The following is a 72,089-nucleotide window of genomic DNA, read 5'->3' on the forward strand; positions in this document are numbered from 1 at the left end:
TTACGTATAATATGGACCCTAGAAGGTCAGATCTATGCTTTGGATGCATTTAGACCAAGTAAAATCGACTGTATAGTTTAGGACAAAGAGGGAGTCAGCGAGTCGTTCATAGGACTCGGTGAGTCGGGACGTATTTTCCATCAAATCCTTTATGTTAAAGGACCGGATGATAAGATTGAAGATCAATCAGTTGTCTAGGCTCATTAGGGACCTGGAAATCATAGAACTCGGCTAGTGTATGAGCTAACTCGGCGAGTTCAAGGCAATGTCCCAACCACATGAAGACGGACTCGACGAATTCAGGGAGAACTCAGCGAGTTATAAACTAAATACCTTCATACGGATGAAGATGAACTCGGCGAGTTCAAGGATGAACTCGGCGAGTCAGTTGAAGAAGGTTCCGATGGTTGTTAAAGGAGAACTCATCAAGCTCTTGCTAGACTCGATGATTAGGGACAGGATTGTAGCATTTTGTGGACGTGGGGACTCGGTGAGTTGGTGGACCAACTCGATGAGTCTAGTCAACCATATGTTGACTTTGACCAAAATTGACTTTGACCAAGGTTTTGACCTTGACTTTGACTTGGACTTGATTTGACCTTGGTAGGGGTTAAGATTATGAAATGGTAACTTAGAAAGGATGTTGTGTAGGAATCGAGGAGTCAAGAAGAGTTGATTTCCGTACCGAGGACAGTGTAGACACTACACGAAATTGAGGTGAGTTACCTTCTAGTAGAAGTAGGTATAAGGCACCAAGGCTGACCCACTAGTAGTTGATTACAGTTGAGATGATTGTCTTTGTGATAATTGCCTGGTTTGCTATTACTTGATGTGTTTTATGTGCCGGTATGACATGTTCTATGTGATAGTGGTAGTAGGAGGGGAATAGTCCCCTGATTCGGTCATTAGGACCGAAGGGTAGGTCGGACACCCCAGATATGTCTGACAGCATGATTATGATATGTTATTATGTGATAGTAGTAAAGGGTGAAATAGTCCCTGCGACTGGGTGAGATAGACCGGAGGGTAAGCAGGCACCCCAAAAATGGCCTGACATGGGTAGGTTAGCACCCCAGAATGGCCTGACATGGGTAGGTTAGCACCCTATAATGGCTTGACATGGGTAGGTCGGGCACCCCAAAATTGCCCAGTAGTATGTATGTTGAATGGTATGTGGTATGATGGGGGGAACTCACTGAGTTTTGTGCTTACGGTTTTCAGTTTTGGTTTCAGGTACCTCTTCATCTAAAGGGAAGGAGTCGGCAGGGTAGCAGCGCATCGCACACACATGATTCCACATTGAGAACCCTAGGATTGTACTCTGGCATTATACTATTTGACATGATGGTTTTTGAAACATGTAAATATGGTTTTGTGGTTTGATGTGATATCAGTAATGTTTTACTCAAACAGTTTCACAAGTATTATAACTAAAAACAAAATTTTTCAGTCTTGATTTTTGGGATATTACAGTAAATGCGTTTATTCCGCAAGGAATTCGTTCATCATTGTTTCGTAGAGCCCTGCGAAGGTTAATTATGGTTGCCTTGGTAAGGTTATGGTATGCTAAGGGTTGGGCCAAGTTTCTCAACTTGTTTGGCGTGTTAGGAATGGAAAGGAGTGATTTCGAGAACGGAATCCAATTTAAGTGGGGAAGAGTTGTAACATCCCATTTATTAAATAAATAAATGGATAAAATTAATAAACGAAAAGTAGCCCTAAATCTATAATAAGTTACCAGTGTTAATCATAAGAAGCTAAATGACATAATTTCTAGAAATTGGGATCTTTATTGTAATATTTAGACTTGAATTGTAATAAATTGTGTGAATCAAGGGCTAAAAAGTAAAATGGAGATTTAGATGGCAACGATTAGAGAAGGAAGGGTTGTATATGTCATAATTGAGATTTAGGGGGATTAAAAGTGTAAGTCCAGATTGGTTTTGTAAAGATTTTTAGAAGTCAAGGAGTGTTTGGTAAATAATGGACTTAAAATTGAAGGATTTTGGAGGCTAAGGGGCTGAATGGTAAAATTGAAAGATTTTGAAGGATTTTGGAGGCTAAGGGGCTTAAGTTGAAAATATTTTGTAGAGGAGGGGCTATTTGGTTAAACTGAAATTTAATTTGAAAAAAAAGGAGGAGCCAGGACTGGAAGTGTCAATATTGACTGATGTTTGAAATGGGACGGTGCATATAGCCTGTCACCCATGCCATGTAACCCTAACCCTAGAAGTATTCATCAGTCGTCACCCTTACTTCAACTCTCTTTAGCCACCACCCTCCAGCCGGCGCTGCCACCACCGTTGTTGGTGTCCCAAACCACCAAAGCCAACCACCACCATCATAATATTGTCGGGAAACAAAGTTATGGGTGTTGTTGCCACCGTTAGCTAGTTAGATTGCCCTTCAGCCGTCGTCGTCAGTCTCCTCGTCATTTCCTTGCACCATCGAACAACCATCGCTGCAATCACTTTCGTTAAAGACGAAGATCGCCTTGGGGCGTTATGGCAACATTCGATCGGAAGAAGCCATCTACGGGTGTCATTGCTGTTGTTTCCGGTGGGACTCGCCCACCTCTTCTTCTTTTGTTTTGTCGTCGTTCGTTAGCGCTACGTCCCAGATAAGTTTGTCACTGCTAACGCTGGCTGCTAGAGTTTTTGTTGCTACCGTCGTCGTACGCCACCGTGAGGTGGGTGGTTGTGTTCCTTTTATGGGTGTTGCATGTGTGTGTGTGTTTATGCTATTAGTGTGTGTCGTGTGTAATGGTTTCTTGGTCGAATATTGTAAGTAAATCCGTCACCACCACCGTAAGGTGGTGTCTGTCACCTCCAACCACCGCCTGCCGCCACAAGGGTGGCTAAGTGTGTGTGTGTGTGTGTTAGTTATTTTGTGTGTGTTCTAATTTGGATATTATGTTGTATAACTTTTGTCCGGAATAATCTAGGAAATTCATCACCACCACCATGAGGTGGTGGCCACCGCCGTGAGCTGCCGTTGACCACCACTACCCGAGGTGGTAGTAGGTGGTGCTTGAATTAATCAACATTAATTAACCTAAAAAGTTAATAAATGGACTAAGTGGAACGCGATTGGGTTGGAAAACCTAATTTTGGATGTGTTAATTTGGAATTTTCGGGACCCGCATGTTTGGACCATTGGATTAGAATTATGAATTAATCCCGACTACATTGTATGGTTGACCTAATAGAGTGGTGGACTTAATGGATTAAGTCCTTAATGGATTGAGCGAGAACACTTGACCCTAATCATCATTTTATCTGAAAAACCCTAATTAGGATGGGTTCTTGTAGGGCCATGTCTTGGGCTAAGTTGCTATGGGCCAAGTGGGAATAGGTTTATGGACTAAGGAAATTATTGGGCTTTAGGATAAGGCCCATAAGCAAGGCTAGTGCCCAATTTGGAATATTAGGCCATAATTGGGCCTTGATGATTATGAGATATTGGACCATCGGAATGTCAAGTGTTAGGACTAGGATAAATGGTTGGGCCTTAGGGTAAGACCTAGTGTCGGCCCAAGCCTAGGGCAACAATTTCTAGTGGGGCATCAGTTTTTCAAAGCCTCTTATAGGTAGTATTGTATATTTGGGCCATATTAAGAAAGCTAGTAGTCCGGTAAAGATCCATTACCGTCTAAACGTCAAGGGCAGTCGATTCTTGCTTCTTAGAGACCTAATTAGCGGCAACTACAATCAATTTCGCATAGTGAATGGTGACTCTTCGATCTCCTAATAATTGAAGATGAAGAACACGAGGTTTCCCTTCTAGAGAATCGAGATGGATGATTATAATTTAAAATTAAGATTTAGTCCTCCATAGTTGCATCGATCGCCTACTATCTCATCCGCTTCACTGCTTCAGCGCTTCTCTTTCCCTCTCTCTTGATCACTTCTATCATATTATTCTTTCTTTATTTCTAAATCCTATATTCTATTTCTTTCTTTCTATTGCTCTTAATTTTGTTATGCTGTTGTATTAAAGACTTAGAGTGAAGATTTGTAACACCCGTAGATCCGGGCTAGTCAATTTAGAGATAATAAGGGTCGAAAATGTCTTTTTGACAAAAAAATTATTTAGAATAAATAATCTTAACCAAGTTGTAGAATATGTCTCAAGGGTTCCGTACATATAAAGAACGCCGAAATCCGAGTTATAACGAAGAAGTTATAACCCATCGAAGTTTTTCGGCAAAACCGGCACGACATCGGGAAGACGTAAATAGTGAATTTATGATTGAGCAAATTTTAGCCTTAGTGACCTAAATGAAAGTCATAGAATATGTTAACCTGAGAGCATCCATAAAAAGAACACCCAAATCTAACTTCGTATGAAGAAGTTATGATTTTTCTAAAATTTGGCCTAGCAGTGCACGAACCGAAACTTGAATTTTAGTTCGAGCGGTTTCGGCTTACGTGAACTAAATGAGAGTTAAATATCTCATTAATAGGAATTCAACGGTAAAAAGACAGACGAAAACGGAGTCCGTGTGAAGGAGTTACGAATTCTTCGCGATCATTTAAACAACCTAAACTCCTCCTACTGTTAAATTTAAGATCGGTCGAGAATTAGCCGATGGAGTCTAAATGAAAGTTGTAGATCTTGTTTTTACCTACATGTTGATATAAAGAATGTTGAAAATAGAGTTTGTATGTGAAAGTTATGAATTTTTGAAAATCGGCTAATTTCCACCATGTGTGCAATTCCACGTGTCAATACCAGGTTAAGCCTGGTTGTACCCAGCTGGACATGATGTGGGCATCAAATGGCCACGACATGGGATCCTCTTCAGCCTCCTATAAATATAGATGCCCCTCTCCTTCATTCTCCACACCTTAACCCTTCATTCTTCTTTCTATACTCTCTCTCTCTCTCTCTCTCTCTCTCTCTCTTTCTCTCTCTCTCTCTCTCAACCCCGAAACCCCCAAAAAGCCTAGGGACCCCCCCTAGCACGAGGAAGAAGCCCCAGAGTGCCCGACGTCCCCGAGAAGAAGCGCCTTTCGGCTCGGAAACACTGTTCCAGCGAAACCCGATTTTCGAGAAAACCCGCTGTAAGTGAGCTACACCTAACCTATCTTTAGTATAGCTTATGTTCTAATATAGTAACGTTATTAGGAACTTATAATAAGTACTTGGGCTATTATTATGGATTATATAAGTATTTTTTAACGCTTATATAATAGCAATAATAGCTAGACTATTAATTAGTCTCGGTGAATATTAGACTAAACTCTAGTGGTAATGATACTAGGCTTTGTTCGAGGGAAATTGTTTTAACAATAACGAAGTGCTTTCCGAGTGCCGAGTCACCACCTTATCAGGTGAGTGCATAGTCCCTTTCATCTTACACATAGATATGAAGTATTTTAATATAAATTACGTGCTATGTGTGCATATTGTCTGAATACTTGTTGTCCATGCTGGGTGAAAGATTTTTATACATGTTTTAAATTGATTTAAACTGTATATGTATTTTATATCTACAAAATGTGTTGGGTAAAATATGGGTAGATGAAATAGTTTCTGTGTGATAACACGATGAAAGACATCAATGTTGATAGTGATCCAGTCATCTAATGGAGTATAGATATCGACCACGGACTATATTAGACAGTCCAGTGGAACGCTAGCAAGCTCGTAACCTGTATGTGTTTTTGAACTAGGTGCTCATTAGGTGTTTTTGAACTGAGTGTGTTCACTAGGTATTTTTGAACTGAGTGTGTTCACTATGTATTTTTGAGCTGAGTGTGTTCACTAGGTATTTTGAACCGAGTGTGTTTGCTAGGTATTTTGAACTAAGTGTGTTCACCAGCTATTTTTGAACTAAGTGTTTACTAGATGTTTTGGACTACGTGTTCACCAATTGTAATCTATAAACCTTGGTAACAATGGACTTCTTACCTATTCCTCAGGAATAAATGAATGAGGAATCGTTGATTCTTAGGGTGGATCCTTAAGAGTAAAGAAGATAATGGGGATGGGTAATTGAGTTAACTGTTTGATGATTAAACATAATAATTATATTATTATGGGTTGAAAACCCTATGTACTCACCAGGTTTCCCAACCTGACCCACTAAGTTTATTTATATCACACGTGCTGATATGAAGTCGCATTACACTAAGAGATTAAGGAGATATAAATCACTAGTGATAATAAATGTAAGTTCTGTTTATGCTTATGTTTCTGTATTGACGATGACATCCCAAATGTTTTAAAATGAATAAAAATACTTTTCTTCAGAAATGTCTTGATAACGTATTTATCATGTTTTACTGGGAACAAATTCCGCAACATTTTTATTAAAAGAGGTACTCTGATTTTTATAAAGCATAAACAAAATCGGTCTTTTTTGGTCGTGAAAATGGGGATGTCACAAGATTCAAAGGTGTGATACCGACATACCATGATTGAATGAATTCGTCCCCCTAAGGTCCTAAATCCTAATCCAGTAAGCTTTCTAGTATTTCAAATTTCTTTATGTGCTACGTATTGAACTTCATAATCCCATATTCCCCTAATTCTTATTAGATTTGCTTTTATTGAATGCTTTTTGAGTGATTTATGTCCTTTTGGAGTTCAAGCAGCCAACAACTAAGTAATTTATTCCCTTTCTCGACTTCCAACAGCCAAGTAGTAAGTTTTTCTATTCGTAACTCTAGTAATCTAATTAGATGCCTTTTATATGAATTCTTATTGTTAGTTTTCTTCCACATATTGTTTTCTATGACTTGAAATAGTATGGTCTGAACTTTTGTGAAACCTTTCCAAAATTATAAATTTTTTTTTTAATTTACATGTTTAGTATATTAATGTTTTTGATGAAGCAATGTAAGTAAACACACTTCCTATAAATTTATAAGCTTATTGTAGTGTGAAGAAATGGTTGAAGTAAACAAGGCAAGACAATTGGATCATGAATCTCTTTTGAAGAAACAAAAGAGAATAAAGAATGTTCTTTAGCAAAGAAGCACGAGAATGAACTCTCGAGGGAGGAAAATGTTGCTAACAGGAAATATGAAGTTGATAACCAAAGAAGTAAAATAGTACCCCAAAGAATATGAGGACCAAATATAGTTAATTAGTTATATTTACTGCCTCTTTATATAATGTTCATATTTAATAATCTATGTACATGGATTTGATTTTAAATTCAGTAACTGAAGCTAATTTAGTTAAAACCTAAAGCAATACTGGATGGCAGATTCAGTTTGAACCCATAACCAATGATGTTGTTCATCCTTCGGTGCTTATATTACCAATAAATTAGCAATCTTGAGTACTGTAGTTTGTTTTTTATTGTTAACAATCATATAGTAATTAATGTAATTGCTTCAACAAGTTTACAAATTGTTTAGGTGATTTTTGCTAACTTTTTACATGTATTGATTTGAGATTTAGTTAATTGATGAAATTTACAGCACTTTTGTTTTATAAAATTTTGTAATATGTGTGATGTGTGTTGGGTGACACGAACAAATGGGCATTATTATTAGACTCACCCAAAGCAACATGGTCTAATGGACCAGCCCTAGTAAGACCATGTAGAGGTTTGGGCCTAATTTGGAAAATTGGGCCATATGTTGGGCTTTGGCTCATTGTTTGACTTTTGGGCCCTTGTAGTGTGAGTTTGGGCCTTGGGATTGGATTAAGCTAGGTTGGGGGTAAAGTAGTCTTTTTACCCCAATCATGGACTTATGGTTATGTATTGTAACCCAATTATTAATTGGGTGTTGTTTTGATATTGACAATTTGGGAATTTGTCATCCAGCAACTAGAGTTTTATCAAGGGATGGCAAAAAAACCTGAACCTGACGGGAAAACCTGATTCCTGAAGTTTTTGGGTCGGTTTGGGTTGCTATTATCGGGTATCAGGTCATTATCGGGTTTTTTGTTTGGGTTCGGGCAGGGAGTGGGATATACGTGCCCCGACCTGGCCCACCCTGAAATCTCTCTCTCTCTCTATTATATATATATATATATATATATATATATATATATATATATATATATATATATATTAAATTACATTTATGCCCCTTTAAAGAATTAACCCTAAAAAAGGGGGCTAGGGTTCGCTCTATATTTCTATTGATCTACTCCAGCTCCAGCCGACAAGACACTCCCAAAGGCCAATGACCCAAATTGAAATTACATTCTCAGTTCTTCAGACGTCAATCTTCATACATTTAAGTCGCATACAGATTAGAGAGATGAGAATTAGAGATGACACTCCATCAGCAATCTCGTGAACAACTGAACACCGACTTCAACTCTGGTGCACCAATCTTGTGGTCAGCGACAACTGGTAACCCCTTATGCTCTTTGTGCTTGTGGTTTAGCCTTGGTTCCTCGTTCAACAACTGAACACATAATTTAACCTTACGCTCGGTTCCTCGTTCCTTTTCCTTTGTGGCAGGCTTGCACCAGCAATAGCAAGTAGGTAAGATTAAGTATTTTTTGCTTATTCCATTGGAAGTACATTTATTGAACATATAGGTTTACTTATTGAAATACACATAAATCTGATTTCGAAGCACATTTGACCTTGTGAGTTGTGAGTTAGGACATGTTCAAACCTTGTGAGTTGTGACTTGTTAAGTATTTTTTTTTTTTACTATTGAATCAAATTTCGAATTTGTTGAATTGATTTTTTAATCTGATTAATGTTCGTAGAGATAGGAAAAAAAAAAGAGGAAAAGAATGTTCTGCATACTGAACCACAAACTATTATGACAATTTGATTTATCTACAATAACTCTAGAAGTATGTTAGATGAATATTGATAAGAAATTCAATCATCGAGATTGATAATAAGTGTGGATAACTGCTCGATCAAATCAAGTTAAGTTACAATGAATAGCACACTAAAAATCAGAACTCAGAACGTAGGATTCAAAAGTAACTAGTATATAACGAATCAAACGAATGGAACTAAAGATTTGAATGAAATTTACAACATACTATATGATGATAATGTGATAATGAGATAATGTCCACCATTGAATTTATTTCTCATTGTGATTTTTTTATTTTTGATTAAATCAAGTGTTAACTATTAAATCTAGACTAAAGCTCTCTTTCCTCTGTATAGTATTATCGTGGTTGAGTTTTTTTAATGTGCAGGGAATGGGTGTGCTCCTAATTGAGAAAGAACATCATAAATGTGAAGAAAGAGTAAGAATTTACATCTTTGAATTGGTGGTAATATAGTGTCACACCCAAAAACCTAAACGGTGGAATCGTTCGGGGGTGGAGGACGTCATGTATAATATCACAACAATGCAAAGTAGTAAACAAGCAACAACATCATCCATTTCATTAATAATATAATTTCATACAAGTATGATCTGTCAAGTTATATAGACACCAAAAAGTACATCAAAATAAAATAGGAGTCTTGAACAGGCTCCATCTTCTAAAAAACGTGGCACAGGTACCTGTCTACTGGTGACCTGAGAATACAAGTTATTTTGAAAGCGAGTATCAGCTTTAAAGCTGGTGAGATCATAAGTATATTAGTGTCTGCGTTTGTATGAAAGCATTTGTAAGATGTTTGAATGATGTAATGTATAAGTTTTGTAAAGTTTGTATTTGTTTGAACTATCCTATAAAACCCTATATTTCCTACTAAAAGTAACCTTCTACCAATGCATCTAGTAAATGTGTGTGTGTCTCTTGTAAGAGTGTGTATTTTCCCGAATCCGACTATCATTAACCAACAATATAGTTTTTACATTACCGTGCATCGTGTGAATGTTCACGAAGTGAATGTATTAGGAAAAATATTATAGTACTTTCGTGTTGTATTAAGTAACTACTATTGTACTAAATACCTTAAAACAATTGTTATTTAAAGTACCATGTGATCGGCATGTACCCTGCTACCGACTCAATAGCAAAACGACGATGTAAGATGCCGTAAGAAATGACATTTGGCACCCGTAGACTTGCAAGTCCCACCGTAGCGAGCAGCAAGGTGTAGGATAGTCAATCCAGTATAGATCTATACGCAAACTCATACGTTCCTTAATTAAGGAGATTCTGGGTACAAAAACGGTCATGGCAGGTAGTGCCATGACCCGTTTAATGGCTCACATAACTGAATGTAATGTATATGTGTGCTAGCTGTATTGTGTGTTCTTTCTCTGTCTAGCCTGTATGTTTGTTTCTCATCATAGTGTCTATCATTTGTTTCTCATCATAGTATCTATTGTTTGTTTCTCATCATAGTGTTAACATGTTTGTATACCCTTTCTACCCAATGGAATTGTATCTCTTGACTCATGTATGAACTGACTCATTTTATGTTTCATTTTTCTAATAGTAGTATTAGTATCTTCCTAAACTACTCCTATAGTAGTTTACTAGCATTGTATGATCATGATTGAATACCTTTGCTATCCAAAGGTATGGATCTGAATGAAAGAACTTTTATGACTATATATGTATCCATGATATACAATTAATATTTAAACCACCTTCGGACGGATAACCGATGTCTCAAATATTTAAGCCACCTTCGGACGGATAACCGATGTCTCAAATCCACATCCAAACAAGGAAAAGGAAATTAAAACGAGCTAGCCTTCCTAAGTCCTTTAAACATTTGTTATATAACTATACATATATAGGCAGGCATTTGACAATATATATATGTATCAAAGAGCTTAAGTAAAAGTGTTTGACAAGTAAAAGAGTTTGAAAAATAGTTTTAAGTAAAACAGTTGGGTAAACAGTTTAACAAGTAATTATACTACTTGTTTGGTAGTTATTAATCACATGTGATTGATATAATAACTATAATTGTTCAACTTGTATTCCCCCCCCCCCCTAAAAGCATTTAATTAACATTTAAACCATTGATTAAGGGGTATGAACTCACCTGTAGTGAGTGGTTTGAATGAACAGATTGTACAGGATGATAGGTGTCAAGAGAAGGCTTGAACACACACGCGGATCCTATTTAACATATATGACAAATATATGAATACAATTAGTGTTTAAAACAACTAATTATTGAATTGGGACCACCTTAGGGACTAGTAAACACTTGTATTGAAGTGTTACAACCATAAATGATTGCATATAAGGGGTATTTGGCTACACAATGGAGTGTACGGTCAATACACACACTATAAGTGTGTGTGCGGCTAGGGTATGCGGCCAGGAGACGTGTGCAGCCAATGTGTGCGGCCAGCATGTGTGTGAGGCCGTACACACATAGTGTTCTTGGTGTTCTTGGTGTTCTTGGCTGAAGATGCTACCTTTTATGAAGATCCTCAAGGAGATTTGGATGATACTTGAGAGGATTTTGGGTCCTAGCTTTAAAGAAGTGTAGAAAAGTGTTCCAAATGGCTAAGTGTTGAATATATAGGAGGGAGTGTGCGGTTGGGATGGGTTTGTGGCCGCACACTCTTGTGTGCGGCCGCACACACCTTGTGGTGGTGTGATTGGCCCAAATGCAAGGCAATAAAGCCACAATGCTTATCCCATAACTACTACCCTGCTTATACTAGGCTTTAAACACTCTATTAGACTCCAAACAGTGCTAAACACGAGTTTAACTTAGATAAGAATGAAGAATGTAAGCTAGAAATTTTCGGGTTGTCACATCATCCCCCGTTAGAGGGAATTTCGTCCCGAAATTAGAGTTTAAGTAACTAATGTTATTACAAATGCTAAGTAAAAAGATGAGGATATTTCAGTTTCATCTGATCCTCTCGCTCCCAAGTGAATTCAGGTCCTCACTTGGCATTCCAGCTGACCTACACTATCGGGATACGACTTTGTTTCGTTTTCTTGACCTCTCGGTCCATGATCTCTACTAGTTCTTCCACGAAGTTGTGGCTCTCGTTGATCTCGATCTCGTTGAGTGGGATCACAAGAGTCTCGTCGGACAGACACTTTTTCAAGTTCGAGACGTGGAATGTAGAATGTACGTTACTGAGTTCATGCGGTAAGTTAAGTTTTTAAGCTACAGGGCCGATTCTTGCGAGAATCTTGAAAGGCCCAATGTACCTTGGATTTAGCTTTCCACGCTTTCCGAAGCATATCAAGCACTTCTAGGGTGAGACCTTCAATAGAACACGGTCACCCACCTGAAATTCCAACGGTTTCCTATGTTTATCAACGTAGCTTTTCTGTCGGTCTCTAGAGGCTTTCAATCGTTCGCGGATCTGAACAATCTTCTCCGTCGTTTCTCGTATGATTTCCGGACCTATGAGAGTTCTATCAGGAACTCGTCCTTTAGCTAACTGGGTATCACCCAGCTCAGCCCAGCACAGAGGGGATCTGCACTTTCGGCCATAGAGGGCCTCGAACGGAGCAGCCTTTATGCTCGTGTGATAACTATTGTTGTAGGAAAATTCGACAAGGGGTAAATGAGTATCCCATGCTTTCCCAAAGTCGATCACACAGGCTTGCAACATATCTTCCAAGGTTTGGATAATTCTCTCACTTTTCCCGTCGGTCTATGGATGGTAGGCTGTACTCATGTCCAGTCTAGTTCCTAAGGAACTTTGTAGCGACTGCCAGAATCTAGAAGTGAATCTACTATCTCTTTCCAAGATAATGGATAAGGAAACATCATGCAGTCGTACAATCTCCCTAATGTAAGTTCTTTTAAGTTTCTCCATCTTGTCTGTTTCTTTGATCGGCAGGAAGTGTGCAGACTTGGTCAATCTATCGACGATGACCCATATGGTGTCAAGTACACCCGTTTTCTTGGGCAACTTGGTTATGAAATCCATAGTAATCTGCCCCCACTTCCATTCCGGTATCTCCAGCTGTTGTAGTAGACCGGAGGGTTTCTGGTATTCGACCTTGACCTTGTCGCAAGTAAGGCATTTACTCACGTAGGTAGCAATTTCTGCTTTCATGTTAGGCCACCAGTATAACTTTTTAAGATCCAGATACATCTTATCTGAACCCGGGTGCACGGAATAACGAGTGTTGTGCGCCTTGTTCATGACCAAGTCTCTGAAACCACCTAGTTTCGGGGTCCAGATCCGGTCCATGAAATAATAAGCTCCACCACCCTTAACCTCCAAGTTCTTATCCATCCCTCTCAGGGATTCACCCACCACGTTTTTAGGCTTCAAAGCGTCGAGCTGAGCCGCCTTAATTTGTGTGGACAAGTGTGAATGGATAGTCACAATCAATGATTTGACTCTACGACCAAATTATTCTTTCCGACTTAGGGCGTCAGCTACTACATTGACTTTACCCGGATGATAACGAAATTCACATTCGTAGTCACTAAGTAGCTCGACCCACCGTCGTTGTCTCATGTTAAGCTCCTTCTGATCGAATATGTGTTGTAAGCTTTTGTGGTCTGTAAAGATAGTGCTTTTCATACCATACAAGTAATGTCTCTAGATCTTCAGAGCAAACACAACTGCTCCTAGTTCAAGATCGTGGGTCGTGTAGTTGACCTCATGTGTCTTCAGCTGTCTCGAGGCATAGGCGATGACCTTACCTCGCTGCATCAGAACACATCCGAGCCCTTGATTCGATGCATCGCAATAGACTATGATGTCTTCTATCCCTTTAGGGAGGGATAGTACTGGTGCGGTGCACAAGGCTCGTTTGAGCGTTTGGAACGCTCTCTCCTGTTTCTCTTCCCATTCAAAGGCCACACCCTTCTAGGTCAGTGTTGTAAGAGGTTTCGCTATGCGGGAGAAGTTCTGAATGAACCTGAGCTAGTAGCTAGCGAGGCCTAGAAATTGACGAATTTTTGTAGGCGTTTTCGGTGATGACCAGTTCTCAATGGCTTTGATTTTGGAAGGGTCCACGTGTATTCCCTCTTCGCTAACCACGTGCCCTAAGAATTCGACTCGTTGAATCCAAAATTCACATTTTGAGAACTTCGCGTAGAGCTTCTTCGAACGTAATGTTTCGAGGACTTGTCGCAGATGTTGACTATGCTCCTCCTTACTACGAGAGTAGATAAGTATGTCATCGATGAAGACGATGACGAACTGATCCAAGTAAGGACGACACACCTGATTCATTAAGTCAATGAATACTACGGGCGCGTTTGTTAACCCGAATGGAATCACTACGAATTCGTAGTGCCCATAACGGGTTCGGAAGGTTGTCTTCGGAACATCCTCCCCTAGCACTCATAGTTGGTGATATCTGGATCTTAAGTCGATTTTTGAAAATAAGTTCGTTCCTTGAAGTTGATCAAATAAATCGTCGATTCGAGGCAACAGATAACGATTTTTGACAGTAAGTTTGTTGAGCTTCCTGTAGTCGATGCACATACGAAATGATCCGTCTTTCTTCTTGACGAACAAGACTGGAGCTCCCCAGGGTGAGAAGTTTGGTCTTATAAAGCCCTTGCTGAGCAGTTCGTTAAGTTGACAAGACAATTCTTGCATCTCTGCAGGTGCTAGACAATAGGGCAATTTGGCTACTAGGGTAGCCCCTGGAACTAAGTCGATACGGAACTCGACTTGATGTTGAGGAGGTAATCCTGGAAGTTCTTCTAGAAAAATGTCAGGAAAGTCACGTACCACTGGAATGTCTTGAATGTCTCTCGTTTCTTGGCTCACATCGACCACATGAGCAAGGAATGCACGACATTCCTTTCACAAGAATTTCTGAGCTTGGATGATTGAGATGATACGAAGGTTCATGCCGGGTTTTTCGCCATAAATTACTAAGGTTTCGCCAGACAGCAGATTTAGGCGAACGGCCTTTTCGTAACACATGATATCGGCATGATGACGACTCAACCAATCCATGCCGATAATGACGTCGAAACTTTTAATGGAGACCGGCATGAGATCGATCGAAAATGAATGGCTATCTAAAGTTAGGGTACACCCTATGAATATGTTGCTAGTGCTCTCTGTCTTTCCATTAGCCATTTCTATAGTGAACGGTTCAATAAGTGCTCGTGACTTTTGCCTAAGTAAATGAGAAAAATTTTGGTTCACGAAACTCCTCTCCGCTCCACTATCAAATAGAATGCATGCATAAGAGTTATCGAGGAGGAACGTACCAATGACCACTGTGGGGTCGGCAACCGCTTCCTCATGGCCTATGGCCAGAACTCTTGCTGCTCCACCGGCAAACCCTGCCTTCGAGCAGTTTCTTTTGAAGTGGCCTACCTCGCCACATCCGTAGCAAGTTTGGCCCACTCCAGCACCGGGGACCTGGGTGATTGGCCTCGCCAGAGCATTGCAGAAACGGGTTGTGTGCCCTTTTCTGTTGCAGTTTACACACTACATTTCCCGGCAGGCTCCCACGTGATGGAAGTTGCATTTGTTGCAATTGGGCAAACTCCCAGAATACTGCCTGACCAGAGCAGCAGCGGCAGGTGCTATCGCAGCATGGACTGCCATGACCTGCTGCTTTTTGGCAGCCTTTGTCTTCTTTTTGTCATCCCAAAACTTCCGCTTGGACTCAGCGGTTCTGACAGGTTCTGAAATGGCCAGGGTGGTTGTTGTTGTTGCGGCCGGGGTACGAGCCCCATGGTCAATTAGCCGATGTGCCAATCACTTGGCACTATCAAATGTAGTGGGATGTGAAGCCAATACATTTCCCTGGTACGGTGGCATCAGTCCCCATCTATATATATATATATATATATATATATATATATATATATATATATATATATATCTCGATCTTCTTCCCCTCAGTATGTACCATGTTAGGACAGAGGGCCACCAGTTCACAGAACCTGGCGGTGTAGGCGACTACGTTGGAGCCCTTCATGGTTAGGCTCCACAGTTCTTCCTCTAGTTTCTGGATCTCGCCCCTCGGGCAGTACTCCTCAATAATAAGTGTGGATAACTGCTCGATCAAATCAAGTTAAGTTACAATGAATAGCACACTAAAAATCAGAACTCAGAACGTAGGATTCAAAAGTAACTAGTATATAACGAATCAAACGAATGGATCTAAAGATTTGAATGAAATTTACAACATACTATATGATGATAATGTGATAATGATATAATGTCCACCATTGAATTTATTTCTCATTATGATTTTTTATTTTTGATTAAATCAAGTGTTAACTATTAAATCTAGACTAAAGCTCTCTTTCCTCTGTATAATAGTATCGTGGTTGAGTTTTTTTAATGTGCAGGGAATGGGTGTGCTCCTAATTGAGAAAGAACATCATAAATGTGAATAAAGAGTAAGAATTTACATCTTTGAATTGGTGGTAATATAGTGTCACACCCCAAGACCTAAACGGTGGAATCGTTCAGGGGTGGAGGACGTCATGTATAATATCACAACAATGCAAAGTAGTAAACAAGCAACAACATCATCTATTGCATTAATAATATAATTTCATACAAGTATGATCTGTCAAGTTATATAGACACCAAAAAGTACATCAAAATGAAATAGGAGTCTTGAACAGGCTCCATCTTCTCAAAAACCTGGCACCGGTACTTGTCTACTGGTGACCTGAGAATACAAGTTATTTTGAAAGCGAGTATCAGCTTTAAAGCTGGTGAGATCATAAGTATATTAGTGTCTGCGTTTGTATGAAAGCATTTGTAAGATGTTTGTAAGATGTAATGTATAAGTTTTGTAAAGTTTGTATTTGTTTGAACTATCCTATAAAACCCTATGTTTCCTACTAAAAGTAACCTTCTACCAAGGCATCTAGTAAATGTGTGTGTGTCTCTTGTAAGAGTGTGTATTTTCCCAAATCCGACTATCATTAACCAACAATATAGTTTTTACATTACCGTGCGTCGCGTGAATGTTCACGAAGTGAATGTATTAGGAAAAATATTATAGTATTGTCGTGTTGTATTAAGTAACTACTACTGTACTAACTACCTTAAACCAATTGTTATTTAAAGCACCATGTGATCGGCCTGTACCCTGCTACCGACTCAATAGTAAAACGACGATGTAAGACACCGTAAGAAATGACATTTGGCACCCGTAGACTTGCAAGTCCCACTGTAGCGAGCAACAAGGTGTAGGATAGTCAATTCAGTATAGATCTATACACAAACTCATACGCTCCCCAATTAAGGAGATTCTGGGTACAAAAACGGTCATGGCAGGTAGTGTCATGACCCATTTAATGGATAACATAACTGAATGTAATGTATATGTGTGCTAGTTGTATTGTGTGTTCTTTCTCTGTCTAGCCTGTATGTTTGTTTCTCATCATAGTGTCTATCATTTGTTTCTCATCATAGTATCTACTGTTTCTTTCTCATCATAGTGTTAACATGTTTGTATACCCTTTCTACCCAAGGGCATTGTATCTCTTGACTCGTGTATGAACTGACTCATTTTATGTTTCATTGTTCTAGTAGTAGTATTAGTATCTTCCTAAACTACTCATATAGTAGTTTACTAGCATTGTATGATCATGATTGAATACCTTTGCTACCCAAAGGTATGGATCTGAATGAAAGAACTTTTATGACTATATATGTATCCAGGATATACAATTAATATTTAAACGACCTTCGGACGGATAACCAATGTCTCAAATCCACATCCAAACAAGGAAAAGGAAATTAAAACTAGCTAGCCTTCCTAAGTCCTTTAAACATTTGTTATATAACTATACATATATAGGCAGGCATTTGACAATATATATGTATCAAAGAGCTTAAGTAAAAGTGTTTGACAAGTAAAAGAGTTTGAAAAACAGTTTTAAGTAAAACAATTTGGTAAACAGTTTAACAAGTAATAATACTACTCTTTTGGTAGTTATTAATCACATGTGATTGATATAATAACTATAATTGTTTAACTTGTATTCCCCCCCCCCCCCCCCTAAAAGAATTTAATTAACATTTAAACCATTGATTAAGGGGTATGAACTCACCTGTAGTGAGTGGTTTGAATGAACAGATTGTACAGGATGATAGGTGTCAAGTGAAGGCTTGAACACACACGCGGATCCTATTATACATATATGACACATATATGAATACAATTAGTGTTTAAAACAACTAATTATTGAATTGGGACCACCTTAGGGACTAGGAAACACTTATATTGAAGTGTTACAACCATAAATGATTGCATATAAGGGGTATTTGGCTACACAATGGAGTGTACAGTCAATACACACACTATAAGTATGTGTGCAGCTAGGGTGTGCAGCCAGTGTGTGCGGCCAACATGTGTGTGAGGCCATAAACACATAGTGTTCTTGGTGTTATTGGTGTTATTGGCTAAAGATGCTACCTTTTATAAAGATTTTCAAGGAGATTTGGATGATACTTGAGAGGATTTCGGGTCCTAGCTTTGAAGAAGTGTAGAAAAGTGTTCCAAATGGCTAAGTGTTGAATATATAGGAGGGAGTGTGTGGTTGGGATGGGTGTGGGGCCGCACATTCTTGTGTGCGGCCGCACACACCTTGTGGTGGTGTGATTGGCCCAAATGCAAGGCGATACAGCCACAATGCTTATCCCACAACTACTACCCTACTTATACTAGGCTTTAAACACTTTATTAGACTCCAAACAGTGCTAAACACGAGTTTAACTTTAATAAGAATGAAGAATGTAAGCTAGAAATTTCCGGGTTGTCACATATAGTCATTAATCATTTCATAATATGTGATATATATATATATATATATATATATATATATATATATATATATATATATATATATATATATATGTTGAAAAGAAGAGGTTTATGGCACATAAAGCTTGTCATATTGTATTAGCACATATATTTCCGTATGTTTTCTCTACAGCCTTTAGATGTGCTTACTTTATTCTTCCCTTTTGAGTTAGGTAGGAAAATGTGGTCAGTTCTAGGAGAGCATTATGGAGTGTTTTTTTTTATCTGTAAAGGAGGGACACCCTTGAAGAAACCTTACACTTTAATGGTTGTGGAACAAGTTTGGATGGTTATGTTTGATTATGAGTTTGTTTTAAATGTAATGTACTATTTTGAGGAATTTAGTTTTTCTTATTTGATTGTATGATGTTATGGTCTAATTTGGTGTTGTGAGCTTGTGTAAGTTTTTAATTTTTCACTATATTGGAGTTTTTCCAAACAATTTCAATTTTTTGGCATAAATTTCAGGTTTTGGGTCTTTATCGGGTTTAGGGTCGGGTTCGGGGAAATTTTTAGCCCCAACGGGGTGCCCCGATAAGAAACCTGTTGGGTATCGAGTCGGGGTCGGGGACAAATTTAGATACCGGGTTCGGGGATGGGATACGTTGCCCCACCCTGAACCCACCCCGTTGCCATTCCTAGTTTTATCCTCGGCACTTCAACAATGTGAGGTGAGTTACCTTCTCGATAGCAGTGGGTCTAAGGCACCAATGATGATCCACTAGTAGGTGTTTATAGTAGAGATGGTTGTCTTTATTATAACTTTATGGTATGCCATTAATAGATGTGATTTATGTGCTTATGTCCTATGATGTATGTGGTAGTGGTAAGGGTAAAATAGACCCAATATCCGGTTGAAAGAGACCGAAAGGGTAGGTCAGCACCTACATATGTCTGACAGTATGTTTATGTATGTTATTATGTGGTAGTGGTAGGGGTGAAATAAACCCCGTATCCAATCAGATAGACCGAAGGGGAGGATAACACCCAGATATGTTAGGTAGTTATCGGTTGAAAGAGACCGAAGGGGTAGGCCAACACCCAGATATGCTAGGAAGTTGTCGGTTGAAAGAGACCGAAGGGGTAGGCCAACACCCTGATATGCTAGGCGGTTACCGGTTGAAAGAGACCGAATGGGTAGGCCAGTACCCTAATATGCTAAGCAGTATGTTTATTATATGGTATGTGGTATGATGGGGGAACTCGCTAAGCTTCGTGCTTACGGTTTTCAGTTTTGGTTTCAGGTACTTCTTCTTCAAAAGGAAAGGAACCGACATGATCGTAGCGCATCACACTATGATTTCCTTTTTATGAGATCTTTGGGAGTGGTACTTTGATATTACTTTTCTATGACATGTTTCGAGTTATTTGAAATATTGGTTTTTTATTATGAAATGAGTTGAAACTACTGATGTTTCATACTTCTAGTTTTTATAATTTCTTATGTAAAAATGAAATTTCCGGTCTTTAATTTTGGGATGTTACACACACACCACGTGATGGTGTATTGATCTAAAATAGAGTATACTCTAGAGGTGTATAGATATAGTGGTTCTTGGTTAGTTGAGCCTTAGAATATTATTAGGCAATAGCAGTTAATGAGTTATTTGTTGGATATCTTAAGGAGATATTAAGAATACACTTGTTTGGTGGAATATTAACTATGATATCAAGTTGTTTGATATATGTGTGACATATATGTGAATTTATGTGTTATATTCTATTGTAGTTGTTCTTCACTTAGTCGTGAGGCTTACGATGTGTTATTTGCGGTTGTTTTGTAAGTAGTTAATTGTGACGCCCGACTCGAATCTTATACTTGTCGCCAGTACAATCCCTGGTGATAGCTTCTTGTACTCCAGAGTGTTAGTGTACACCAAAATGTTTTACAAATCCTAAATGAGAAAATGTATTTTTAGGGTGTACCTAGTGTGAAAAACTATGCGTTATAATATAAAGCAATTTAAGAGGTTATAACTTGTGCATAAACTCAAAGCAAACCCCATTGCTTTATTCACAAAGGTCTAGAAGCTAAATATATCACTTAGAAGTTCTAGAGTTCATCAAACTCCAAGAACACAAGGTTTTGGGACCAAAACATGACAAGATGAATCAAAATACAAGATACTCATAGATCCAAAGGTAAAACTCAATAAAGCATGGAACTTTGTGACTTACAAAGGTCTAGAGTGTGAATGAAGGTTGGTTTCTTCAGGGATCAAGCTCCATAGACAATCTTGCAAGCTACAACACCAAAATTACCCAAAAGCACCATTAATGGACGAGAGGAGAAAAGAAAAGATGAAAGTTGTGAAAAAAGAGGTTATTGTTTGCTTCCTTGGAGCTCTTGATGTGATGGCATTTGTAAAATAACCTAAAACATAGAGGTAGAGTCTTTAAATACGAGGGGAAACCTAATTTTATGGACTTGGGCTGCATAGCTCACCACATCGTGGTGATGCATTTCACATATTTCATTTTTAGCTTCAAAATTTCATAACGACTTCATTTTAAACCCGTTGATATTTGTATACATGCGAAAGTATTAACAAGCCCCATAATTTTATCCAATTACTTTTGACTTAAAGCATACATAACTTAATGCATTAATACATGTAAAAAAAATCCAAAATACACTTTTCCCATTTTACCCCTTGGCTCCAATACATAATTTCAAGGGCTTAAATCACTTAAACCAACATTATCAACATTAAATAAGGTCTAAAGTTCATCCCTTGAAGCCCGAGACTCTTACTTGATCTAATTACGGTCCGATATCCCGAAATAAGAAACATCCTCGATGTTACACTTGTTCTCCATACCATGTTTTCAATGTTTTACTCTTAGTTATTTGCTTACCTAGATGTTATTTAAATTTCACATATTATTTTTCATGATTGTTGGACCTTAAAATGATCATAAAAAACAACCGAAGATCTCCCCCTCTATAGATTCTATTTATATTATTTCACACACACTGAAAACGAAACAACCGACGACGAAAAAAGAAAACCCTTTTGACCATGTTTGTTCACATCTCTCTCGCCAATTCAAACTCGTATTTATGATTAAATCCAATTGCTTTTCCATATGTATCTCTTTTTATTTGAAGATGTGGTGAGTGGTGGTGGTGTAGGAGATGCTCACATTTAAAGGGAGAGATGAAACATAAAATGGTAGCAAGAAAGGAAAAAAGGTAAGAGGGAAGAGGTGGGGGTGGGGTGTTTTTTTGTTTAATAACCATAATAATCAATAATCAATAAATTAAAAAATAAATTCTTAAGGAAAAATAGTCTTTTTATAGTTGTTACTAACATTTTTATACTTGTTACTTGTTAGGGACCAATGAATAAGAAAAACGTATCACAAGGACTATTTAAGTTAAAAAAAAAAAAAAAAAAAAAAAAAAAAAAACCGAACTCTTTTTCTTTCTCTCTTTTTTCCAGCGACCGATCCTCACACCTCCGGCTCCTCCTTCCTAGCCGCACCTCTGTCCACCGGTTTCCCCAACCGCCGCCGTCTTCCACAGGTAAGAGAAATCCGTTCTTTCCTTGAAATCAGATGCCGATTTCTTCTGATATTTGATAAGTATTCGATTTATCCAAATTTTTTTTTAAAATTCCCAAACACCTGTCCACGAGGACAAGCCACTTAAACGCACACCCTTTCGCAAGCCCTAACCTTAAACCCTCGACTCGGACCGAAGGATGACGACGTAGGAACGAGAACGACGGTGGAAACAAGTTTTCGCGAATCTAATTTATAGGGCTCGTCGTCTTCCTGAAAATTCGTTGTTTTTCCATAAGATTCTCTGTTTTTGGTTTTGGCATAACAGTGAGAACATGATGTGTTGCTTCTGCTCGTCTTTGCCAAACGTATCTTGTTCTAACATGTTGGCTGGAAGTAGCTCCCAAAGCTACCTGACACCGAAGACCATATTTTCAAAATTTTCTAAAACATTTGGATTTGATGCTCCTCTGTCCCAAATTTTTGCATGTAAATAACCAAATTTCACGTATGTAAACTTTTCCTCTTTCATCCCCTTCATGTTCTTGCTAATTCCCCCTTTTCTAGCCCTAATTTACATTTCTATGTCTATTTTTGTGTTTTCTTTCATCAATTTTCGATTCTTTGTGCAGTTGAAAGAATATATATATGCATGCAGCAGTCATTTGGTGGTATAATAAGGAGACAACAACACTTGATCAGGTGTTTATTAGGCGATTACTGCAATAAAGACACCTTTTTTTTGGTAAATAAGGGCACAAGAATGCAATCTGTGATGATTGGTGGACCCCATTTAGAAGTTGATGCTCTCAGTATTTTGAGGTCAATTTCTCCTCCCCTTGATCCAACTAAGCATAAAGGCCAAGCTGGTGAGCTTCATTTCCAAATTCATCAGATGCTTATTTTTTAGAGCAAATGTAAATCATACATTTTTATATTTCTTATTTAATTATTGACAATCTTTTCAATTTAATCAGGCAAAATAGCTGTTATAGGTGGTTGTCGTGAGTACACTGGTGCCCCATATTTTGCTGCTATTTCAGCTCTCAAAATTGTTAGTTTCTCCATATTTCATTTCTTTTTCTTTGGACAATAATATTAAATGTAAGAAATAACATTCATTTGTTTATTATACACTTTTATTTCTTCCTATTACATTACCTAATTATAATTATAATACACAAATAAATGAAAGTAGGTTGTTATTTCTTGTAAATATTTATTCAGGGTGCAGATTTATCACATGTGTTTTGTACTAAAGATGCTGCTCCAGTAATAAAAGGGTATAGTCCTGAGTTAATTGTACATCCTTTGCTAGAGGAATCTTACAATATATGGTCAGTCAATTTAATTTTATAATTTATAATATTATATATAAGTTTCTTATGTGATTAATTATTTAAAGATATAATACAAACAGGGAGGAGGAAAAAACATCAATCTCAAAAAAAGTTCTTGATGAAGTTGACAAGTGGATGGAAAGGTTTGACTGCCTTGTGATTGGTCCAGGGCTTGGAAGAGATCCATTTCTTCTGGTTTGTGATTTTTTTTTTTTTTTTAATTATTTATTTAAGATTTAAGATTTAAGATTTAACATTTAAGATATAATGTTTGAAGGATTGTGTAAGTGATATCATGAGGCATGCTAGGCGAAGCAATGTTCCCATGGTCATTGATGGGGTAAGCATTGTGAGGTTGTTATTTTGTGTGATGGAATGGAATCGTGAATTCCATTGGAATAATGGAATGGAATGGAAAGGAATGAAACTTTGTTGAAGGAATGTGACTCGTTCCATTTTGTTACCTTTCACATCTTTCTATCATTGAACGAGAAGAATTACAATATCATTCAATTTTTATTTTTATAAATAAAAAGTTCAGTAGTTATAATTAAATAATGTTTAAAATAGAGTTAAAAGTTAAAAAACTATACATTTTACTTATTGAATGTAATGACTCATTCCATTCCATTCCAACCAAAAAAAAATACTTGTTCAGATATTTATTTATTTATTTTGATTTGATTTTTGTGGATGATATTATATATATATATATATATATATATATATATATATATATATATATATATATATATATATATATATAGGATGGGCTATTTCTTGTGACAAACTGTGTTGACTTAGTCAAAGGGTATCCTTTAGCTGTTTTGACTCCAAATGTAAACGAGTATAAACGTCTTGTTAACAAAGTTTTGAACTGTGAAGTAAATGATCAAGGTGGGCCCCAACAGTTACTCTCTCTTGCCAAAAGGTAATCTCTTATCTTAAACAGAAGGGTAAAATGGTCATTTTACTCACCATCCTTTTGGCAGTATCGGTGGTGTGACTATTCTTCGTAAAGGACAATCTGATTACATTAGTGATGGTGAAGCAGGTACTTATTTATAATTCATTTAATCTATTTATCCATTTATAATTTATTTTTTTAACTGTTTAAAAAATAATATATTAATTAAATGTGTCTGATGCAGTCAGATCAGTAAGCATATATGGCTCCCCTCGACGCTGTGGTGGACAAGGTGATATACTCTCTGGAAGGTAATTTCCTTATTTCAAAATATTATTTTAAAATAATAATAATAATGGTTATAAGTATTTATTATGAAATATTGAAATACTATTTTTCATTGTCGATCAGTGTTGCAGTGTATGTAGCGTGGGCCCGGGAGCTTGTGAGTAAAGGGAAATTCGATGCAAACCCAACAATGTTGGGTTGTATTGCGGGGTCCACTTTAATGAGAAAGGCTGCATCAGTTGCTTTTGAAGATAAAAAGAGATCAACTCTCACAACTGATATAATTGAATGCTTAGGAAGAAGTTTGGAGGCTATATGTCCAGTTGGTTAAAGCATGTTACATCAATCTCATGTTTGACTTTTGTCTACTTTGGGGTTTGACTTTATTTGGGTTTGGAAGATGAGGTTTGTTTTAAGGTTGGAGTAAATGGATAAAAGAATAAAGTGTGTTTGGGTTTTTGTTGTCTTGTAGATGTGTCGATAATAGTTAGATCTTGCTGTTGTATTTTTGTTTTTTAGTTGATCATGCTATGGCAAAAAAATCTTGTCGACAAAAATCATATTTGATGAATGGAATCAATGTATAAAACCATACATGAGCAAAATGTTTTAGCGTGAAAATGTTGTCATTGAACTATTGAAATTGTTCACATTTTACCCGTATGACCGGCTGTTACCGGTCATAAGGGTAAAATATGAACAGTTTCAATAGTTTAGTGGCAAATAAATAACGAAAAAAAGTTTAGTGACCAAATGTGAATAAAATCGAAAGCTCGTTTCCCTCTAAAAAGTTCAATGGTAAAATGTGAACAAACTTCCTATTGTATTATGTTTTAGCAAATTATTTATTTTTGTTTAATTGTAGCAACATTTGTTGATGAAAAAAATCTATGAAATAAAAAAACAAATTATAACATCCGGATTTCCAGGTATTATAATTTAATTATTTTTCTTTTGAGTTAAGAAGAGAGACTTAACGAGTTGACGTCTCAACTCGTCGAGTAAGGTCGCAACTGATGATTCGGATTAATGAATGGACTCAACGAGTCCGCGCTGTTGGCAGAAACCCTAAATCTTTGGGCCCGAGCCATATTTAAAGGCACTTATGACTCGGGTTAATGAATGGACTCGACGAGTCCGCGCTGTTGGCAGAAACCCTAAATCTTTGGGCCCGAGCCATATTTAAAGGCACTTATGGCCATCAATTGCGACTACCTTTCCCATAAGTGAGAACCCTAGTGAGCTTCAGTGTGTAGAGTAAGAGGAAGAGCTATCTTGAGCTTTTTGGTGTGATTTTGCAAGAAAGGAGAAGAGTTCCAACAAGAGGGACCAAGGAAGGTTATTGTTCTAAGTTATTCAAGCAAGGAGCTTCATTCCGAGGTATAAAAATGAACCTCTTTCCTTCCCTATTGTGTAGATTCCATTTTAGGGTTAGGGATTGAATCATTTCATCTTTGGGGTTTTGAATGCCTCAAACCCCTCTTGCAAGTTTGTGTTATAGATCTAGTCCCATCTAGGTCCAGAGAGTCGAGAATATGAAGCTTTAGTAGAGTAAACATTGGGGTTTGAAGTTAGGAATCTGGACCCTTTTAGGTCCAGAGAGCCGAGAATATGAAGCTTTAGTAGAGTAGACATTGGGGTTTGAAGTTAGGAAACATTTATGGGATTTTTATGGTATATATAGTTACTTTCATCTTACACATAGATATGAAGTATTTTATATAAATTACGTGCTATGTGCGTATATTATTTGAATACTTGTTGTCTATGTCGGATGAACGATTTTATACATGTTATAAAAAATTTAAACGGTGTATTTATTTTATATCTACAAATATGTTGCGGATGAAACATGGGTAGATGAAATAGTTGGTGTGTGATGAAATAAAATGATGAGAGATAGGTGATGATAGAAAGGTGATGATAATTAGGTAAATAGATGATGGTGAATAGGTGATGTAGGATGAAAGGAGATGCCATAACCTTAACCGGCAATCTGACGATGTAGTCATCTACCAGAGTATAGTTACCGACCACGGACTATTCTAGACAACCCACTGGAAACACCAGCAGGCCCATAACCTGTACGTGATGAATTACGAGTTCACGCGATGTTGTAACTACGTATTCATGCGATGATACTCTAACCCCTTACTATGCATTACGAGTTCAGACGATGTTGTAACTACGTATTCATGGGATGTCACAAATTCCGCATGTCAAACCAATGATTATAATTCACATCAGTGAGAATGGTTCATTTTTTTTTAAAACCCAAATTAGATTGGAAATTTGATTTTTTATTTTGGAAAATGTCAAACCATTGGTTTTTTATTTCGGTTTCGGTTTTTTGTTTTTTTTTAAAATATATTTTTAGGTTTTTTTTTTTTTTTTTTTTTTTTTTTTTTTTTTTTTTTTTTTTTTTTTTTTCATCAACAAATGTTGCTACAATTTAACAAAAATAAATAATTTGCTAAAACATAATACAAGAGGAAGTTTGTTCACATTTAGTCATTGAACTTTTTAGAGGGAAACCAACTTTCGATTTTGTTCATATTTAGTCACTAAATTTTTTTTCGTTATCTATTTGCCACTAAACTCTTGAAACTGTTCACATTTTACCCTTATGACCGGTAACAGCCGGTCATAAGGGTAAAATGTGAGCAGTTTCAATAGTTCAATGGCAAATAGATAACGAAAAAAAGTTTAGTGACTAAATGTGAAAAAAGTCGAAAGTTCGTTACCCTTTCAAGTCATTATCCCAAAATGGTATTGTGTTAATACTTACTAATTTTTGATTCGACCATGTCACATAGACATTATTGTACTATAAATATTTAAGTCTTTGATCAAATTAGGAATACTAACAATACAATTGTCTTAAAATTAAAATAAATAACAGTTCAAATAAAACAATTAAATCAACCGACTCAAATCTCTAAATATTATTAAAATAGAACCTTTAATTCTAATTTGAAGAAATTAGGGCCATTGATTGTATTTCAATCTTATATTTTCTACCATTGGATTATTTGCTGACATCATCTTTATCAACAATTTTATTTTTGTCCACATATTTTATAAAACATATATTACGTTTTAAATTAGGAAGTCTATTAATCACAATTAAATATCACCAAAAATAAAATGAATTAAATTAAGAATTCTATTAATAATAGTTAAATCTCACCAAAAATAAAAAGAATTAAATTAGGAATTCTATTAATAACAATTAAATTTCACCAAAAATAAAATGAAAAATGCCCCATCCCATCCCTCATTACCAGTACCCCTACACTCTCTCCTTTTTTCTTTACATAATTTATCTAACCTAAGTTTTGTAGAGAGGAAGAAAATGGGGAAAGAAGAAATAGAATATATGTCGGTTTCGATCTGTGTAGACTAGTCTTGTGTTCGATCATCATTAAAGAAGGAGGAATGATATAGAGATAAACTTCTTTGGATTCTAATTTAATTTGGTCGTAGTTTAGATCGATTTTGGGTACGTTTTAGATTATGTTTCTTTTATTCTGTTTCAACTATGAAGTTCCAATCTATAAAATCTTTCGATTTAAGTTTAAATCCATAATGGTTACATTTTTTGAATTTGCTTCGATTTTTGTTCTTATGATCTGTATTGTTGATTTTGATGTTTTAAGTTATAGATATCTGGAGAGCAAAATGATTGACACAGCAGCACCACTACCTCTCATCCATTACTTCAATTTGGAAGATATGTCCACTAGGTAGTAAATTTGTATATGTCGATTTTCTTTTTTATTTTACATTTTTGTATATTCATTTAGCTAATGATTTTTTGTGGCTTACCAGGTCGTGAACGGAAGATATACTCGAGTCAATATCTATAATGCTTTACCCATTCGATCCCTTCCTGGATTTCGAGATGGAATTTAAACCCTCATATCATTGAGTGATCCACATATTCTACAACTTAGCAAAACCCAGTAGTGATATGTGGTTTAATTTATTGTAAAAAACATCTTTAAAAATACAAAGTGGGCTCTCATAAATAAGTTATTACGTATCCTTTTTTTAATATTATAAAAAAACATCTTTTAGACTCAATAGCAAAGAAAGTTTTAGTATACCATGTAAACAGATTACATCGATAAATCTTATTGGAAAATGTTTGGGATTGATTAATTTTGGTTAGTTAGCAGGTTTTTTTTGGTTAACTTGTGTTGTCTGGGCATACCGAGAAGCATAGTAAGAACCTTGCACAATCTTATTCTTTCGTTTAATTGGTTTGAATCTTCTTATTGAGTTTACTTTCTCAATGATAAATGGGTACACCATGCACTCTTGAAAATAGGCTTGGTAACATTATGAGTATCTAGGTTTTCTCAGCAATAAGAGAATATATTAGTATAAAAGTTTCCATATAAACCATTTTTAATTACATAATAATAACTAAACAAAGATATGTGAAAGATTATCTTTATAATTTAAATTGCAATATATAACATAAAAATCGTATGAAATTTTCATTGTTCCATTCCATGCCTCACAAATATGTTTCTAGAATGGAATTACTTATTTCATTATCTTGCTTTTACGACCTATCCATTTCATTTCTTTGTTGTTCCATTCTTTGCAATCTCACATATCTCAAAAAAGTAATTTAGAAATCCATCATACAATAGAAAATGTTTTATAAACTCCTATAAGGGAAGAGGAAAGATAAGACTAAATGAGTGTATAGTGTTAATCTAATAATGATGTTCTTTCATCTTTATTTGCATGTTTCTAACTTGTTTGTAGTACTGTCTATAAAATATTGTTATTATATTTGAAAGTTCATTTTACCATTTTCATCTTTTTGTGTGTATATTTTAATATTTCAAGTTTTTTTAAAGTATTTGAGGGACCGTTTCTGCTTGGGAGTGGGGTGAAGTCAAGGGCCCTAAAACTGGAGGGTAGTTGTATTTAGAGCCACTTAAATATTGAAGATTTTTGTTGGTATTAATTTCAATCATCATATGTACCCTAGAAGAGATATCATAACCATAGTTTACTTTATATAATGTTTTTTTGTATATTTATTAAATGTTGTACAGGTGATGTCTACAAAGTGTTGGTATTTTTTTGTTGGCAAGTTATTACGCTATCTAACACCCCAATAATCTGTAATATTTGTATAAGATGGTGACAATTAGTATTTTTTTATTACAGCTTCTCTTCATATTGATCCATTGTGGTTTAAGTTCTGAAATGCTGCCACTGAGAGGATTCCACATTGTGGGGCGTTGAAATTAATTACAGAATGAGGCATGATTTATATGCCTTTTTGGGTATTGATGGAAATGTTTAATATGACAATTTATGTAATATATAAATTTAAATGTTAATTAGTAGGTCATTAATATGACAATTTTCTAGGGAAAATTTGTTTTCAGTATTGAAATTTGCAAAAAAAAAAAAAAAAAAATTTATTAACGGCATTGTACTTAAAAAATATATTATTTTAGAATATTTTTAGATGATATTGAAATGTTTCATGTTTTCCAACATTGAAGCTCATTTGTAGGACAATGTTTTGGAAGCGAATTTCATTAATAGCATTGAACTTTGCAAAAAAAATTCATTAATAGCATCGTGCTTTTAAAAAATAACTTTTTTAGATGATATTGAAACGTTTCATGTTTTCCAACATTGAAGCTCATTTGTAGGACAATGTCGGACAATGTTCAGGAAGCGAATTTCATCAACGAGACTACTTATATACATTGCATGAAGTTAACTCCATATAATAAAAGAATCTCATTCCGTATTTAGCGGAGTCAATTTGTAATGCCCGTAGATTAGGGCTAGTCAATTTAGAGACGATAAGTATTAAAAATGACTTTTTGATAGAAGATTATTTAAAATGAATAATATTAAATAAGTTGTATTATATGTTACAAGGATTCCGTACATATAAAGAACGCCGAAATCCGAGTTATAACGAAGAAGTTATGACCTGTCAAAGTTTCGCGACAGAACCGGCACGACAAAACGCGACGTAAAAAGTGAATTTACGTTAGAGCGATATTTAGCCTTAACAATCTAAATGAAAGTCATAGAATATGTTAAACCATGAGCGTGCATAAGAAGAACGTCCAAATCTGATTTCGTATGAGGAAGTTATGATTTTTCTAAGTTTCGACTTAGCAGTATGCAGCCCGAAGTTCGAATATGAGATCGAGCGATATTTAGCCAAAACTTTCTAAATGAGAATTGAAAATCTCATCAATAGTAGTGTAACGACGGAAAGACAGACGAAAATGGACGTCAGACGAAGGAGTTATGATTTTCAAACTGAGTTTTCCTGTCCCGGCCTACTAAAAATAATAAAAAAATAATATAATAAAAATAAATTCAAAATTAGCTAATGAAGTCTAAATGAAAGTTGTATATCATTTTTTTTAGCTACGCGTACATATAAAGAACGTTGAAAACGGAGTTCGTATGCGAAAGTTATGAATTTATGAAGTTCGGGGCGCGAACCCCAACAATGTGTCAGAGTTCACGACGTGAAAACAGTGTTCACGACGTGAACTCAGTACTGACGCCTTTTGAAGCCTTCCAGCGCAAGTGGACTGATGACGAACATAATGACGACTGCCTGACTGAACTCACGACGTGAATTTTGAGATTTCACGACGTGAATTCAGTATTTCAGCCCTATAAATAGAAATCGAAGGGCAGCCGATTTTGGTTGCTATTCCCTTGCTCTCTGTGACAACCCGATATTTCAACTACATGTAAACGACCTAAAAAGTCAAGTATTGTAACCACATTAGTTGTAATAAAATTTACTTCGAAAATAAAATATTCAAAAATCACTAATTAAATTACCTATTATGTTAGAAGTTATTAAACCGTGATCGTACGTAAAAAGAACGCCCAAATCCAACTTCGTATAAGAAAGTTAGGAATTTTTCAAGTTCAGCTTAACGGCAGACGGCTAAAAACTCGAATCAGAGATTGAGCGACTTTTGACCGGAATGACCTAAACGAGAATCGAAGGTCTCAACAATGGTATTTCAGCGGTAAAAAGTCTGGCAAAAACCGACGTCAGATAAAGAAGTTATGAATTTCTAAAGAAAATTTTCTTACCGTGACCTTTTAAAAATAAATAATAAAAATAATTTCGGAATTTGTTGATGGAATATAAACGAAAGTTGTAGAGTATGGTCTCACCTTTGCGGGGATATAAAGAACGTCGAAAACGGAGTTCGTATGAAGAAGATATGAATTTTTGAAGTTTGCTAAATAATTAATATATAAATTTAATTCAAAAATTAGGTATTATCCAAAGGGTGAGTCACCGGGTCCATCCGAATTACGCGTCCCGTACAGGCGTACGCCCCGCGTACTCGAGGCCTTGGCCTCGGTTCGTCCACGTCGCCCCTATGCGAGCCTGCCCGTCCCGTCCCATCCGAAGCCGAGGCAGTCGAGGACTCGGTCACGCATGACGCACGAGTACGCCCCGCGTACCGAGGTCTCTCAGCCCCCTATAAAAAGGATGCGAGGGTTCCGGGAAAAACACACCATTTCTCTCATTTCTCTTATGATCTTGCCTCGTTTTCCATGCCCGTACTACCCCGAAGCCCCGATCACTTTGCTCGAGTCCCGAAGGTCGTTTGTGCTTCCGAGATTCCCGAGAATCCCGAGGAAATCCACTTTCTCAAGCCGAAATTCTGTCCGGTTTTCATCCCGCAACCTTCGATCTTACGAGTGAGTTCATACCCCTATAATTCACACTTTTAAATGTTTTATGAGTACTTTTACATGCTTTTAAGAGGGGGAATACAAGTAAAACACTCGATTATTATCGTGTGTTATATAAACTTTCACTTTACACGTTTTATCAAAGGAATCATATGTGATTTGAAACTATCAAAGGGAAACTTTCATATGCAAATTATACCACGACAACATTTTATCTTTTGAAATGAGAAACGATTTATGTATTTATATAAATCAGATACTTGCTTATACTACATTTCTGTGTGTCGGTTTTGGCACTACAAAAACTACACTTTTCATAACAAGTGAACATTTTCACTAAGGGTTTATTATACAAACGAAACACACTATTAGAAAACTATAATAGGTATAGTTTTACGAGAATACTACAAACTTTTACATACATGGAAATACTATTTCAAGAAGCTACTTTCATATACAATAACAAACGAACATTTTCACACGTAAATCTGTTTTATACTAAGTTTTGTGAGACATTAACTTCACGTACGTTCGAGTTCACATTTCAAGTCCTGTATTATATACCAGAATCCCTTGGAGGGGGAGCATGGTGTTTGTGTATAGATCTATACGGGCTTGACAACCCACGCCCTGACTGTTAGCTACAGTCCACCATTTGGGGTGACAAACGTCAGAACATTCCAACGCCTGAAGAACGTTGTGTATAGGCATTCCTTGTCAATATTATGGTTATAAAACTCGCATAGAGTATTAAAAACACAATGATTTACGGGGTTTTTCAGACGTATTGGAAATTTTATACCTACATACATTTACTAGAAACAAACATTGGTCTTAAAAGAAGGCTACATTTATACTAGTAGAAAATATAGGATTTTCTAGGAACAAGCAAACAAGGAACAAAAACATTTCATTTCATACAAACATTGTCACTAAATACTTATGAAACTCACCAGCTTAAATGCTGATCTACTCTTTCAAAACTACTTGTATGTCCCAGGGATTCAGTAATTACAGGTAACAAACAGATTTTGAAGAAGGGATGCTGCGGCGCCAGTTTAATTTCATATTTTGACATCATTATGTAATTGATTTTGAACATGTACACTTTTTAACAATGTAAACTTTCAATTATATATATGATGGTTGTATTGCTTTCTTTACTATGTATTCATTTGTTACGTTACCACATGAAGTCATCCGCCCCCGAACGTTTTTGCGCCGTTCCGATTTGGGGGTGTGACAGATTGGTATCAGAGCAATGTTTATAGTGAACTAAGTATATCGAACCTCATAAGATATACAAACTATAAATGCTTAGGGACTCAAAGTCTCTAACAAAAGTTTTCGTACCTAAAATCCTTATTTCATATAAATAGATTATTTTAGGTTATGAAAATCCAAAATACTTGCATACAACAACACATTTTTATGATAAGAACTATACAAAAGTATTAAGACAAGTTTGACACTACGATTAGTTCTTGAGATATGTAATCAAATTTGGGACGAATATAGCCTGATCAACTATGTTTATCCGAAATTAGACTAACGTATATCGAGGAATGATCGTAATGAGCAACAAGTCAAAACTTAACAAAATAGACACTTGTATTTAACGTACAATTTAAATACTATAGGAGTATTTGGTGCATACAATACATTAATTAGTATTACATGTCTCAAGTTTTGTTCAAAACTTATAACCCTATTCTCGTATAGTCAAATGGCTGGATTTCACCCGCATGGAGACCCCTACTACCCAAACCAAGGCAACAGAGGATGGATTGAGGAGGATCCAGAAGAGGACGATGAGCCTATCGAGTTGGATGGAGGAGATGACTCCAGTACAGACTCGGAACCAGAGATAATCAACCCTCCAGCCATTAGGAGGAACTTCCAAGGACCGACTCCCGTTTGGGGAAGTCACCTCATCCACTGGAGCCAACAACAAGGGATACGCTCTCCATATGGTATGTGTCGAGACTTCTACGACATTAGGGACGGAGGTTCAGCCGACCGAGCACTTCCTGCGATGGTAGGAAAACTGGCCAACCAGTCCTACCAATCGGGGGTTCAAGCAAACTGAATCCGAGAGGTCAACGTGGAGGTACAAGTCCACACGGCCGATATCCGCCGCCTGGATATGTTGCAGAATGACATCCACCTCCGCACCGAAGCATTCCAAGCACAAACGAATGCAACCCTCGCAGAGTTGAGGGAACAACAAGCCGCCTTCGATAGGCGTCTTATGGAGTCGAAACAATCGGATGTGGAGTCGAGCTCCAAGCGCAACACACGTCGCAAGTAGTACTTGCGAAAACCTCAAATCTTGTTATAAGAGAGGACTTCGGCTAAAAGTTTTTACTTCCTTTAAATTCTTGTAATCGGAGACCCTTTTAAGGGTCAAATTTTCGTGATCGTTGTATCATCTATCATATTAATATAATTCGCACACTATTACTACTACGTTGAGTATCGCGTTCAATCTTTAAAATATTATGGAAAAACCATACGCTTGTTCATATATTCGGATTTACGAATAACCTTCGCTCTTCTATCTGTGAGACTCATACTATCATTTGTTGTTGAACTATAGTAATTTAGTTCATGAGACACATTCATTATTCATTTATTCTTATCCATATCCTCATCTTTTAAACATATAGTTAAAGATGCCGCCACGTAGGAATCCCAAACGTAACCCTAACAACGAAACACCGATACCACCACCACCTCCACCTCCTCAATTTGATGTTGTCATGTTCCAAGCAGCAGTCACTGCAGCTGTGGCAGCTGCCATGTCACAGATCAATACCCCTGTTACTACGGGTTCAGGAATTGGCATACATCCTTCAACCATGGCGATAGTCATGGACAACCCCGGGAGTGCACCTATAAAGACTTTACGAATGCTAAGCCCCGGATGTTTAATGGAATGGATGGTGTGATGGTTTTAAGATAGTGGATTGAAAGAACGGAATCAGTATTTGAAATCTGCTCCTGCCCCGAGCACAGCAAAGTCAAGTTTGCAACTTACACATTTACTGATAGGGCTTTAACTTGGTGGAATGGCCACGTTAAGGTACTTACCCTAATAGTGGCAAACTCGATAAGCTGGGAGAGCTTGAAGACCATGTTGATGAGAGAGTACTGTCCACAAGGAGAGATTCAAAAACTCGAGCACGAACTTTGGACTCTGGTAATGATTGGTACCGATATAGCAACTTATACCAATAGATTCTGCGAGCTGGCAATCCTTTGCCCAGATATGATTGCTCCCGAGAGCAAGAAAATAGAGCGATACATTTGGGGACTGTCGCCCCAAATTCAGTCAAGCATGTTAGCTTCCAAACCTGACACTTTTGAAAGTGCTAAGGAGCTGGCACAATCACTTATTGATTACGGAAATCATCAACACTCAACAACTTCTGCACCAGAACCACACAAGGGAAACAACAATAATAACAACAACAACAAGAAGAGAGGGTGGAATAAAGGGAAGGGTGGATCTTCCCAAGAATCCTCGAAGAAACAACAACTAGTTGCCGCAAACGCTGCAACGGTACCTACTACCGTTCCTACAAATCTCTACCCAACAAAGCCTTATGTGGGAAGCCTCCTAAAGTTCACCAAGTGCAATTACCACCACCACGGACCATGTCGAGAAATGCAGTGCTCCAACTGCAACAGAAAGGGACACACTGTCCGTTTCTGCAAGGCCCCCGCAAAACCGATCACTCAAGTTCCCGGTGCTGGTGTAGGCCAAGCATGCTATGGTTGTGGCGAGGTGGGCCACTACAAAAGAAACTGTCCAAAGGCAGCAAATATCGGCGGAGTGGGACGAGTATTAGCTATTGGTCACGAGGAAGCAGTAGCTGATCCTACAGTAGTTGCTAGTACGTTTCTTCTCGATAATTCATATGCATGCATCCTATTTGATAGCGGAGCAGAGAGAAGCTTTGTGAGCCAAAACTTTATTCACTTACTTAAACGTAACCCTAGCATGTTAGAAGAATCATTCACTGTAGAAATGGAAAATAAGAAAACGGAAAACACTAATTGCATATACATGGGTTGTACATTAACTTTAGACGGTCACTCTTTCCCAATCAATCTTATGCCAGTCCAAATAAAAAGTTTTGACGTTATAGTTGGCATGGATTGGTTAAGTCCTCTTCGCGCCGACATCATGTGCTTTGAAAAAGCCGTTCGTCTAAGTCTCCCTAACCATGAAACATTAGTGATCTACGGTGACAAATCAAGTACAAACCTTCGCATCATTTCGTGCATCCAAGCTCGAAAGTGTTTGCGGAAGGATTATCAGGCGTTTCTTGCACACATCGTCGATACAAGCCGAGAGGTAAAGGATATAAACAGCATCCCAGAGGTACGGGATTTCCCCAATATCTTCCCAGAAGAACTACCGGGATTACCACCACAACGCCAAGTCAAGTTCAGAATCGACTTAATTCCAGGGGCTACCCCTGTAGCAAAATCGCCTTATCGTCTGGCACCAGCAGAGATGCAAGAACTTTCCAGTCAGCTTAACGAACTTCACCAAAAAGGATTCATCAGACCAAGTTTCTCACCTTGGGGAGCACCGGTCTTGTTTGTAAAGAAGAAAGATGGATCGTTCCGGATGTGCATCGACTACCGAGAGCTGAACAAACTCACTGTCAAGAATCGTTACCCTCTACCCCGCATTGACGACCTATTTGATCAACTTCAAGGAGCGAGCTACTTCTCAAAGATAGATCTACGATCCGGATATCACCAATTACGAGTGCTAGAAGAAGACGGTCCCAAGGTAGCCTTCCGAACCCGTTATGGACACTACGAATTTGTAGTGATGCCGTTCGGATTAACCAACGCACCAGCAGTATTCATGGATCTAATGAATAGAGTGTCCCGTCCTTACTTGGATCAATTCGTCATCGTATTCATCGATGATATACTTATCTACTCCCGAAGTAAGGAAGAACATAGTCAACACCTACGGAGGGTCTCAGAAACACTACGATCAGAGAAACTCTATGCAAAGTTCTCTAAATGTGAATTTTGGATTCGAAGAGTCGAATTTTTGGGCCACGTTGTTAGCGAAAAAGGGATACACATGGACCCCTCCAAAATTAAGGCCATTAAGAACTGGTCAGCACCAAAGACACCTACTGAGATTCGTTAATTTCTAGGTCTAGCTGCCTACTATCGCAGATTCATAAAGAACTTCTCTAGCATCATGAAACCTCTTACTACATTAACCCAGAAAGGCGTGGTCTTTGACTGGGAAGCAAAACAAGAAAAGGCGTTCCAAACACTGAAACAAGCCTTATGCACCGAACCAATACCATCCCTCCCCGAAGGGATAGAAGATTTTGTAGTGTATTGCGATGCATCAAATCAAGGGATTGGTTGTGTTCTTATGCAACGAGGGAAGGTTATTGCTTATGCCTCCCGTCAGCTTAAGACACACGAAGTAAACTATACGACACACGATCTCGAGTTGGGAGCAGTGGTATTTGCTTTGAAGATCTGGAGACACTACCTGTACGGAACAAAGAGTACTATTTACACCGACCACAAGATCCTTCAACACATTTTCGATCAAAAGGAGCTCAACATGAGACAACGACGATGGGTCGAGTTACTTAATGATTACAAATGCAAGATTCGTTATCATCCTGGCAAGGCCAATGTAGTAGCTGACGCCCTCAGTCGAAAATAATACACTGGTCGGAGAGTCAAATCTCTGAATATGACCATCCATTCCAACTTATCCACACAAATTAAAGAGGCTCAACTGCAAGCTTTACAACCCGAACATGTGACAGGTGAATCCCTGAGAGGAATGGAAAAGAATCTAGAAATCAAGGGTGGCGGAACCTATTATCTAATGGACCGTATCTGGACACCAAGACATGGTGGTTTCAGGGATGTGGTCATGACTGAAACTCACAACACGAGGTATTCTGTTCACCGAGGTTCAGATAAAATGTATTTGGATCTTAAGAAACTATACTGGTGGCCTAACATGAAATAGAGATTGCTACCTTTGTAAGTAAATGTCTTACTTGCGCTAAGGTTAAGGTCGAGTACCAGAAACCTTCAGGATTACTACAACAACCAGAGATACCGGAATGGAAATGGGAACGAATCACTATGGATTTCATAACCAAGTTGCCCAAGACAACAGGTGGACTTGATACCATATGGGTCATCGTCGACAGATTAACCAAATCCACGCATTTTCTACCAATCAAGGAGACTAACAAGATGGAAAGGCTTACAAGAACTTACATAAGGGAAATAGTACGATTGCATGGGGTTCTGATGTCCATTATCTCCGATAGAGATAGTAGATTTACATCAAGGTTCTGCAGTCACTACAAAGTTCCCTAGGGACTAGATTAGACATGAGTACAGCCTACCATCCACAAACAGACGGGCAAAGTGAGAGAACGATACAAACTTTAGAGGATATACTGAGAGCCTGTGTGATTGACTTTGGAAAGGCATGGGATATCCACTTACCTCTTGTCAAATTTTCATACAACAATAGTTATCATACGAGCATAAAGGCTGCTCCATTCGAAGCCCTCTATGGCCGCAAGTGCAGATCCCCTCTGTGTTGGACCGAAGTTGGCGACACACAATTAGCTAAAGGACGAGATACTGAAAGCACTCTCACCGGTCCGGAAATCATACGGGAAACGACAGAGAAGATCGTTCAGATTCGTGAACAGTTGAAAGCATCTAGAGACCAACAGAAAAGCTACGCTGATCAACGGAGAAAACCTTTGGAATTCCAAGTAGGAGACCGTGTTCTATTGAAAGTCTCGCCATGGAAAGGCTTGATACGCTTTGGAAAGCGTGGAAAGCTAAACCCAAGGTACATAGGGCCTTTCGAGATTCTTGCTAGAATCGGCCCTGTAGCCTACAAACTTAATCTACCACGTGAACTTAGTAACATACACCCAACCTTCTACGTATCGAATTTGAAAAAGTGTCTGTCCGATGAGACTCTTGTTATCCCACTCGACAAGATCGAGATCAACGAGAGCCTCAAATTCGTGGAAGAACCGGTAGAAATCATGGACCAAGAGGTCAAACAAACGAAACAAAGTCGCATACCCATCGTGAAAGTCCGTTGGAACGCCAAGCAAGGACCTGAATTCACATGGGAACGTGAAGATCAAATGAAACAAAAGTACCCGCATCTTTTTCTCTGATTCACTTGTATCTTTGTTGCCTTAAATTTCGGGACGAAATTCCCTCTAACGGGGGGATGATGTGACAACCCGATATTTCAACTACATGTAAACGACCTAAAAAGTCAAGTATTGTAACCATGTTAGTTGTAATAAAATTTACTTCGAAAATAAAATATCCAAAAATCACTAATTAAATTACCTATTATGTTACAAGTCATTAAACCGTGATCGTACGTAAAAAGAACGCCCAAATCCGACTTCGTATAAGAAAGTTAGGAATTTTTCAAGTTCGGCTTAACGGCAGACGGCTAAAAACTCGAATCAGAGAAAACTATAATAGGTATAGTTTTACGAGAATACTACAAACTTTTACATACATGGAAATACTATTTCAAGAAGCTACTTTCATATACAATAACGAACGAACATTTTCACACGTAAATCTGTTTTATACTAAGTTTTGTGAGACATTAACTTCACGTACGTTCGAGTTCACATTTCAAGTCCTGTATTATATACCAGAATCCCTTGGAGGGGGAGCATGGTATTTTTGTATAGATCTATACGGGCTTGACAACCCGCGCCCTGACTGTTAGCTACAGTCCACTATTTGGGGTGACAAACGTCAGAACATTCCAACGCCTGAAGAACGTTGTGTATAGGCATTCCTTGTCAATAGTATGGTTATAAAACTCACATAGAGTATTAAAAACACAATGATTTACGGGGTTTTTCAGCCATATTGGAAATTTTATACATACATACATTTACTAGAAACAAACATTGGTTTTGAAAGAAGACTACATTTATACTAGTAGAAAATATAGGATTTTCTAGGAACAAGCAAACAAGGAACAAAAACATTTCATTTCATACAAACATTGTTACTAAATACTTATGAAACTCACCAGCTTAAATGTTGATCTACTCTTTCAAAACTACTTGTATGTCCCAAGGGTTCAGTAATTACAGGTAACAAACGGATTTTGGAGAAAGGACGTTGTGGCGCCAGTTTAATTTCATATTTTGACATCATATTGTAATTCATTTTGAACATGTACACTTTTAAACAATGTAAACTTTCAATTATATATAGACAAAACTGCAAAAATGGTCCCTGTGGTATGCATTTTTTTAGGGTTTTAGTCCAAACCACGACTTTTTTGGATTGGTGGTCCTTTTGAGCTAGTTTCGTTGCGTTTTTAGTCCCTGTGAATAGTGAAATGACTATAATACCCTTGGGGTATTTATTTTCCATTTTTAAATTCATTTTTTTCTAATTTAATAATTATTTATTCATTTTAATTATTAAAAAAATAAGAGGGCCCACCTCTCTCTCTCTCTCTCTCTCTCTAAACTCCACCCCCTCACCCTTCTTCATTTACAACCAAGAATCCTATCCCTTCATATCGCCTTCATAGCCAAATCACTTCAAAAATCCCTAAATCACATTCATATTGGGTTGAAGATCGTGACCTCGATCAAAATTCCTAAATCACATTCAAAAAATCCCTAAATCACATTCATATAAAAAAATCCCTAAATCACATTCATTGCTTCAGTAATCCCACCGTTAAAAATTGTGGCCTCTATCAAAAGTGTGTAAGTAATCACCATAGGTTTACAGTTATCCTCCAGTTGGCTGAATCGATTTGATTCAACTTACAAAACCCGCTGAAGTAGACCCAATTTTCAGATCGATCACTTCCAGCATTCACTTAATCTAAATCTCTATCAATGGAAGATGCTTAGGGGGTACCGAAGGGGCTTTTTAGACATTGAAGATGGCAGCAGTAGAGGAGGCTGAAGACCACAATGAAGATGGCAGCAGTAGAGGAGGGTCGATGTTGTTTGTGTTGGGGTAGTGGGAGCATATGGAACCTCCGTGAGCAAAATCGTCATCATTGAACCACCACATAACACCCACGACGACTTCCTCTCCTTCCTTCTCCGACGACATTCTTTGCAAAAACCCTAATGCAACCTCCCATATAGGGTTATCTCTGAGAACGTAATCCACCTGAGGCGGTGGGCGGATGTTAAGTAATTGGAGTAGATAGAGAGGAGGAAAGAGACGATGGTGGATTTCAGATTCAAACACACATATATCGATTTGAAAATGAAAACATACACATACAAATCGATTTTTGAGCATTGTGTTTATACTTGAGCACTGTGTGTTCTTGAGCACTTGTTCTTAGCAATGTGTGTTTAGATTTAAAAACCAAAAAAATCTAGAGAGATTGAGAATAGGTGTGTGTGAGTGTATTACCATGTATCGAGAGAGAGAGAGAGAGAGAGAGAGATAGAGAGAGAGAGAGAGAAAGAGAGAGAGAGAGGGGGGGGAGGGAGGTGGGTCATGTGTTATTTTTTAATTGTTAAAATGAATAAATAAATAATAAATTTAAAAAAATGAAAGAAAAATGAAAAATAAATACCCCAAGGGTATTATAGTCATTTCAATTTTCAGAGGGACTATTTTCACATACAAACCACTCCAAAAGGACCATGAATCCAAAAAACTCGAGGTTTGGACTAAACCTAAAAAATTTGCATACCACAGGGACCATTTTTGCAATTTTGTCTTATATATATGATGGTTGTATTGCTTTCTTTACTATGTATTCATTTGTTACGTTACCACATGAAGTCATCCACCCCCGAACGTTTCCGCCGTTCCGGTTTGGGGGTGTGACACTCTCTCACTCCCGATACCCTCTCTAAGCCCTATTTTAACCCCCCGAAGCCCCGGTATCATCCCGAGACCCGAAGCGAGTCCCGAAGCCCGAAGATCCCGAGAAGTGTGATTCCCGAGCCGAATCTCTGCCCGCGAGAAGCCGATTTTTGTGAAGATCTTCCAGATCTACCGAAGAATACTACTTCTACAAGCCGTAGTGCTGTCTGATCATCTTCTGATCAAGTGAGTGTGTGGTTACTTTCTTATAACGCATAACTATGAAGTATTTTATACGAAATACATGTTATGTGTATATTTTGTGTTATATGTGTGAATGTATATTCACTTTCTTCTATCTCATAGGTACGATTTATTCTCTATGAAATACGTGTTATGTGTATGTGTCTCATCTGTTGTTTTGGAATATGTATTGAATGAGAATGCTATACATGTTTTAAACTATGTATAAAAAAATATATATTTTTTTATCGACTAATATGTCGGGTAGAGCATGAGTAGATAGTTGTGTGATAATCAGATGAGAGGCCTCGATGTCATTGTAAATCAGTCATCTAGCGGAATTTAGATGACGACCACAGACTTTTCTAGACAGTCCAGTGGAACGCTAGTAGACTCATAACCTATAGGTGTTAATGAACTTGGGTGTTCATTCGCTGGATTTCATCCCCCTCATGGTTGCCTTATTTGACTTATATTGCTGAGGAACCCCCGAAGCATGTGTTGTCGCCCCGATGAAATATTCTTAGACTAGGTCCCTTGTGTTAGTTGTCTTAGGGACGTAAGGTGAGAATAACGGGAATGGATAATTGGATTATTATTGGTTGATGAAATTAAATTAATTATTGTGGGTTGAAAACTCTATATGCTCACCAGGCTCCCAAGCCTGACCCACTCAGTTTTCTTTGCATTATAGGTAATGACACAAAAGTACAAGTTGGTGGACTTGACGAGAGATTTTAGATTATAGATTAGTAGTTATAAATAACTGTTGTAAGGTTTATTTTATATTGTTTATGCTTTTGGTCTGTATCGAACATGACATCCTGGGGTTTTATTATTTAATGAAAATACATTATCTTTGAGAAATATTTTGATAAATGGTTATCATATTTTTGTTTTGGGGAACAAATTCCGCAACAGTTTTCTTTAAATGATTACTCTGATTTTAAAAATACAGCATAAACAAATCGGTCTTTTCTGGCCGTGAAATTGGTGATGTCACACAATTCCCCATAGTTGTTTATTTTGTTATGGCCATTAACAAAAGTCAATGATAATAATTATCAAATGTTGGATTATACTTGCGTAGGTTCGTCTTCACTCATTATCAGTTATATGTTTTTTGTTTCTCGTGTCACAAGTGAAAAAAGACTGAAAGTAGGGTCATCCAACTAATAAAACAAAAATTTATATCTATAAAGAGATCTTTCAACGATTATAAATATTCAAGTGTTTCATTGTTTTTTTTTTCGAACATTTCAATGTCATCAATAATACTAAATCTGTTTCTGTTACTTTATTTTTTTATAGTGCCAACTTTTTTACACCTTTATATGTATATTTTTATATGTTCTCCGCGTTTTACGCGGGTCATAATATAGTTAATAAAATTAAAACAATGACTTTTATGTAGAAAAGTCTAGTTACCTTGGAAATTCTTTTGATAAAGTCTCTAAAGAAATTAACTAAAAAACCCTGGTTATTTAATATTTTATCAGATTAACAAAAAATTATTTTCTTTTAAAATGAAATAAAATATTATTCAATTTTCTTAAAATAATGAGATTCTTCTAATATAAAAAACATTTAAGGTTTTTCTAAATCAGTAATCTGAATTTTAGAGCTAAGAATTGGACCATTCCGATTCCTGAGCTTAGTAGTGCTGATTATTTTTATGGAGAAAAAAGGGTTACAAAAGCTGAAATTTTCATTAAGGTTAATTTTTTGTACCTATTTTGTAGCGTTTAATCATTTTAGCTCCTTACACTTTTAATTCAAGTTATAGTCGAACATAATTTTAATTAAAATTGGTCATTGTGCAATTAAATAAAGGTTTTTTTTCGTCTAAAATATTAGATTAAACCTTATAAACTTTTGTCTTATTACCAAATTTTTTAAAACTAAACTGATTACCAAAGGAGACACCCATACACCTCCTGATGGAATCATTCAGAAGTAAAGCTCCCTCTAAATCAATAACCATTCGATACATCCTCTAAATGATCACTTAACAAATCAAAAGCCTATTAACAGTTTAAAAAACCCTACCTTCTCTTAAACCATTAAGAGATTTGAATCATTGAGCTTACATGCATCAATGTAGAAAGCAACATTCCTCTTGCAATGGCCATGAGTTTTGAGATTTCAACAACCTAATCCTTCTTAAAACAAAGAGTAGTATCATTTAAGGACAAGTAGACAAACATGCACACATAACATAGTTTCTTAAGTTATATTTTGACTACTACTACTACAACCATTACCATTACCATTGCATTCTTCCTAATAACCATTACCACATGAGAAAATTTAACAGATAAGATATCAACTCTTCTTCCTTCATCTACACCCACCATCTTCAGGGTCTCTTTCATCACTGCAATTACAATTATAAATCATTAAATCTTTTTTTTTTTTTTCACATTTACATGCTAATTAAACAATAGATTTATCATTTATATATTTGCAATACGTAAACGCAAAATAATATTCTTTAATCATGTAATAAGCATCATATTCCAAAACGATAGCATTGAACACATTATCGTCAATGTAACTTGTTTAGCTAATGCCTGTTTCATTAATACTTTTATTAATATTATAGTACATTTTTACTTTTTTAAGCTTTCAAACTTTAGGCACAACACTTTTTTATATTATCAGGTTTGGTCCTTATATAGAAAATTACAAAAAATGGTCCTATTCCCTGTAATTTACAGAAAACGTCCATGTGTTAAGAAATTACGAAAATGGTCCCTACTCCCTGTAACTTACAGAAAAAGTCCCTGAGCAGATGTTATCTATAGAAACAGTTCAAGTGTTAAAAAAAAATACGAAAATGGTCCCTACTCCCGGTAATTTACAGAAAAGGTCCATGTGTTAAAAATATACAAAAATGGTCCCTACTCCCTGTAATTTACACCAAAAGTCCCTATGAAGATTTTATTTATAGAAAAAGTCCATGTGTTTAACAAAAACACAAAAACGGTCCCTGCCTAATAGAAAACTTACAGATGTAGAAAATAAATTACAAAAACATTCCCTATAATTTACAGAAAAGGTCTCTATGCAGATTTGTTTTTTGCAGAAACAGTCCATGTATAGTTTTGTAATACAAAAATGGTACCTGCCTAATAGAAAATTTACAGATCACCAGGTTTGATCCCTGTAGAAAATAAACTACAAAAGCATTCCTTGTAATTTACATAAAAGATCCCTACACATATTTTTTTTTTACAGAAACAGTCCATGTATCGTTTTGTAATAGAAATAACTAGAGTGATATTACTATTACCCCACATAATCTGTAAATTTTCTATTAGGCAGGGACCATTTTTGTAACTTCTATAACAAAACTATACTTCAAACTTTTTTTTTTACTAATCACTTTTTTCTTATCAAGATAATACGCTTTAAATATTCTAACGAATTATAGCAGTGAAATGAAAAGTGAAAAGTGCTTGTATTCTAATTTTGTAAAACTTTCAAATTAAAATATATTCAAAATTTCAAATACAAATAAACAAAAGTACATTGGTATTATGAATTTATGATGTGATCCAATACCTGTGTTCAATTCAAGCATCTTCTGGAGGCTCCTGTTGTTGCTGTTGAGGCCACATAGGCTGAGCCATATAAGGCCTAGGCTGCTGTCCATACATCGCCTGAGGATCCACCGGCTTCCCCATATACATCCCTGAACCACCAACCTGTGGTGGCGGCATATAGTAATACGGTAGACCCTCAGTGGGCCCCCCAACCGGAAGTGGCCCACCTCTAGGAATCGTGGAAGCAATCACCTCATCTTTCAAATCCTCACGTGGAACAATATCAACCAAAAAATCAAAAATATCAGTTCGTGTAATAGCAGCAGCAATATCATTCTTCTGAAGTGTCCTCCTTTTATTCTCTTCAGTATGATTCCATGACCTTAAAGTCAACTCAAGAATGAACATCTCACAAGCACGTGCAAAAATCACAGGTGCTTCTGCAGATATCATGCGAACATCTTCATCTGCTTTCATGATTTTCTTGATTCGGGCTAAAGGAAGAGAGTGGTTTTTGAAATCGGTTGTTTGTTCGATTTCTTGGTATTGATTTGTCCAAAAGTTTTGGAGTTGTTGGTGGAGTTGTTGTTGTTGTTGTTGGTGGATGTGTTGGTAGGCGAGTTGTTGTTGGGCAAGTTGGGCAGGGGGGGAAGGGAGACCCGAGGTTTGGGAGGGCTGCCCGGGGGCAGGGGGGACAATGCCCATCATTTGGTTTGGAGGTGGGTATGGGGGCATGGTGTAGGGCATTTGGGCAGAGGTGTTCACTGTGTTCATCCCTTGGGCCTGCCCGTGGCCTTGTTGATCCATTTTCGGAATACCTTGAGGGTAGAAAAGTAATTTTCATTGGTTAGAAGAATGGGGTAGAAAAGTAATTTTGATTGATTAGAAGAATGGGATTGTATGGATACTAAAAGAATATTTGGAAAAGGAATGATATATGAGTGTAAGAACAGATTGATGTTTATGGTAATTTATTAAAAGAAAGTAACTTTACATCTTTACGCAACTTTTTACAAATTTGCCCTTGTTGTTTATTCCTTCAATTTCCCCAACTGTGGCGACATTTTTTAAAAGAGCTTTTAAACATCAGTTATACAGATAATAATTTACTCAATTGGGCCCAATGGGTTTTTTTTCCTTTAATGTTTCAATATAATGTTATAAATGTTGGACAAAATTTGCCTCTTATAGAATGTGGAAGTCAAGGTATAAATATAATCAACCTTTAGGGCTTAGTATGATCGAATTGTTACAAAAAAATCAATAATTGTAGGTAAGCATGATATATTTATGATGAAGAAATTAAGAGGTGTAAAATCAAAAACAGGAAACCCCAAATATACACACCTGAAATTCATTTTTTTTTGTTTTTCCATCTTTGAAATGAACAGTCATGGTGGATAGAATAAAGCTAGTATAACTTTGGTAATCTCCCTTTGAGAAATATTAAGATTTGAAGGTTGCTAAAACTTAGAAAAAATTTTTTATAAAGAAAGCTTTCATTTAGTGAGAGTATTGAGTAGCGATCTTAAAGTTACATTTATGAAAAAAAAAGTGTATTGATCAACAAAAAGTCACTTTATGAAATCAAAGATCAAGAATCCCTATCAAATATGAAGATCTAACCACAAAAAACTAAAAAGCATCAAATTGAAATCAAATGCAAGGTGACTTCAATAATTTTTTTAGTTTATGTACCTTAAAACCAAAACCTTACCTACTTAAAATGAGAGCTGACACAAAATAGAAAAAGAAGCAACAGCTTAGAAGCAATTCCGACAAAGAATAACAATGGAAAAACTCATGCTTGTATAAATGCTCTAAAACTGTGATGTTCGCTATACTAAGCTCTCCTTGTTACAATGGCATGATCAACAAAAGACACCACTGTACTTTCACCCTTTAAACAGAGTAATCCCATCAACAAAAATAGGTATCATCAAAGACAATAGGAAACGGAAAAACAGAGTAATTCCATCGGAAAAGTAAGTTCTTTTAGTAAAAAATCAGATGAAGTTTGTACTTTCCGTTTTTAATTCGGTTAACCTAGGTAAAGAATGAATGACATATTAAAGAGTGAAATGAAGAACAATTTTATAGAAACAAATACAGAATGATCTATACCTAATTTGTCTAGTAACTAATTTTGGTATCTATACCACATACCACCAGCACTCTTTAACCTTTGAGGCTATAATATTGAAATATGCCTCTTTACCAGTATAATATTTATAAAAACATACATGACGATAAAAAAAGGGCACATGTTCATCACATATCACGCTCAGACGCAAATGATAAAACTATTACATACCTCGTGTTCAATTTAGTTGCTTCAAGCTACTCGGATCAAACCCTAAAAAAGCTAATCCAGTGGAAGAAATTCAGAGAAAATTCTGAAAATAAGAGCAGATCGAGTTGAATTATAAAACTTTCCTGTGATGAATTGAATAACTTAACGAAATAGAGATCAAACCTCTTGTCTGATATTTAATTCGTAGCGAAGTATGAGAGAGATGGATCAGCTAGGGTTTGGAAGTGGGACAGCGAACTTGATCGAAAAAGGAAGTGAGTAATGACGCAAATACCTAATACGCTCTCTGACCGTATTTATAGACCGGAAAAAACGCATTAGAAAAAGGAAAAAGAAGAAAAACATTAGTTAAAAATGTCTCATTGCTTCGTTAATACAATCGATTTGATTTGTTGTACAACTAAACAAATTAAATTTATTTTGAGGTAATGTTATTTTTGATTTATTTTTTTTAAACAACTTTGTTTTCTATGGTTTTTCCAAAAAAATAAATAGTAAACTTTTTTCGGTGTGGACCAATTTTCTACGGTTTTTCAAAATAAACTGTAATTTGTAATACCATCTTCGTAGCCCCACAAGAAATAGGGTCCGAGCAAAAAAAATGCTTAAAAACGTCATTTTGAGTCTTTTCTTGGTATGAACCAATTTCTTAGTGGAGCTTTCGATATTTAAACGCTACATGAAATAGCTTTTGGATTTGAAGCGTTTTATTTAAACTAAACGCTAGAAGCTTGTAGTGTCAAACAAGACTTTTTGTTCAAAATTGAGTGTTTTGTCAAACGCTTCTAAGCTAGAAGCTCTCAAACGCTACTAAACGCTTTGTGCCGAACATGCCTAAGACCGATCAAAACAACATCCTTTTGAGCATTTCTCAATTTCGAACCTCATTATAAATTAGGACTACAAAATAAGAAGGAAACTAAAAAAATGCTCAAAACAACAATTTTCTTCTCGTAAAATGCTCATTTGTGAAATATTAATTAATTTAATTAACAAAAAAAATATATATATATACACTCTAACACCTATTTCTATTGTCGATTTCTAAATGGGAATAGAAAGATACTGAGAAATACTGAAATACTCAATTGGACCGTAAAATATCATTAAAAAAAAGACTAAATTGCAAAAATGGTCTGCATGTTTAGCCGGAAATTATTACTTTGGTCCAAAAAGTTTTAGACTAACATCACTAATCCAAATTGAAATCTTTATTGAGGTTTTGGTCAAAGTTTTTTGAAAATCCTTAAAATGACAATTATACCCTTATTTTTATCTTTTCATTTTTCTTTTTTTCATTTATGTATTTATAAGAAAATCAAAAATAAAAATCTTACATCACTCTTATTATCCTACCACACCCACCATTTCTTTAACATATTTTCCTTCTTCATCCGTTTATCTCCTCCCAACAACATAACCACTACCTATTGGAAGAATCAGAACGTTGACACCACCAAACATGATGGAAAATTAGAACACTGACACCACCACCACCTTTCAAAAATTTAGAACGTGTGACAACCCGATATTTCGAGACAATGTAATGTAAAACCAATCAAATTTGGGTCAAAATATAACGTTCCTAAAATCTTATTTGGGTTAAATAAAGTAGTAGGAATCGTATCAAGGTTTCCAAGCATATAAAGAACACTAAAATCCGAGTTATAACGAAGAAGTTATGACCAACCGAAGATTCTCGGCAAAAACCGGCAGTACTGATAGACGTAAAACGCGAAGTTTCAATACAATAGTTTTTGGCCTTAGACATCTAAATGAAATTTTTAGATGTCATCAAACCGTAAACGTACATAAAAAGAACGTCCAAATCTGACTTCGTATGAGGAAGTTGTGATTTTTCTAAGTTACAAATATAACAGTAGACAACTAAAAACTCGAATCGGAGATCGAGTGACTTTTGGCCGAAATGACCTAAACAAGAATTGAAGGTCTCGTCAATGGTATTTCAGCGGTAAAAAGTCTGGCAAAAACCAACGTCAGATAAAGAAGTTATGAATTTTTAAAGAAATTCCTTAATCACGTCATTTTAATAAATAAATAATAAAAATAATTTCGGAATTTGCCAACGGAATCTAAACGAAAGTTGTAGATCGTAGTCTCACCTTCGCGGGGATATAAAGAACGTCGAAAACGGAGTTCGTATGAAGGAGATATGAATTTTAGAAGTTTAATTAAAATAAATATAAAAATAATTATTTATTCTTGGTAATATCCGAAGGGGAGTCAGCGGATAGGGTCGATGTACGCGCCGCGTACTCTCGTACGCCTCGCGTACTCGAATGAAGGGCCTCGGATCGTCCACGTCGCCCTATGCGAAGCTACCGACCCGTCCCATCCGACCCGTCCCGTCCGAAGTGCGTAAGCGATGACGCACGGGTACGCGCTGCGTACGCCCGTACGCCCCGCGTACGGAGGCAGTTCAGCCCCCTATAAAAGGGATGCGAGCCTTTCCGAAAAATTTGCTCATTTCCTCTCTTTCTCTTACGATCTTGCCTCGATTTCCGTGCCCGTTCAAACCCGAAGCTCTGGTCTTTTTGCTCAAGTCCCGAGGGTCAATTTTACTCCCGAGATTCCCGAGAATCCCGAGAAAAATCCGTTTCCCGAGACGAAACTCTGCCTGGTTTTCCATCTCGCTATCTTCAAACTTCCAAGTGAGTTCATACCCCTTAATTAATGTTTTAAACTACTTTTAAATGTTTCATGGGGGGGGGGGGGGGGATACAAGTAGAATCATGCTAGGATTATATCAATCGCATGCGATTAATAAGTAGAATTACGCTAGTTACTACATCAATCACATGTGATTAATATACAACATTCAAAAGATTGGCTACTCATTAGCCGTCTTACCAAACAGTTTCCTTCAAATAACTTTTTACAAACATTTTATATGTTTTAAACTCTTTTTTTTACACTGTACAGCTTACTTCGTACATTACCTTTCAAACTTAGTTACAACTGTGCTTCAAACAAATGTTTCCTTATACTTAAACTGTTTTATTAGACTTATGCCTTCAAATTGTTTTATAGATTGACATCAAGTCGATCTTTCCTTAAAATAATACTTATATTTCAAATGTCTTGCAAAACTTATTTATGCTTTTATATTATTGCATGCCTCTATATGTATAGTTATATAAGAAATGTTTAAAAGACTTAGGAAGGCTATCCACCCTATTTCCTTTTCACGCCTTGAGATGTGGTCTGGTGGGATATTGGGTATTCATCCGAAAGTCGTTTAAATATTAGTTATATATCATGTGTACATATATAGTCATAAAAGGTCTTTCCAGTTCATCCCAGGCCCTTAGTTAGTAAGGGTATACATACATGACCATACGTACCAGTTAGACTGCTAGTAAACTACCATATGGGTAGTTTAGGAAGATGCTAGAACCGTTACTAGAACGCGATATCATACAATGAGTCAGTTCATTCATGAGCCAATACTTTCTAGAACATTACATATACAACTATACTAGAACAAGAAACATTACCCTTACATTAATACGTTAACGATTGTGATCCACTGTATCGGAGCATGCCTTAAATGTCATGGCCCGAGTTGTAGCCAGAATTCTCTTGGAGGGAGAGCGTTGAGTTTGCGTATAGATCTATACTGGATTGACTATCCTACACCTTGCTGCTAGCTACAGTGGGACCAACAGGTCTGCGGGTGCCAAACGTCATAACTTATTTTTTGACTATACGTTGTCGTTGTTACCAGTCGATAGTATGGTGCAATTTATCACATGATACCTTAATATAAATCCGGTTTAAGGTAGTTAGTACGGCAGTAGTTCCTATAAAACAAAACTACATTACTATAATGATTTACCCATTACATATTTAGTGATAACCTCACTTAAACTTTAATGTACAAACTATATTTTGTTAAAAGATAGTTACACTTGGGTAAATTACACACTTTTACGACAAACGAGTATGCAAAACAGTTAAGCCTTGGTAGAAGGCTACTTTAATAGAAAATATAGGTTTTTCTGAGATTCAAACTTCTACAAACACTTACAAACCTTTACATACCTTTTACAAACTTATGCTTGATACATGTTCAAACATTTTTGGATGACAAATACCGACACTAAAATACTTATGAACTCACCAGCTTAATGCTGATAAACTCTTTCAAAATAACTTGTATTCTCAGGTCATCAGTAGACAGGTACCGAGGCCAGCTTTTGAGAAGATGGAGCGTATCCAAGACTCATCTTATTATTTTGATTTACGTTATTTTTGGTGTCTATAATGTACATATGACACTTGTATTAAAATTTTATATTTAATGAAATGGATGATGTTGTTTGCTTATTTACATTTACTGTGTTGTGATACGTTACATGACGTCCTCCGCCCCAGAACATTTCCGCCGTTCTCGGTTTTGGGGTGTGACAGAACGCAACCACAACCACCATCCTCACACCATATTTTCGTCGTCAGATGCATTAAAACCCTAGAGCAACTAAAGGCATCAAAACCGTAAGGTCATTATCATATGTAACCTAGTGTAACCTTTATCGTCGTCGTTATTTCGTTCAGACAATCTTCTGATAGAGGGAGAGAGGCATCGTTGTCGGATCTAGAACATCATTGACTACCTTCTCTAACGTTGTCTGAAACCACAAGTCGTCGATGCTACTAGGGTTATCAGAGTCGTTACCGATTCCTTTTGAGTATATTGTCACAAATTTGGTTTGTTGTCATCGTCATAGATCTGGAAGATCGTTGTCATCTTCGCAAATCTGGAACATCTTTGTTGAGATCTCTAGTAACTCTGTCGATATTATCATTCGTTTTCTTTGGTAGTGGAACCCCAAGATCTCTAGGAAAAGGACAACGAGCTGCAAAGTCGACTTCATATTTCTCATTATCTGAAGACAACATTAAGCTACGAGCTAAAGAAACCCCCGACAATTCTCAACAAATATTTAAGGCGGCAGAGAAATGCATGGCACCAACAAAGTCGACGTTGGAAAAAAAAAACGAGGGTTTTCCTGTCGCAGGTTTTCCGGGAGGTGGTGGTTGTGGTGTTAAACTATGGTGGTGGTGGTGGAGTTAACTTGTGATGGAGGAGTTCATATTTTCTAGCGGTGGTGGTGTTCATATTTTTCGACAGTGGTGGTGTTCATATTTTTCGGTAGTGGGTATTATAGTTGAAGATGGAGAGAGAGAGAGAGAGAGAGAGAGAGCATGAAGATGGGGTGAGGTGGGGTAGGGGTATATATATATATATTTTTTGTTTTTTTGTTTAATTTTTAATCAGGAATATATAAAATTAACAAAAAAAATGAGAAAAAAAAGTACTAAGGGAAAACCTGCCATTTTATACATTTTCAAAATATTTTGGACCAAAACCGCAATAAACAACTGATTTTGGAACAATTATGCTAGTCCAAAACTTTTTGGACCAAAGTGATAATTTTCAAAAAATACATGGATAGTAGATTTCATGGTGTGCCAGTATCCATTATCTCGGATCGAGATAGTAGATTCACCTCAAGGTTCTGGCAGTCGCTGCAAAGAGCTCTAGGAACGAGACTAGACATGAGTACTGCGTATCACCTACAAACCGACGACCAGAGTGAGAGAACCATACAAACCCTAAAAGATATGTTGAGAGCTTGCGTAATCGATTTTGGCAAGTCATGGGACACCCATTTACCATTGGTCGAGTTTTTGTACAATAATAGCTACCACACTAGCATCAAGGCTGCCCCGTTCGAAGCCCTCTACGGCCGTAAGTGCATATCACCTCTGTGTTGGGCTGAAGTGGGTGGCACACAACTAGCAAGAGGAAAAGCAACGAACAACACTTTCACTGGGCCAAAAATCATAAGAAAAACTACGAAGAAGATTGTGCAGATCCGGGAACGACTGAAGGCATCAAGGGACAGACAAAAGAGTTATGCGGATAAAAGACGGAAACCCTTGGAATTCCAGGTTGGAGATCGCGTCCTATTAAAAGTCTCGCCCTGTAAAGGATTAATACGTTTTGGAAAACGTGAGAAACTGAACCCAAGGTACATCGGACCATTCAAGATCCTTGCCAGGATCGGTCCGGTGGCTTACAAACTTCGATTACCTCAGGAACTCCACAACGTACACCCTACCTTTCACGTATCAAACCTAAAGGAGTGTTTGTCCGATGAGACTCTTGTCATCCCTCTGGATGAAATTGAAATAAATGAGAATCTCCAATTCGTAGAAGAACCAGTAGAGATCATGGATCGGGAAATAAAAGGAACTAAACAAAGCAGCATACCTATTGTAAAGGTCCGCTGGAACGCCAAGTGAGGACCTGAATACACCTGGGAAGGCGAGGATCAGATGAAACAAAAGTACCCGCATCTTTTTCCTAACCCGTAAACTCTGTCTTAGATTAAATTTCGGGACAAAATTCCCTCTAACGGGGGGATGATGTGACAACCCTATATTTTTCCAAAGCAATGTAACCCTCAAAAGTCAAATACAACGAAACTATTTGGAATCAACGAAATTAACCTAAAAAATAAAGTGTTCAAAAATCTAAATTTGGGATGCATCAAATGTTAGATATTGTGCGAAGGTTTCCAAAAACATAAAGAACGTTCAAAACCGGGTTATAATGAAGAAATTATGACCACTCAAATATTCACGACACACCCTGTAAAACATTATTAAACGTAAAAAGTGAAATTCCAATAAAATGCACTTTAGCCTTAAGTATCTAAACAAAAGTCGTAGATTACGTTAAACAGTGAACGTGCATAAAAAGATCGCCCAAATTGGACCTCGTATGAAGAAGTTACGAATTTTCTATGTTTCGTAACAGTAGTAGAGAGCTAAAAACTCGAATTAAAAATCGAACGATTTTTAGCTAACACAACCTAAACGAGAATTGAAGGTCTCCACAACAGGAGTAAGATGATGAAAAGACAGACGAAATCAGGCGTCAGATAAAGAAGTTATGAATTTTTAACGGACTTTAGCAGTCCCGGCCTACTAAAAGCATAACATTAAAAATAAAGTCAAAACTAGCCGACGGAGTTTAAATGAAAGTTGTAGAGCATAGCCTCACGTATGCGTGGATATAAAGAACGCGAAAAACAGAGCCCGTACGCGAAAGTTACGAAATTTAGAAGATTAAAGCCTGAATTACGCCCAACGTAATTTAAGAATACGCCTAGCGTACTCAGGTGCAGTGTCGAGTCCCATCGGCTAGCAGACTCTACGCTTAGCTAGACTCGAGTCATAAGCCATGACGCAAATTTACGCCCAGTGTACTCTGGTAGTACGCCCAATGTACTCCCACTTTCAACCCTATAAGTAGAGGGCATGAACTCCGGGTTTTGGCACACTTTTCTCAAACTCTCTCTCTTTCACTCACTTGTGAGCTCCAGAGGCCATCTCGACACCCTCGGTTCCATACCCGAGCCCCCTGGCGAAGGTTCTACGCTACCAAGATCACCGAGAAGCTCGAAGACGCAGCTTTCCGCAGTTGAAGTTTTGCTCGATTCTAGTCTCACTCTCTTCAAACCGAACAAGTGAGTTTATACCCCTACTTTTCATGTCTTTTCATGTTTTAGGGGGGGGGGGGGGGGAATACAAGTACAATACAAGAAAACGTATCGTTTATATAGATATAAATACAATTTCTATCTTATTATTATTCAATATTAACATTTTACTTTACGTAAAAAGTTAGTATTTCACCGAGTTATTTCTACCAAATGGAACACACTTTCTGAAAAACTATAATGGGTATAGTCTACGAGTTATTCATACATTCTTACGTAAACATCTTGAAAAACGAAATACTTTCATATGAAGTGAAATAAAGACTTGCTTATCGTAAATCTATTTATACTAAGTGTCATGAGATATCCAACTTCAACGTACTCTCAAATATGCATTTCAAGTCCTGTATTATAAACCATAATCTCTTGGAGGGAGAGTGTGATACTTGTGTATAGATCTATACGGGATTGACAATCCCGCACCTAAACTGTTAGCTACAGTTAGACCGGCAGGTCTGGGGTGACAAAAAGTCATAACACTACAACACCTGAAGAATGTTGTTATAGGCGGTCTGTTTTAATAGCATGGTTATAAGACTCACACGGAAGTATAAAAACAAGCTTGATTTACGAAACTCATGAATGCATTCAGGTTTTACATTATTTTGAGTGTACATTCATCCTTATCATTTAGGTACGAAAGATACTAACGCCCTCCAACTTTTGAGAGTTTTTCAAACTATATGTGGAAAATATGGGATTTTATGGAAACCGCATTCATTTGTTTTCTTCTAAAAAGACATACTTTTTTAGTACAAAAACACTTATGAACTCACCAACTTTATTGTTGACACTTTTTCGAAACTACTTGTATTTCTCAGGGAGTCAGTAATATAGGTAACTACCAAGTTTTGAAGAAGGAACGCTAAGGCGTCTAATATCAAACATTTTAAATCATCATATTTGTAATATTCTTTTGGAAACATGTATTACGCAACAATGTACGTTTTTGTTATATAAATGATGGTTGTGTTACTTTCTTTATGATATTCAATTGTTATGGTACTACGTGAAGTCACCCAACCCCGAATGTTTCCGCCATTCTGGTTTGGGGGTGTGACACCTCACCTAATTATCATCACCTATCTCTCATCATTTTATTTCATCACACATCAACTATTCATCTACCCATGTTTTATCCCAACATATTTGTAGATATAAAATAAATATATAGTTTAAATCATTTAAAACATGTATAAAATCATTCATCCAACATAGACAGCAAGTATCCAGATAATATGCATACATGACACGTAATTTATATAAAATACTTCATATCTATGTGTAAGATGAAAGTAACTATGCACTCACTTGAAAAAGTGGTGATTCCGAACTCAGACAGCGCTTCGCTTCTTAAAAATAATTTCCTTCGATGAAACAGCAGGTTTTATAGAAAATCGGGATTTGCTTGGAGAAGCGTTCCCAAGCTGAAAAGCTCTCCTTCTCAGAGCCGTCGAGCACTTCGGGGCTTCCGCCTCGTGCTAGGGAGGTTCCCTAGACTTTTCGGGGCTAGAGAGAGGTTCTAGAGAGAGAGTAAAGAGAAGAAAGAATGGGAAAGGTGTGAAGAAAATGAGAGTGGAAGAGGTTCTATTTATAGGGTGAAATATGGCTGAACTTGGTGCCACATGTCACCATCTGGTGGCAAGACTTGGAGAGAAAGCAATGGCCAAGATTGCGCCACGTCACCTATTTTCGCACAGCACACTTCCGACTTTTAAAATCCGTATCTTTCACATACTAGCTCTGTTTTTGACGTTCTTTTTATCCACACGTAGGTAAAAATAAGATCTACATCTTTTATTTTGACTCGTTGGCTAATTCTCGACTGATCTTAAATTTAACAGTACGAGAAAATTAGATTGTTAAATGACCGCGAAAAATTCGCAACTCCTTCATACAGACTCCATTTTCGTCTGTATTTTTATCATTGAGTTCCTATTAATGAGACCTTCAACTCTCATTTAGGTCGCGTAAGCCAAAAACCGCTCAAACTAAAATTCGAGTTTTGGGTCGTGCATTGCTAAGTGAAATCTTAGAAAAATCATAACTTCCTCATACGAAGTCAGATTTGGGCATTCTTTTTATGGACACTCTCAGGTTAACATATTCTATGACTTTAATTTAGATCACTAAGGCTAAAATTTGCTCTATCATAAAGTCACTATTTACGTCTCCCCGGTGCCGTGCCGGTTCCGTCGCGAAACTTCAACGTGTCATAACTTCTTCGTTATAACTTGGATTTCAGCGCTCTTTATATGTACGGAACCCTTGATACATATTCTACAACTTGGTTAAGATTATTTATTCTAAATTAGCTTTTGTCGAAAAGTCATTTTCGACCCCTATTATCTCTAAATTGACTAACCCGGATCTACGGGCGTTACAATTATCCCCCCCTTAGGATAATTACGTCCCGGAATCATCAACGAAACAGTGCTCACATGATGACTCCATATGTTATCCCTTCATCCTATGTAATAACCGTAACTTTCATGTTTCTTCGAACGAGTATCTAACTCCAAGACTTCCTGACTGCAGGCGGTGCCCGATCTTGGACCCGCTCTCTATCTCATGTTAGATTTCCAATCATAATCTTTATGTCGCGATCTCAATATATATTGGAGACTCTTTCTTCAACAAACTTGAGATAAGTTTCTTCCTTCGATTATCATAATAGACCGACGGGTCATGTTCTACTAACCTCTCATCGTATGATGCATTTCTTGGACTCAGGTCTTTTAGAGTCAAATTCCAGAACAGACTATACCTTCCTTCATGTTCTAATCACATCTTAAAAGGTAGTGTTTCTAGCTACAAGCAACTATCGCGATACATCTGCTGATCGCTTTGATTATCTTTTATTTCAATCTTCCGACTTAAGTTAAATGTTACATCAAACTTGGTTCTCTGAACCACGTAACATACTCATCGTAGTCAAACTCAATTAGATATGATACTAGGGTCGGAATAACAATCATCTTCTTAGTCATTACCGAAACGATGGTAACAACATACTTGAATAAAACGAAATCAATTACTAGCTTCTTGGTAACCTTGTGACTTTCCCTGATCCAAGCGTGAGTCATGTGCTTCCGTTAGTATATGCATCTACTACCTTTCACACCTACTCATACTCGTCGCAAGTATTTTCTTGCAGTTTTCCAATTAACCATAAAAAAATCACATAACAAATTGACACATCAGATAAAAAAACGAAGGTTTTATATTATTCCTCGAAACGATTACATAGGTGTTCAAGTTCAATCTATACTATGCCTCTAATAGGCTACACCTCCTGATACTATCTACTTGGCTTCTTCATAACTTGATCCTTGGATATCCATCCTCACTCCTGATTCCTTGCATTGCAATCTACTTCATCAAGGATCATTTGGAATGCTCTTGCTTTTGGCTTTAGCGGTGTATTTTGCGTTGCAGCTTCGTTCTTCTTTGGATAGTTCTTCGAAATGTGCCAATCATTTTCACATTCGTAGCACTTCTTGTTGTCGAATGTACAATCTCTGGAATAGTGACTGGTCCTACCACACTTGTATCACGTCACTTCTCCATCGCATCTTCCAAAGTGATTCTTTTTGCACTTCTCACACCATCTTGCTTCACCTCCTCCTCCTCCAGACTTTGGGAATTTTCTCTCCTTGTTGGACCTTGAAGATCCTTCTTGTTTGCTTTTCTCGCCAACTTCAGCTCTCGCCAGACCCTTTTCTCTTATCTGGGTCTCCACATTCTTAGCAGCCCAGATGGTGACTTTCAGAGTGTTTGCTTGCTTGACCATTGGACCAAAGTCCGTTGGTAATCCGTGGGCAAATTTGTTGACCTTGGAGAGATCAGTTGGAACTAGATAAGGAACGAGCTTCATCTTCTCCGTAAAGCTTGCAGCATACTCGGTGACACTCATCCTCCCTTTCTTCAGATTCTGAAATTCATTGTTGATCTCCAGAAGATCCTGCTCAGAGCAGTACTGCATCTTTAATTGCACTAGGAAATCTTCCCAAGACATCTTGCTTGCTTCTCCCTTGGGCATCGTGTTAGCTAGTATCTTCCACCAGCTTAGTACTCCAGACTTTAATAGAGGGACCGCAAGGGCGGTCTTTTGTTGGTTGCTACACTCACAACTCTCAAACATTGTCTCCATCTCGGAGATCCACTCCATAACTTCCACCGGTGATGGGCTTCCAGAAAGACTCGGGGGTTTGGATGCCATGAAATCCTTGTACTTGCATCCATGTTCGTCATTTCCTCCATCCTGATTGTTTCTTTTAACTATCGGTGAGTTGTCTTGACCAACCGTCCCACTGTAGTTCCCTCCTTCTGACTGCCTATCATGCAGCTCGGGCTATTCAATAGGCATCGTAAGTTCCTCTCGATTTTGTTGGAGTAAATGACTTATTTCCTCCATTTGATGATCCAAAATCATTTAGATCATTGCTTGTATCGCGACCATGGTGATTGGTCAGATGCGGTTACTACAACAAGTATTTGTTCAATCACTGGGGGTTGTTGATTCCTATTTCCATTCGTGTTCCCGACCCCACTTCGGGTTCTTACCATTTCGATCTATACACCAAATCAGATGGTCGATGTGTAATGACGAGAATTAAGATAGGAAAGATTTTATCTATGATTGACGTATAAATCCCCTTATCTCTCCAAAAAGTTATATGTCAGTTCTAATATCGTAATTAAATGTTTAGAAACCTGAACACATAAAGTTTCCAGATCCGGTCGGCAATAGACAATAGATCCAATCATATAATGCATATCATAAATCATTTAGTACATAAAAGCATGTTAGGCATTTTTCCCAAAATAAGCTAGTGCTTGTGTTTATTCAAATGTATTACCTAAGACACACTCTGCACAATCATTGCTTAGCATTCTAAGTTTAAGTGTAGAAATAAATCCATATTCGTGGTTCGCTTAAACTAATGCTCTGATACCAACTATGACATCACCATTTTCATGGCCAGAAAAGACCGATTTTGTTTATGCTTTATAAAAATCAGAGTATCTCTTTCAATAAAAAAGTTGCAGAATTTGTTCCCAGAAAAACATGCTAATTTCATTATCAGAGAATTTCCGAAGAAATGTATTTTTATTCCTTTTAAAACATTTGGGATGTCATCGTCAATACAGAACATAAGCATAAATAGAAATTACATTCATTTACACTAGTGATGTATATCTCCTTAATCTCTCAGTGTAATGTAACTTCACATTGTCACCTGTGATACAAGTAAACTGAGTGGGTCGGGTTGGGAAACCTGGTGAGTACATAGGGTTTTCAACCCACAATAATATAATTATTATGTGTAATCATCAAACAATTAATCCAATTACCCATCCCCATTATCTTCTTTATTCCTAAGTACCTTCCTTAAGGATTTATCCTAAGGGTCGTATCCTACATCATATTTACCTCTCATCTCCTTACATCGCATTTCCTTATATGTTTGTTCCTAAGGACTCTCCCTAAGAATCATCGCCTACATCGCATAGATAATATTGATTCAGGGATTACTCCCTCAATACGTGCCCAATAAGGGTTAGGGTATCATCGTATGAATACGTAGTTACAACATCGTCTGAACTCGTAATTCATAGTAAGGGGTTAGAGTATCATTGCATTAATACATAGTTACAACATCACCTGAACTTGTAATTCATCACCTACAGGTTATGAGCCTGATAGTGTTTCCACGAGGTTGTCTATAATAGTTCGTGGTCGCCATCTATACTATGGTAGATGACTACATCTCCAAATTGCTGGACAAGGTTATAGTATCTTTCATCCTACATCACTGATTCATCATCACCTATCTCTCATCATTTTATTTCATCACACATCAACTATTCATCTACCCATGTTTTATCCCAACATATTTGTAAATATAAAATAAATATATAGTTTAAATCATTTGAAACATGTATAAAATCATTCATCCAACATAGACAACAAGTATCCAGATAATATGCATAAATAGCACGTAATTTATATAAAATACTTCATATCTATGTGTAAGATGAAAGTAACTATGCACTCACTTGAAAAGGTGGTGATTCCGAACTCAGACAGCGCTTCACTTCTTAAAAATAATTTCCTTCGACGAAATAGCGGGTTTTATAGAAAATCGGGCTTTGCTTGGAGCAGCGTTCTTGAGATGAAAAGCTCTTCTTCTCGGAGCTGTCGAGCACTTTGGGGATTTCGCCTCGTGCTAGGGAGGTTCCCTAGGCTTTTTGGCGGGTTTTAGGGCTAAAGAGAGGTTCTAGAGAGAGAGAGAGTAAAGAGAAGAAAGAATGGGAAAGGTGTGAAGAAAATAAGAGTGGGAGAGGCTCTATTTATAGGGTGAAATATGGCTAAACTTGGTGCCACATGTCACCATCTGGTGGCAAGACTTGGAGAGAAAGCAATGGCCAAGATTGTGCCACGTCACCCATTTTCGCACAGCACACTTCCGACTTTTAAAATCCGTAACATTCACCTACGAGCTCCACGCATGGGTAAAAATAAGATCTACAACTTTCATTCCGACTCCATTGGCTAATTCTCGACTGATCTTAAATTTAACAGTACGAGAAGATTAGATTGTTAAATGACCGCGAAAAATTTGTAACTCCTTCATACAGACTCTGTTTTTGTTTGTCTTTTTGTCGTTGAGTTCCTATTAATCAGATATTCAACTCTCATTTAGTTTGCATAAGCCAAAAAACCCTCGAACTGAAATTCGAGTTTCGGGTCGTGCACTGCTAAGCCAAATCTTAGAAAATCATAACTTCCTCATACGAAGTCAGATTTGGGCGTTCTTTTTATAGACGCTCTTAGGTTAAAATATTATATGACTTTCATTGAGATCATTAAGGCTAAAATTCTCTCTATCATAAAGTCACTATTTACATCTCCCCGGTGCCGTGCCGGTTCCGTTGCGAAACTTCGACGTGTCATAACTTATTCGTTATAACTCGGATTTCGGCGCTCTTTATATGTATGGAACCCTTGAGACATATTCTACAACTTGTTTAAGATTATTTATTCTATATAATCTTTTGTTGATAAGTTGTTTTCGACCCCTATTATCTCTAAATTGACTAGCCTGGATCTACGGTCGTTACATCAGCCACCGACCAAACATGTGCACATATAGTAGGTATTCATATAACAATCTACAGCCAGTCAAACAGATCTACTGATCACTGAGCATAACATCATCCTATACAACAAGATACTGATCTAACAGGTCGCTGCAGTACAATAGCATGCATAACATGATATTAAATCCAAAGGGCCGACATTAGTGCCTTCGACCCATAATTATAGTGAAGAAAAATGACCTCAGATTGGACAAGAGCTGATGAGGTCTCATCTCTGAATCTCAGCTCTAATCAACACCTATCCCAACTAAATGACCAATCTCAATTAAAATCCCAAAATACACAAAATACCCTTAAGGTCAAACTTGGTGAAGTCCATGATTCTCTGGTCACATCGTGACTTCTATGGGCCATGTCATGACCCAATAAGTCCCAAATAGGCGAGGATTTCCATCCTCATGCCATGACATCCAAGAACCCACGTCGTGAGGACGTCCCTGGATAAAATTTCTTAATGAAGTTCTCAATCCTTTTGCCAGGTAACCAAATCTTCCCTATGGTCTTAACTACTCCAAAGCATCATAAAAATCATGGCTTTTTAGACATGCATGTTGTAACATCCCAAAACTCAAGGCCAAAATTTTCAATTTTTAAATAAGTTATTATAAAACCGACAGTATAAGAAACGTCCATCATATCATGTCATGTCAAAACCAAAGTCAAATTAATCAAAACATGTTATCATAAACAATATCATAGTGCAATCCTAAAGATCTCATGTGCGGAAAAACCATAGTGTGATGCTCTGCGATCGAGCCAGCTCCTTTCCTTTGAAAACGAAGTACCTGAAACCAAAACTAAAAACTGTAAGCACAAAGCTTAGTGAGTTCCCCCATCATACCACATACCATACAATCACATAGCATACATACTGTCGGGCAATTCTGGGGTGCCCGACCTACCCATGTCAAACCATTTTGGGGTGCTGAATACCCGTGTCAAGCCATTCTGGGGTGCTGAATACCTGTGTTATGCCATTCTAGGGTGCTGGCTACCTGTGTCGGGCCATTCTAGGGTGTCTGCCTACCCTCCGGTCTATCTCACCCGGTCACGGGGACTATTTCACCCCCTACTACTATCACATAATAACATATCATAAACATGTTGTCATACATAACTGTTGGATTGGTGTCTAAGCTCATAACTATAATTGGTATGTATTTGACCCGATTTGGCATGGTCCATTAGAGTTGCACTTCACCAGAACAATTTATATGGATATTCTTTTGAGAATAGTATGTTTACGATTTATATTAATATATTATAAGTTCTAATATATTAATACGGAATCATATTATTTAATTAGTATTGATCAAGAATTAATTTAGAATTAATTTAGTGATAAAAAAGGAACTAATTAAATATGGACTCTTATATATATATATATATATATATATATATATATATATATATATATATATATATAGCATGGGCCAAGTTCATTTAGGTTGGGCTAAGCTTGCATGGATAGTCCATGGAGTTTTTAACCCATGGATCCTATGGAAATGAAAGGTCATGGGTATTAGGGTTTACATGGATGGAACCCTAATCCACCATACTATATAAAGAGGTCCTTGGCACATGAAATGACACTAGTGTGTGTGTAAACAAGAGTGGGACAATTTCTAGTGTGCTTACTATTCTCTCAAGTTTTTCCAAGGTGGTTTTGGGGATTTGTGATTCCATTTGAGGCTTCCACACTATCGGGGTAAGCACTTACAGTTCAAGACTTCAAGCTACATCAAAAGGTATGTCATCTAACTAGTTTATTGTAGTATAGTTGCTTCATATTATGCTAGTTAGGATGAAACCTTAGAATATTGAATATTTGCATGTATAATAGAGAAAACATAGATCCAATGTTTATAGGGTTGCATGTACACCATAGGAGTGTTAGAATGCTCATAACCCATTAGTGGTATCAAAGCCTAGGCTTGTTTTCATTTATACTTGATGCAAATTGCTGAAAAAAATGATTTTCTGCTGTTCCGGATAGTGGACTCGCCGAGTCCATGCATAAATTCATCCAACTCGTCGATCAAGTTGGTTCATACACTCGATGAGTTAGACCTCCAGACAACATATCTTCGAGTTTTTTGGTTGGAATTGGACTAGGACCATTACTCTAAGCTGTTTCTAAACTTGTAAACCTGTTTTTGATGTGATAATGTTCATGTTAATCCAATTTCATAGATAATTGTCAATAGATTCATGTTTTGTATTAGTTTAATGGTTAGGCTAATTACATGAAAATTGTTTGATTTGAATTATCTTGTTCTTATGAGTTGATTTAGATTAACAGAAAAGTTATGTGATAATATGTTTTCAATCTCAATTGATCTAAAAGTTGTTCATAATATGTGTTTTTGTAACTTGTCCTCAAGTTATATGAAAAGTCACATTTATGATTATTAAAACTCATAAGATTTTCATAAGTTATGAAAATGAAGAGTCTCATTTTTTAAAAATGTTTTAAAGTATTCCATAACTTGTCCTCAAGTTATGGAACTTGAAGAGTTTTTCATTAAAACTACTTTAAACTCATAAGTTATGGAATTGAATAGTTTTTGAATTGTTCAAAACTTGCCCTCAAGTTTTGGAATTTGTAAATTTTCACACACACTTTAATTCCAAACCCTAGAGTTTTAAAAGTTAAAATTCAACCTTTATACTTTATAGTATTATAAGTTAATAATATATATATATATATATATATATATATATATATATATATATATATATATGTATAAGATCAAGTCAGTCTTACCGTTAGTAGGTCTCATTCACGAAGCCGGTCTATAAGGGTGTATAAGGTTACTGCCTATAAAATGGCAATTTAATGGGTGTCTACTCTCACCTACCACTTCCTTGACTTGTGGAGGGTCGTTAGCCGAACGGGTATGACAAGGAGTATAATTTTCATTATAAGTATAATGATAAATATAAAGTAACTAAACCTTTTATAAATTCCCAATCTTAGTTACTTTAGGAAAATGTGAATTTGGTGCTAACCCATGAAATTACACTTTGCACTTTGCTTAAGCCGTTAGTGGAGCATGTGTGGTTAACCGACACACTAACCTGGATTTAACAAGTAGGCATAGGGTAACTTAATGTTTATCATAGGATCGGTGGAGTGCGTGTGGTTAATCGGCACATTGATTAAGTGATAAATATTAAGGGTACCAAGTATATTTGCATGGTTATTCACACCTTGTTTTGTGATCCTCGGCATCCCGGTCACAAAACTTGAGAGGACACAATCGAGACTGAAACATGCCATTGAAATGTTCAATGAATCTCAAAAGATCTAGGAGTTTCAAATCCGATTAAAAACCTAATAAATTATTTCGTTTTTCATGGTGGAAATTGGTGAATCGTCATTCGCCTACCTTCAAATATTTTAGAGCTTGGATTACGACATCCCTCTTCCAAGTTATAAAATATTGTGTTGGGTCCTAGCCTTAATATTTCATATTGGGTGTTATATTAAGGACTTTAAATCAACTTAATTGAATTTCTCCTAGTGTAGATGTCTGGTTGAGACAACTATGATCTTCCCAAATCTCTTGGAACAAGCTTTCCTAATGAAGATGATGACCCAAAAATCATTCTTCACTTCCTTCACCTCCTCTACCTCCTCTAATTATTCTCCCTGTGCCACAAGTTCTTTAATCGTTCAAGGTCACTCAAGCCCTATTGGCAAGCAAAGTCTATGTGTGCTCACATCTTGGAGATAAAGTCACATATTGACAAGCCGGGAGAGTTGGGTGTCAAAGTCTTGAGAAAGTTGGTTGTTCAATCACTTTCTAAATTCTAAGTCACATAGTGAGTTCATTTGGGACTACTATGTAAAAGACTATGACATGTCCCTTAATAATCTTATGTATTTGCTTGGTGCTGCTGAATCAACAATGATTTGGAGCTCTGGTAAAGTAAATTTGATTAGTAGATCAACTTCCCAAACTACCATGGACATTGACAATTGGTAACATTGGATATCCATAAAAGCTTTCTCTTCCCAATGGAAAGGGATCAGCCATAGTCAACTCGGTTGACCAAATGGTAAAGAGAAAGCCAAGTCTGAGATAGTCTAGTGTACCATTCCTAAAGGTTCTATATGGTTCTGTTGTCAACGGAAGGGGCATTGGTTGCGAAGCTGTCCTAACTACCTGAAAGAGCTGAGAAAAGGTCTAGTCAAAAAGTTTGATTCTCCTTCAAGTAAGTCCACTATCTAACTCAATTAAGTTCCTATTTGGAGATTCTTAATACATTTTGATGTATGGCAGGATCAAGCAAAGGGAAGGAAACTTAAAGAAAGAGTATGTTGAATCTGATCGTGGAGATGGATTTCAATCACATGGTTCGAAGATCGGATTCTTGAGCTACTACTTAGGAGTTTTGATAGATTGCTAGCAAATATGTAATAGCATAGTTTTCATTTAAGTTGCATTGTAAGGAAAAAGTTTTTCCACATTTATAAATAAATTAAATTTTGTTTTATTTTATTATATCTACTTGCAATGGTATTTATGAAAAACTTATGTTTGTATGTTTCTAGCAATAATGGAAATATGAATTTGATTCTTTCACTTGTGGTAGTGTCTAAATTTACCATATAAGGAACGATTCTCATCACCCAAGTTTCAATTGGACCGAAACTTGGAATCATGCAAGTTGTATAGTATGATGAATGAAATTCTTCATCTTTGGAAAATTTAGACTAATTCCTTGTTCACATGTATATGTGAGTCAAGTGAAGGACTAAAGGGATCAAGTACACATTCTTGTGCACTGATCAAGTCCACCACAAAAGATCGATAAGACTATTCGTCATGATTTACTAAAGTTTAGTAAATATGGTTATACTTACAAGTTTAAGTATAATTCTGAAGCATTGGAAAAATGTCGATGTATGGCAGAACGAATGAGAAGAATCAAATTTGATAGAAAGATAAAAGTTTCTCAAATCTGAAAGGATGGGAGAGTACTTTAGTATCATGTTTTGTGATCATCTTTATGATTTAGAAACCATATCACAATTAGTCCTCTAAGGACATCTTAGTGCATTCTTATGACTAAGCAGAGGAATCTTGAATTGTTGAAATGGTTAAATCAAGAAGATGAGTCATACTTCGTTCCAAAACATTTCTTAGAGTCATACTCCAAGATTGTAACTTGAGTGACATATCTTAAGGAAAGGTTTATAACACTTGTAAAATGTAAGAGTAAAATGTGTCCTACTCTTGTACATTTGAAATTGGTAAGTTGTGATGTTATGGATAAAACAAAGATGAACTAAGGCCAATTGTGTGAAGTGTTTGTCTTGATTAAGAATCTGCACTATCTCTTGAATATTTGGAAAGAGAGTCTTATATGTCAATAGGACAATAGGAGTCTTAAAGATCTTGAAAAAAATTAAAGATCTAATCAAGAATAAAAAACCCGTAGTTTATCACTAGCACACAACTTGAGGTTTATAACCCATCGTGTTGACATATTCCATTTTCGTGCCCATTCCAGTTAAAGTAGGCTTTTCATATGAGTTCTGAGAGTTCTTAATTGGTTGCATAACAACTTGGAAGCAATAGCGGACCCTTGTGCTGCCAGGAAGCAAGAAGTTAAGACTGCACAAGTTCGGTTCATATGAGTTTGGATTTGTCACTAACCTTATCCTATGATTATGGTTTTGACAAATTCACATGGATAGGAACACATACACTAGAAAATATAAGTGTCATAAGGTTTCTCTCCGATTCATGAAAATGATGGTGAGGAAACGCTTTCACTAAGTAGATTTTAAGTAGATAGCAATTGTGATATTTGCATTCTCATGTCATTAGTCAAGCGTGTTGTTGGATAATATGTCTAAGTCCATAACTTATTTGGTATATACTTGACCCGATCGGCATGGTCCATTTGGGTTGCATCTCATCCAAACTATTATGGATAATTTTATGAGAGTTATACACATATGTTTATTAATATATTATAAGTTATAATATATTAATATGAAGTTACGTTATTTAATTAGTTTTAGTCTTAAATTAATTATGAATTAATTTAGAGATTAAAAGGAAGACTAATTAGATTATGGGCTATTTGTTTTATATAGTGTGGGCTAATACTCATTTGTTAATGGGCTAGGCTTATGTGGGAGTCTGTAACAACCCGAAATTTCCGTATCATTTTATTGTAACTCTTTCGTAGTACAATTCGCACAACCAATCGTCGTTTCCAATTACGATTTCCGATCTTCCGTTTAACTAAGTCATTATTTAGTACATAGTTAAAATGACTTAATGGGTGTCTTAATACATTTAGAAATCATTTTAACACCCAACTTTAGTGATCGGAATATTTCTAGAAATTACCGTATCGGGTTACGGCAACTCAATCGGGTACGACCAAAAACCTCGTCTAACGTCGGTATCGGGTAGAATTCCATCGTATCCGAAACTTAAACACTATATAAACGTGTTTAAGACTCCATTTGAATCCTTTGGTCAATTTACCACTAAACACTACCAACCTCTCTCCTAATCCAAGTTTAAGGGATCAAAACTCAAAATTAAGACTTCAAATCTCTAAGGTACCTTCCTAGCCTTAATCTATAGCATGTTTGGCTTCCAAATTCGACATTTAATCACAAAATAGGACAACATATGTGAGTTTACGGCCCAGGAGCATACCTAGGCCGTAAACACCAATTTGAAGGGTTTTAAGCCCTTAAACTCCTTCCTAAACTCATTTGGACTTTAGATATGGCCAAGGGACTTCAAGATATGGACTCTAAACAATTAAAACATGAATTTTATGAGGTTTGAAGGAGTTTACGGCCAAGGATCATTCTTGGGCCGTAAACTCATATTCAAAGGGTTTTTGAGCCAAATAACCCTTCCAAATCATAGTTGGGACTTAGATATGACCTTTGGACTTACTAATCTAGACTTGGACCACTTTAAACTTGATTTTTGAGTAATAAAAATGAGTTTACAGCCAAGACATACTCTTGGGCCGTAAAATCCTCTTAAATAATGATTTAGTGCCCTTAAACATGTCAAAATGCTTTCAAACTCAACCAATGGCTTTGTAGTAAATCCTAGATTCATCTAAAAATGGTTTGGAGACCTTAAACACAACATATACCCTACATAAGTGAGTTTACGGCCAAAGAACTCCTCCTAGGCCATAAACTCCTATAAGTTTGTAAAATGGTAATCTAAATTCATAACAATGCTTAGAAAATTAGTTTGAATCACATGTGATTGCCCTAAATAGTTCAAATTAACCATTCTTAGCCAAGGGTGAGTTTACGGCCGTAAACTCTATGAGTGTGGCCGTAAACTCATGTTTTAAATGGTATAAATTCATTCAAAGTGTTCCAAGGCATTTTAGACAATCCATTCTAGCAATCCCTATGTCCATTTGAGCCCTTAAACCATCAAAACCACACCCACATGAGTTTACGGCCGTAAACTCATGTATGTGTGTGTTCCATAGTTGTAAACTCTTTAAAATGTTTACTCTTGGGGAGTAAACTCAAGTCCCAAGTCCCTAGTGCCATTACACGTCCGAAGATGTCACCCGGGTCACTCCAAACGCTCGTTTTGAGGTGTTTAACCTCATTAGAGTGTAATGTTCCATATGATTAGTGAATGTATCCCTAATTGCATATATATGGACATTATTTCATTTTACATAGGGACATCGTGAGTAATCAAACCCCGAACCAACGTCTAGCATTCAAAACCGACACGTTTCCGAGTCCGTTGAGTTCATACCCTTACCCTTTTTCACTGTTTTCAGGGGGGGAACACAAGCAAAGTACAAGGGAATTCTTGTACTCAAAACATGTTTTCAAATGTGTGTTTCATATTCTTATGCTTTTATAACTGATTACTACAACTGATAACAGATTGAACATACAGATCACGTAACATATATTTGTGAAATAGGTCTTTAAACTAGTATGTTTTACATATATTTCACAAATGGTTTTCCACATTTTATCAGTTAAAAGCATGACATTAAAACATTTGAACATAATACCTGTACACTGTTTTGTCCTCGGTAACACTCCACACACATACACGAGTGGAGGACTATCATATTATTACTAGTAAATTTGTTATTCCTGTATGATTGGAGACACGTCCTCGGAGAACACTCCACCCAGATTTACGCGAGTGGAGGACTACACGCATAACCAGAATCTCTGGTATTTAGAGAGCGTGACTTGAGTGTATAGATCTATACGGGGCTGACTACCCCACACCTGGCTGCTAGCTACAGCCGAACCGAAATGGTTCAAGGGTGACGAAAGTCATAAGTATGTGGACGACTTATTGCCACATGTGGACTACTTATTGCCACAGGTTTCAGTATATTGTATGGTTATGGAACTCGCAATTAGGATAACAGAGATTTACTTACAGTAATAATGAATTACTTTATACATCGTTTACATCTTTTACATCTTTCACTTACTGTAACTAACATTCAGGAAAGTACGGGACTTTCCTGGGGAAAACATGGAACCTAATCACGATTACATCTTTAACATCGTTTACATTAGAAACCTACAAGCATAAGGCTTTCCTGGGTAACACTTACATAACTAGAAAGAGTAACAAACTGGATAACATTACATCTTTTACAATTTGTAACATACAATAAGGAAAGTATGGGACTTTCCTGGTAACACATGATAAGTAAACAGAACAATTTAATCAGTCAGATAATCAACTATACATTTTCACATGAGTAGACATGTTTTCATTGTACAAACTTACTATACTTTACATTTGTGAAACAATAACCAACTTTTAAGAAAATACGGGATTTTCTTGGTGTACATAACATTTCAGAAACAGAAAGGAACTCGAAACATTTTCACAAACAAAAACCGCTTATGAACTCACCAGCTTTATGCTGATTTTCAAACCGCTTGTGTTCTTAGGT

At 36.8% G+C, this 72,089-nt stretch overlaps 2 protein-coding genes and 1 long non-coding RNA gene across 3 annotated transcripts; 2 read left to right on the plus strand and 1 right to left on the minus strand.

Annotated features, from left to right (window-relative positions):
* Nucleotides 1-9,137: 9,137 nt before the first annotated feature.
* Nucleotides 9,138-18,961, plus strand: LOC145047497 (uncharacterized). Its single transcript, XR_013682254.1, has 2 exons — nucleotides 9,138-9,192; nucleotides 18,775-18,961. It is a non-coding gene; the product is annotated as an uncharacterized LOC145047497 (long non-coding RNA).
* Nucleotides 18,962-22,011: 3,050 nt separating this feature from the next.
* LOC144997847 (pfkB-like carbohydrate kinase family protein) lies at nucleotides 22,012-25,148 on the plus strand. Its single transcript, XM_078957709.1, has 10 exons — nucleotides 22,012-22,126; nucleotides 22,737-22,973; nucleotides 23,082-23,158; nucleotides 23,332-23,441; nucleotides 23,525-23,639; nucleotides 23,722-23,784; nucleotides 24,212-24,375; nucleotides 24,437-24,498; nucleotides 24,596-24,662; nucleotides 24,763-25,148. The coding sequence occupies exons 2-10, from the start codon at nucleotides 22,757-22,759 to the stop codon at nucleotides 24,968-24,970; spliced, it is 1,083 nt and encodes a 360-aa protein (XP_078813835.1). The 5' UTR covers nucleotides 22,012-22,126; nucleotides 22,737-22,756; the 3' UTR covers nucleotides 24,971-25,148.
* A 19,488-nt stretch (nucleotides 25,149-44,636) lies between these two features.
* On the minus strand, nucleotides 44,637-48,680 carry LOC144996995 (nuclear transcription factor Y subunit C-3-like). The gene is made up of 4 exons (XM_078956808.1): nucleotides 48,526-48,680; nucleotides 48,364-48,445; nucleotides 46,069-46,867; nucleotides 44,637-44,878 (listed from the first exon to the last, which is right to left on the minus strand). The coding sequence occupies exon 3, from the start codon at nucleotides 46,854-46,856 to the stop codon at nucleotides 46,080-46,082; it is 777 nt and encodes a 258-aa protein (XP_078812934.1). The 5' UTR covers nucleotides 46,857-46,867; nucleotides 48,364-48,445; nucleotides 48,526-48,680; the 3' UTR covers nucleotides 44,637-44,878; nucleotides 46,069-46,079.
* Nucleotides 48,681-72,089: the final 23,409 nt, after the last annotated feature.

Source organism: Lactuca saligna, chromosome 5, assembly GCF_052625555.1.
Source record: "Lactuca saligna cultivar CGN05327 chromosome 5, ASM5262555v1, whole genome shotgun sequence".
NCBI lineage: Eukaryota > Viridiplantae > Streptophyta > Magnoliopsida > Asterales > Asteraceae > Lactuca > Lactuca saligna.

What these genes read in the sequence shown, in the direction of transcription:
- LOC144997847 (XM_078957709.1), top strand. Translation starts at nt 22,757, where the DNA reads ATGCAGCAGTCATTTGGTGGTATAATAAGGAGACAACAACACTTGATC. An exon ending in TAAGCATAAAGGCCAAGCTG is followed by an intron (nt 22,974 to 23,081) that starts GTGAGCTTCATT and finishes CAATTTAATCAG; the next exon opens with GCAAAATAGCTGTTATAGGT. An exon ending in GGTGATATACTCTCTGGAAG is followed by an intron (nt 24,663 to 24,762) that starts GTAATTTCCTTA and finishes ATTGTCGATCAG; the next exon opens with TGTTGCAGTGTATGTAGCGT.
- LOC144996995 (XM_078956808.1), bottom strand. Translation starts at nt 46,856, where the DNA reads ATGGATCAACAAGGCCACGGGCAGGCCCAAGGGATGAACACAGTGAAC.